The 72,089-nt window shown below is 40.9% G+C and overlaps 1 pseudogene across 1 annotated transcript; it reads right to left on the bottom strand.

Moving 5' to 3' along the window:
- Positions 1-25,836: 25,836 nt before the first annotated feature.
- LOC308417734 (ATPase GET3-like) lies at positions 25,837-64,964 on the bottom strand (annotated as a pseudogene). The gene is made up of 2 exons: positions 64,729-64,964; positions 25,837-26,927 (listed from the first exon to the last, which is right to left on the bottom strand). The product of its transcript is annotated as an ATPase GET3-like (transcript).
- Positions 64,965-72,089: the final 7,125 nt, after the last annotated feature.

Raw genomic sequence — 72,089 nt, 5'->3', positions numbered from 1 at the left:
GATGGAAGACATCAATATTATCAACCCTACCAGCTCTAAGTGTGTATAGTCCAGGGACATGGGTCAAATGTGTAGCATTTGTAAACTGTCCAAACAGAAGAATGCCCATGTCAAAATCTATCTGGTAGGGGGAACAAAACACATCAAAAAACAGGTAGTAGACTTTTTATTATCCTAATTTATTTTCCAAAACATATGTACAGAAGGGGCATTTAGAGCCCTGGTTCTCAGCCTAAGGGTTACAACCCCTTTGGGAGTCAAATGATCCTTTCACAGGGGTCGCATATCGGATATGCTGCATGTCAGATGTTTACAATACAATTCCTAACAGTAGCAAAATTACAGTTACAAAGTAGCAAGAAAATAATTTTGTGGTTGGGGATGACCACAACAGGAGAATTGTTTTAAAGGGCCGCAGCACTAGGAAGGTTGAGAACCCCAGATTCGCAGGATGACAAGTGGAGATTTTGCTCCTTTTTCTAATATAAAAAACAAAGCAAACAGGAAGCCAAGACTAGCAGGAGGGCATTGCCTGCTGAGGCTCATGCAGGAGGGGATGTGAGGAGTTAGGCCATTTCCATCCATTTCAAAAGTGTCTAAAGCTGGGAGAACAGGACCAGAGCAGTGGCAGTGTAGCCATCCCACTCAAGCGCTGTAAGAAAGTTGGAGGACAGAATGTGACATCTTCAGAGCAGAGGAGACCCCATGCCAGTAATTTTCCTGTCACTTTAAACTGCTTGAAAGTTGGTACTTTTTCATCAGTAACTAAGAATATTTCTGCATCATTAACCAGGCTTCCATTCCTTCCTCTATAAACGTAATAGTATTAATACCATCCTCCCTACACCTTGTGAAGAATAAACAAAACCTCCCTCCCCCAAAACACTTGTAATCTACATTTACACATTTACATGTACTGCCTTCACTCCGCCTTCCACTTGCCCAGTAGCTCTCTCTAAATAACACACTGTTTACTTTGCTCCATGAACAGACAGGACTCCCACTTGTTAAGTACATTGGCAGCATCAGTCGGTCTCTTCTCGGCTGCTTCAGCGAGTTACCTATCAATGATGCTCTTATCTGTTTGCCATTAAAATGACTGTCCTTTTCATGACTTTAAGCCTCAGAAGTATATCCATGAAAAATGACAATTACTGGGAGCTGGGGAAATGGATCAGTTGATAATGTGTTTACCATCCAAACATGGGCCTGAATACTAATCCCCAGCACCCACATAAAAAGCCAGACATGTTAGAACAGACAGACAGACAGATATACATACATATATGCATACATGCATACATATGTGTTTATATATTTGTGTGTAGATATATACATATATCCCACTGCCAGTGTTAGAGTCACAGATACACAGATATATGCATGGATGTTATGTATGTGTTTGTGTTTGTGTATGTGAGTGTGTGTGTGTGTGTGTGTGTGAGAGAGAGAGAGAGAGAGAGAGAGAGAGAGAGAGAGAGAGAGAGAGAGAGAGAGAAACTCTTAACATTAGAACTTCTAGAGACACGAAGATCCAGAGCTAGTCTAGCAAACTGGCCATCTCTGGGTTTAGTGAGAAACCCTATCCCAAACTAGGATAGAGGGAAATCAAGGCAAACAGCCTCCACACTCACATGCCCACACACACAGTGAAAATTAGCTCTTGACTTTCTCTTAAGCAGAGAGCTATTAGCCCTTTTTCTGCTACCTCAAAAGCAAAATCATAGCTATCGTGGAACTCAGTCTTCAAGATACAACATGGCCTTTGCTAGCTTGAAATCATAGAATCCATGAGTATCACGAGATCATGACCATTAGATATCGGGGGCTCATGAGACGTATCATGAGGTACACTCCTCCCCGGGGATACACAAGGAACTAATAATCTCTAGAGATGAAAGATTTGTCTTCAGGGGTATAGCTCTCCATAGTTGCCCACAAACCTATCAATAATCCCAGCTGAACACACTGGCTCACAAAGCTAGACTTTAATGGATCGTTTCTTTGCCCAGTCTTTCGAGCAAGTAGATGTTTACTCACTTTACCCCAGGAAAAGTCGTGAAAAGGAATGTCATTCTCCATGTGCCCTAAGCCCACATTCTTGATCTTCAGGCTGCGTTTCCCCCTGCCCCATCCTTCCTCCATTTTTCCAGTCACCTGCTGGTGCCACTAATAGCTTTAATCACATATACATCATATATGCTGGTTTAGTCTCTGCTCACTTCTACCATCACATCCACAGCTCCAGGAACCTCGGCTTTATATGAGAGACTTTGTTGGTACCAGTAGCAGAGTTTCAGGCCCATAGTTGGTTCTCAGCCAGGATGCATTGAATAATGTACGCAGTGGGAACATAGATACAAAATGCCCAATACCTGTATGCCACTGCCAAGTAATTCTCACCCTCCTCCAGGTCTGCTAAGATGGGGCAGAAGGCATACATAATGAGCAACGTCCTGTACCCTTAGTACTTGAGTTCAAGGTCAGCTAAGGAAAAAAAATACAAAAAGAGGAACTAGAGATCTTGGCAGTGAAAAGATGATACTAGTCTTGCAGAAGACCCTGGTTTGGTTCCCACAGCCTACATGATGCCTCGTATATGTCTGTATGTCCACAGTCGGGGGATGCGGCCCTTTTCTTCTGGCCTCTGCAGACACTACTTACCACAGGTATGCCAACACTCACATATACCAAATTGCTTTCTTAATTTTTAATACAAAACATTAAGTACAATGATCTCCATATATTAAAAAATCATAATGACACCCATTATTTTGCCTGCTACATTTTTTTAGAAATTGAATATCAATAAGTGGGTAAGTAGAAGTGATGCAGATGACTTAAAATGTATGTAATAATGACTGCTTAGTTACAGGGCATTTTCTATAGGATTTGAGATTTCTTTTGCAAGGCAGTAAGGAAGCCTTACCATGGTCCCCACCCCCCAACTCTAGTTCCCCACAAGATCTGAGAGAATTCTTTGTTTTCAAATCTGGGGGTGGGGGCGATGTCTCTGCACCGGTTCTGATGCAGATCTTCGCCTGCTGTCTGGGTCTCCCATTGTTCTCTTATCTTCAGAGTCCCCTGTGCTGGGGGAATTCAGAGTTCATAACCCTTTGCCAAGAATACAATGAGTATATGCAATTGCTCAAGAGCCAGACTTTGCATGTCATTATCTTTACCCAACAATGAATAAAATGGGTTTGTGTGTGTGTGTGTTTTAGCTGTTACTCATCCCCCACTGGAGAAACCATTTCCTCTGCCCTGTGCTCTGCTACTTAATCAAATGTCCAGACTCACCCCTGACACCTCAGTCTCTATAGTTTAACTCATTCAGTGCCATTTGCCCAGGTGACATCTCTCCAGTACTTTAATGAGAGGTTCTGCTTCCAGCCGCCCCACAGTTACCTTGACAAGCTCATGGCTTGAGTTGTAAGTGCCCATTTACTCCAGAAAGAGACAGGGGAGTAGACTTCTTCACGTGACTCGTTATGCTTCGAAAGCAATACTTTTCTCTAATCCAAATGCCTTTAAGCGCAGGCACCTGATAACTCAGTGTGATCCGTGGCTTGAGTCACCCACAGACCTCCCATCCTCGGGGCCCTGCTTAGCCTCTGGTGGTTACCACAGAGTACAGTCGAGAGAAATGCTTAGTCTTAGGTGGTCCTCTTCCCTCCTTACACACACTTCTCTCCTCCACTGTGGGAAGCTATGGACCAGCCTAAGTCCAGCCCCTGAACAAGGACATTCCATGTTGTTTCCAGTGGTCTGAGGGTCCCTCCTTTAGGAGTATCTATGTGTGCAAAATGACATGCAAAGAAACAGACTCTGAAATTACAAAAGCCCCGTGTTCAGCACACTAGGTATTCTGAATACAAAAGTAGCTCACACATGTTAGCCTAAAACAACATTTTTCTTCTGCTTTTTCAGGAGGAATTGCTTTCTATTTTAACTCTATAAATACATGATTTACTCGGCTTCTTTTTTTTTTTTTTTTTTTTTTTTTTTTGCCTTGGGGGTACAATTTGTTGGTAAATTTAAGCTCTAAAGGCCATGCAGAAAAATTAGGTGTTCCTGGAAAGACATTCAAATGAATAGAAGGCTGGAGTTAAGTGAATCTCAAGACCAAAATTTCAGCACTAATTCTGGCAATCATTTTCTGAGCTAATTGGGTGAATCTCCCACAGCTTTGATTTTGATTCTCCCTACTGAAAATACAGATAAATAAATAAATAAATAAATAAATAACCAAACTTTTCATCTCCCATCTAGGAGATATTGTAAAATAAATAAATAAATAAAAGTAATAATAATAATAACAACGCATCAAGAAACTTTTATCAGAATACAACCAGTGCCTTCTAAGAGTGAATGGCTGGTTCATTGTCATAGTTGTCACCAGCACCATCATCATCTCCCTCATCATTATCACCATCATCATCATCCTCTTGATTCCATTGATTGCCTTAACTTTTTGTGTGTGGTACTACTGCCACCTACCGGCAGACTGAGTGAATCGGACGCAGTTTAAAACATTAGGGATAATTTTGCTTTGGTGGGTATTCACTTGGACTGAAGTCAGAAAAATGTGCACGCTAAAAAAAAAAAAAAAGAAAAAAAGAAAAAAATCAAACAGAAATGATCACACTTGTTATACTTGGCAAGAAGAATTCAGCCCCAACCTTGAATAAATGGGGCAGAAATGAGCCCAAGATCTAGATTAGGAGAAATTCAACCAGGTGGTCTCATCCATTTTTTATTAGTCCAAATGTGGTTTGCATGTAACAAGCCATGCCCCTATTAACTTCCAGGCATAAAATGGAAACATTTAGGGCAAGCTGTGGACTGACTTTCAGAATGGGAGAAAGTGTGGCATTTTGAAATACCTGAAACAGAAAGCTAGCTGCCTCTGCTGGCACCAGAAGCTGTCAGTGGAACTGGACCGAGAGCCTGGCTGGCCATTTTTCTGAGTTCCAAGCTCTGCTGTCACTTCCAGAGTATCTACAGTTTTTCCTAGCCAGCTTGACAAGGAGACAAATTATCTTTTTCTTCTTTCAGGTCATTGTCAGAACCTTCTAGTTAGTCGTCATTCCAATGGGCAATAGAAACAAGCTATTGGTACGTTCCATTGCCAGGCTGAATTTCTTCTGGAAATGTGCCAAAATTCATATAGAAATCAGGAGGGCTGATTGACCTACATCCAGGAAATGAAGTGATGGTTTTATTTAGGGCCCATAAGTGAAGCCCGCCCATTTCAGTATGTTTGTCTGTCTACAGAAAGTCAATAGAGCACCAACTACAAGAGCAAGGGGGAAGAAACGTTTTGTCAAGACCATTGAACTCAGGTTTCCCTTCAAAGAGAAGTCACAAGGCAGCCCACTGAAATACTCCTTTGTCACGGTGTAACTTGGGACTTTATAACGACGTGAGCATGGAGTGTCTGGATTTATGAGCCTTTGGAGTAAGAACTTGATATATTTTAATATACATTAAGCTATGAATAAATTTTCATTGTGATGGAATGCCTTAGGAAAATGAGAACTTATACCTCAAGAAGACTAGAAGGCAGAAATATGAACTGGAATCGCCTATTTGGAAGGCTCTTACACTCACCACTATATCACCAGCACCACCCAACACAATCTATTGGAGTTCATAATTTTCAATAGTACTTCTCAGCTCAATCACTGACCCAAAAAGGGCAGCTTCATTTTTTACCAACATCCGGGTCTTATCCTGCGCAACCATTCAGTAACTGTTATGGCTGGAATCCATACTGCTCCCCCACTGGCTCATATTGAGTGCCTTATCCACGACCTGGGGAGCCTTTCTGAAAACTGCGCACACACACTGCAGCAGATGGAGCCTGGACAGTCGCAGAAAATCAGTAGGAGTGAACCTGTGAAGGTGAAATCTGCTACCCACCTTTGTCCATCTCCAATTCTGCTGTAATGTAAAAGCAAATGTGACGAACTCCTGCCACCCTGGATCAAGGTGCTGCCAGCTTCCATGCCTGCACAACCATGATGCGCTGAGACCTGAAATCACAAACGAAAATAAATAATTCCCTCCTTCTATTCCCCACCAATTTATTGATTCCTTCACTTTACATCCCAGTGGCTCCTCTCTTCCCGGTCCCACCCTCACAAATCCCTTCCCCCATTACTCCTGCTTCTTCTCAGAGAAGAACTACTCTCTGAGTACCCACCTGCCCTGGGATATCGAGTTTCAGCAGGACTCGGTGCATCCTCTCTAACTGGATCTTGCTAGTAGAAGGTGTCCAATGGCAGGAACAGAGACAGTCCCCACTCCAATAGTTAGAGCATGAAAACCAACCTGAACATGGGCTACAAACATGTAGGTCCAGCCCTTGCATGCCCTTGGTTGGTGGTTCAGTCCCTGGGAGCCCCTAAAGGCACAGGTTAGTTGACTCTGTAGGTTTTCTTGGTGTGGCCTTGACCTCTCTGGCTCACTCAATCCTATCCCCCACTCTCCCACAAGACTCCTCAAATTCTACCTGGTGTTTGGCTGTGGGTCTCTGCATGAGTTTCCATCCAGTGCTGAAGGAAGTCTCTTGGGAGACAGTTAACCCTTCCTTCCTAACTTCTACCTGCTTCTCCATCACGGCCAGGCCAGGCCTTCCAGATTGGTGAGCCTGGAAGGACACTGATTTCCAGTTGAGTCTGGGTAGGTTATCACAAGTTTAGGATGGAGACAAAGTAGCACAGATGTTGCAAATTAACTATACCTCATAAAAATAAACATTCTGGAAAAGGATACACTGTTAGTGTAAGAGTGAAAATAGAAACAAGAATTATAATAGTGGCAAAAATATCAATAAAAATAAACATGAGGGTGAGTTTTTAAATAGGCACGAAAAAGACGTTTAATTTACACTACTTGTATTATGGTAATAGGTTTTATTCCAACTATAATACCTTGTTTACCATTGAGCTATTTTGTGTCTCAGAGTCTGAAATGATCAGGCACTTGGAGAAATTCATTTTTAAATACATAAGCTTTTTATCATGATCAGCTAATAAACAAACACTTAGAATGGTGGTTATTAATTGTGTCTTGAAGTCACTGATAGGTTTATAACATCAATAATTTAGATATTAAGCAAACATCGGATCTTCCCATACCAATTAAAAAAAATAAAAGGTTTCCAGAAAATCCAACAAGCAAAAGCAATGGAGACAATCCCTATCGAGACTCTTTTCTTGTGACTCCAGATTGTCGTGTTGAAAATTACAGAGAACAACACTGCATCTTATTAAATCCCAGCTATATAAGGGCTCAGCATCTGCATTTTATCTAAGACCAGTCTTATGAAAAGTTAATAATAGTTTAATAGTATAATTCTGATTGAAGTTCATCATAAAATAATACCGTTTATTTTTTTTTTTCATTGTTGTATTTGGGGGACTATAACATAATTGAATTCTTTCTCCTCCCATTTCCTCCCTTTTAACCCACCCATGTAGCTTGATTTGTTCTCTGTTAAATTAATGGCCTGGTTTTTCATCAACTGTTGTCATACGCTGTGTGATTTGAATAAGAAGGGCCACTATTGGCTCACATGTTTAAATTCTTAGTCACTAGTGAGTGGAACTGTTTGAGGAATTTAGAAGGATTAGGAGGTGTGGTCTTGCCAGAGGAAATGTGCCATGGGGAAGGGCTGTGAGGTTTCAAAAGCTCACACCTCAGTCAGTCTTTCACCTGCCTGCTGATTATGGGTCAGAGTGTAAAGCTCTCAGCTGCTTCTCCAGTGCAGTACATGTCTGCTTCCCACCATAGTAATAATGGACTAATTCTCTAATACTAAGACCAAGCCCAACTCAGTGCTTTCTTTATAAGAGTCGGTTACAGTGTTTCTTCACAGAAATAGAACAGTACCTAAGACATATCCATATGTATATGGTGTATATGTGTATATATAAACAGAGACATAGATGTATGTACACATATATTCCTAAATGGAAAAAAGCACCCTGCTCTTTCTGTATAGTGTTACTTGTACGTATGGATTTCTTTCTTTTTTTTTTTTTTCAAAGTATATAACTAATTGGTGCGCTCCTCCCTGGGGAAGATGATTTCCTCTGCTCTCAGCAGTCTTTAGTTGCCTGTAGTTCTTTGTGCAAGGTTGAAGTCCTGTGGATCTTGTCGTATCCATGTTAGCATGTGTCTTACTGTTGTTCATGTTCAGACAGTCATGTTGATGAGACTTTATGCCTCTTGTTCCTCACATTCCTAAGAGACATAATCTCACAGGAAACCCCCTGCCTCTCTGGCTCTTGTGATTTTTCCAGCCCCTCTTCCACAATGATCCCTGAGCCTTAGGGGAGGGAGGTGCATTACAGATGTATCGGGCCGGGGCCCATTCTGACTGGTTGTGGTTTGTTTCTGTACCGGTCTCCATCTTTTGCAAAGAAGTGGTTCTTCCATGCAGGCTGAGGCAATGTTGTTTTGAAAAGTGTTTGATTCTTATAAATGCTTTCTGCGTATAAGTGACAAATCTCGATTTCTGTGCTACAGTTTAAATAGCTAAAGTCACGTGTGTCTGGAAAACTAAGAGATTGGAATATGTTTTTTGAGCTTCTGGCACTGCCAAGGTCTACAGTTGAATGGCAGCAAATCAGACGGTGCTCTTTTGCCACATCGTTTTCTCCTGGACCATAATAAAACCTAGATTTAAACTTAAGTGTGATCGTGGAAAGATAAAACTTTAGTGATATTAAGTCTTAAGTATCCAGACTCTTTCATGAATAGGGAGGGGAACCTAGCTACAGAGCAGCACCTTGGAGGTCCCATGGATCGGTGTCTTGCTTCAAAAGTGGGCAGAACAGACCTGGGAAGCCCACTTTAATTAGCCTTACAAGTCTCTCCAGTCACAGCCTTCGGGACCATCTCCTTGCCACAGGACCAGCCAGCACCATCTTCGCCGTTAGCCCCGTACTCCGGATCAGCCATGACCTCTCAGATTCGTCAGAATTATTCCACCAAAGTGGAAGCTGCAGTCAACCGCCTGGTCAACTTGCCCCTGCGGGCCCTCTACACCTACATCTCACTGAGGTTCTTTTTTCATCAGGATGACGTGGTTTTGGAGGACATAGGCCATGTCTTCTGAGAATTGTCCAAGGGGAAGCAGGAGGGCACGGAGCTTCACTTCAAGTTGCAGAATGATGGAGGTGGGGTACGGGGGAGGAGTGTGCACTCTTCCAGGATGTGCAGAAGCTGTCTCAAGATGATGGCATAAAGCCCAGGAGGCCATGGAAGCTGCCTTGGCCCTGGAGAAGACTCTGAATCAGGACCTCTTGGATCTGCATGCCCTGGGTTCTTCCTGCATAGACCCTCATCTATGTGACTTCGTGGAAAACCACTTCCTAGTTAAGGAAGTGAAGTTCATCCAGAAGACGGGTAGCCACCTGACCAACCTCCGTAGGCTGGCAGGACCACAACCAGCACAGCCTGGCGTGCCCCAGGGATCTCTGGGAGAGGATTTCTTTGAGCGCCTCTCTCTCAAGCATGACTAGGAGGCCTCTGTGCCTTCCGAGAAGCTCCCTCTGCTCTGCACCAGCAGCCTCAGGACCTCTACCTGAATTAACGTCTCAAGTCACTAGGCAGCTTTGTAACCGCCCTGGAGCTCCTCCCAAGTGTTGAATCAAGTCGAAATAAAGCCTTTTGAATCCGGAAAAAAAAAAAAAAAAACCTAGCTACATACTATAACTTTAAAGCATGCAAGGATAAGCCACAGAAAAACCAAATAAATGACTATACATCCTGGTTAACCATCTAATAGAAGATAATCGGAGGTTTCATAGATATTTTAACCCAAGAGTGATACAAGACTTGATAAAACTAAAATTAAAACGTTGTTTTCTTTATGGGACCATGAAGTATGCACCCCATCAGTAGATGGGAAGGTTTGCTGTGTGCCTCTTACTGAGTTGTTTTTTGTTTTTGTTTTGTTTTTTTAAATGATAGAAGTAAATTCTCACTGAGCCAATGTTTTTCCCAGCCTGTGATTTCTTCAGTTGTCACATATTTTCTTCTTTTCTTTTCCTGTTTCTCACAAGGATTACTTTGTTTGTTTGTACAAAAATACTTTATTTTATATACTAATACAATTTCCACATTATATGTATGTGTTTTACATTTTTTATTTTAATTCCATTTTGTTTTTAAGTGTGTGAGTGTTTTGCCTGCATGTATGTCTGTGCACCCAATGTGTCCCTGATACCAACAGAGGCCAGAAAAGGGTGTTCAATCAGCTGATTCAAGAGTTACAGACATTTGTGAGTCGCCATATGGATGTTGTGGATCGAACTCAGGTCCTCTACAAGAGTTAGAAGGTGCTCTGAAGACCCAAATTTACATGTTAAAAAACAGAATTATTTGATAATGTTCTTTAAAAAAATCTTTCCCACTGAAGCAATGTTTGAAGACCTGTTTTTTTTTTTTCTTTTCTCCCTCTTTTATTGAAAATAGATTTGGGGTGGCAGTACTTTTAGCTCTATAGAGACAGCCTGCCAGGAGAAGTGATAGCCAAAGGGAGATTGGGCGACTCTGCGCCTCTCAGAGGAAACGCAACTGAACCTGGGCAAAGGACATCCTAAGAAGCAGAGAGGCAAAATGTCTTCATATGAATTTTTTGTGCAAACCTGCTGGGAAGAACACAAGAAGAAGCACTCGGATGTTGTTGTAAGCTCCTCGGAGTTCAGTAAGAAGTGTTCAAAGAGGCAGAAAACCAGGTGTGCTAAAGAAATGGAGAAATTTGAAGACATAGCATAGATTGGTGTGAAATTTTTCATCTGCCTACCCACAAGGGAGACCATAAAGAACTTTAAGGACCCCAATTCACCCAAGCAGCCTCTTTCTGCCTTCTTGTTCTGTTCTTAATATCACCAAAAAAATCAAAGGAGAACTTCCTGGCTGGTCCACTGGTGATGTTGCAAAGAAACTAGGAGAGATGTTGAACAGCACAGCTGCTGGAGACCAGCAGCCCTATGCCAAGAAAGATGCAAAGCTGTAGGAAAAACATGAGAAGGATATTGCAGCCAACAGAGCTAAAGAAAGCCATATGCAGTGGGAAAAGGGGGTCATCAAGGCTGAAAAGAGCAAAAAAAAAAAAAAAAAAAAAAAAAAAAAAAAAAAAAAAAGAAGGGAGGGGAAGAGGAGGAGAAAGAGGAGGAAGAAGAGAGGATGAGAAAGAGGAAATTGCTGAAATGGGTTCTAGTGAATTTTTTCTTGTCTATAAAGCATTTAACACCCCTGTTCACAACTCACTCACTTTAAAGAATAGAAACTGAAATGTATAATTGTGTTCAAATTTGTTTTTTAAACTAACTGTGCAGTGTCCTTTTTGCATAGTTAACATACTGCCAAATGTCTTTAGATAGCCCTGTCCTGATGATATTTACAATACCCATTAACTTTGCCTAGTACAATCCAAGGTTTGTAAATTGACATGGAAATTTAAGGAATGTTCTCATTGGTGCACAGCATAATTTAGTTATATGGGGGAGGAGCAATAGAGATTTGGGGGGGAGAAAGAGTTACTCAGTTTTGTTTTTCACATTTCCAATTGCCTCTGACGCAGCTTATACAAATTGTTGTTCTGCTAACAGAATACCACTCTGCAATTACCAAAACCAAAAAAAAAAGAAAAGAAAAAGAAAAAAAACCTCTGTTGCTTTGTTGACATTCCAAATGATTGTAAGTAAATAAAGGTCTTATTTCAGAAAAAGATAGTTTTCTTTTTACTTCTCACATAATATATCCTGATTATGGCTCTTCCCTCTGGCCCTCCCAGTTCCTCCCCACCTAGCTTCCCATCCAAATCTACTCACTTTCTGCCTCTCATTAGAAAAGTCCCACAATCACTACCTAAAAGAATAACCTATTGGATTATTTTATAATGGAAAGTTGTTTCTTGCTATACTTCCTAATGATTTATTCTGAATCTACTTCAAGCATAGGAGGGGGATATCAGTTATCAAGTTTCATACCTCCTAGGAAATTTCAGAAGCCCCTGAAGCTAAAACTCTAAGAGCACATCCTTAAAGCCCTGAGCAGCCCATCTTATTCCAACAAACATTCTAATATTGCACCCTAGTAAGCTTTAAGAGAAGATTCAATTTTTTTTAAAAATGGGTGGGGAAAGTATGTGGACAAGAATTCAGATTCCCCAACAAGAAATCTAGGCATGGTGGGAAACACCAGCCCAACCACTGGAGGAAGCAAGGGATTCTGGGACCAGTCTAACTGAAGAGGTGTTTAAATATATGGGCTAGTCTAGTCTCAGACTTAGTAAAGAGACACTGTCTGAATAAAAGAAGATAAAGAGAAATAGAGGAAGATACTCAAAAGCAACTTCTGGCCCCCATACACAGACACAGACACACACAGACACACACACACACACACACACACACACACACACATGGGTTTCCATGACAAATTAATATAGGCAATGATGTATACCTAGATCAGCCTCCAGCAAATAATTTATTTGAAGCCCAAGAGCAAGGATGCATTCATACAAAAGTCACGTTTTAGATGCCCCGAAAAAGACATTACCCAAACTGAGGGTACAAGCCAGATGCTTCCCTGTGACTCTCCCATCCTCTTGCTCCCTTATCTTAGACAAAAGCCACAATGACAGCCATATGGAGCACTGGGTAGTTGTCTATAGCAGCAGCCAAGGCAGATCTGCTACCCTAGAATTCCTTGAGTTTACTCTCTGCCTTACATTTCCAACAACTCTTCAGTCCCCCAAACATTTGTTAGAGATACTTCACATCACTAGGGAAGCAGGCCAATACAGAAACAAGACTGAGTTACCTCTCTATGATATTTATATACTCACATGGAGAGTCAGAAAATTAATATAAACAAGCGAATTGGTAGATAACTGGCAGATCATTTCTATACTGTAAAGAATGATAAATGGCTCAAAATAGCAAGGTAAAATTGATGAGGCTACTTCAGATGGAGAGATAATAGAAAGGCCCTCTAGAGAGTTACATTTAAATTGGGGATTAAATGCTGAGAAAAAAAAAAAAAACAGCTAAGAACCCAAAAGAAGAGCATCCAGGCTCAGTAACAGTGAGATACTGAAGATAGGCTGAGATGCCACTGAAGAGCTGACTCATAGAGCACTTGCCTTTCAAACACAAGACCCTGAGTTTGGTTCCCCAAAGCACACATTAGAAAAGGGAATGGGGTAAAAGAAGGAGGGAGGCAGAAGAGAGACAGGACGGGTGACAGTGCTGGGGAAGCAAAGGCGGGCAGCCTTGGAACTCGGTGACAGCTTGTATAGTCAGTCTACTTGGTGAACTCCACACCAAGGAGAGAACCTGTCTCAGAAAACAAAGTGGCAGAAGCTGAGGAACAGCATCCAAGATTGTTCCCTGCTCTAGACAGACAGACACAAACGCACACACACACACACACACACACACACACACACAAGGGAAGAAGTAGGTCGGCTGAAGCATGTTGAGGAGAGTGGAACAGAATGTTGCAGGTGATGGTAAGCTATGTAGGAAAGAACGTGTGCAGCCCCAGGGAGTATAACCCATTACCACCTACATCCTCCCATTATTACACATATAACAATATGTTATAAAAGTTAATTTACTCTTCTGTCTCTTTCAGTAGATGGCTGGTTCCTAAAGTAGACTATATCTTATTCATGATAATAATTATAGCTTCCATTTATTGAGCTATACCAGGCACTAAGCTATAGCTACTTTGCATACATTATCTCCAATATTCACAACAACCCTGCCAGGTAAGTATTATTAACATAATTTTACAGATTGAAAGAAAAATCACCTAAGTGATTTATCCAAGGCCAGAAGCTAGCATGTGGTAAAACTGGCACTTGAATCTTTCTCATCTGATTTGGAAATCTAACCTTTTTCACTATGCCACATCATCTTACCCTGGTCTCAATTATTTCCACTGGACATCCTGGTCAAGGAAGCCCAATAAATGTCCTTAGGGCTAAATTGTGGGAATCAATAGAATGGATGTAAGCCCACACAAGAAGAAACTGAACACCAAAGACCATGGCTTTGGGGGTACTTTGAAGCCCACTCAAGAGGACAATGAACTCACAAGACTATAGCACTATGGAGACTTTGTGTGACGATAGAGGGCCAGGATAGCTACCTTATTGCAGTAAGAATTAAATGTATTGTGGAAACTGTCGGGGAAGGGACTGCACTTAATAAAAACAAAATGGAAGCTATGGGGTTTCCTAAAAGCTAATGCATGACACAGTGACACAGCTGCATATCGTGTTCTGGAAAAAAAAATTAATGAGATTTTAAAGAGAGAGACTGCTCAGTGTGCTTGCAAAATGGAGATACAGAAGAATGCACCCCAGTGAAGAGGAGAGAAGAGCAGAGAGCAGGAGGAGGATGGCACTGTTGTAATTGCCTGTAATTTTTCCCCCTCCTCCTCCTGACTTTAATTAGGACACTTGCGAGACACACACATTTGTAAGAGTGACAGAGCTAATTGAAGAAAACCACATGTCTCATCAACAACCAAATCAGGAATAATAATCAAAGCAGCAGAAGCAAAATTGGAAGCCATGGAGCTGTCAGATGCAGAAGGAACTCAAATACAATGAGGCATGTAATTTAGAAAAAGCGAGAGGAGCTATGTGGAAGCATTAAAAATGAGACATGAAATAAAACAGTTAACTCAGTGCAAACTAAAACGTTCACTCCCACAATCTGGTCACAATTAAATTTGGTCAGAAATTCATCTAGCCCTTTCAGCTGTGTTCTGGGGGTGCTGCAGTATTCTACCTTGCTGCCTAGAATGTCCTTATCAAGTGAAGGCAATTTCCTCCCTCCCTAAGCTGTTGTCTTAGTTAGGGTTATTATTGCTATGAATAAACACCACAACCAAAAGCAATGTGGAAAACAAAGAATTTATTTATTTAGCTCATACTGCTGAAACATTGTTCATCATCAAAGAAACTCAAGCAGACCAGGACCTGATACAGAGGCCATAGAGGAGGCTTGCTTACTGCCTTACTCCTTATGGTTTGCTCAGCCAGCTTTCTTATAGAACCCAGTGCCACCAGACCAGGGTTGGTACCACCCACAATGGGTTAGGCCCTCCTCCATCAAAGACTGATTAAGAAAATGCTCCACAGGCTTGCTTATAGTCCAGAGGGTGTATGGTCTCAATCAAGGATCCCTCCTTTCAGTTAACTATAGCTTCTGTCAACTTGACATAAAACCAGCCAACATAGCTGTTCTTAATGCATATTGTTCTCTCATTGTTCTGGTCATTTCTGTCCCTGGTGGAGCTGGAAAATGACATTTACTATGCAAAAGTCATTGTTGAGTTTTGCTTCATTTTTGGTGTCCACACCCATAACACTAAGTAGCAAGGCAACTTAGAAAAAAGATTCTCCTTACTTTTTGTAGCTTCTTAAGTCACAGTACAAGAGCTGCATACTCTTCCCGCTTGCATTCAAGTTTTCTTCTCTCAACAGCTTCCTCTCCATGTCAGCCACCCTGATCAAGGCAGGACTCCATTCTCAGGCTGAAGCAAGTATATGTAACATTTGTTACAGAGATGTGCAAGGGACTGGAACTGGCCAGCCAGGACCTCAGCACACTCAAATATCTGGAAGGAAGAAGGTGCGTGCTACTTCTCATGAGGTGAATCTTGAAGATACTAAATGATCTCCACTACCACATAGAGACAGAGGATGGTGCCTGGAAGAAAGAAGTTTCCAGAAAGAAATAAAGAAGATGATTATTTAATGTTCATCATGTTATATAAATCCTAATCAAATCAGCCATTTATAATGCCTTTGTTGCTTGCAAACAGTATTCTAATCATTTATTAATGTAGCAGTGAAAAATAAGCAAAAGGTAAGTGATAGTAGCTGACAAGGTGGAGCATATTTTGAGTGTTGAATACACAGTCCTCTTAACAATAAAACATTTTCAGTATCACTATTTTTCTCTTTACCAACCTAGAAATAGAGAACAAACATTTATATTGTTCTTCACGTTCTACCAAAAATGAGATCAGAAGCAGGATATTCTTTGGAAGCTTGTGTTCTCAAAACTCCATTGTAATGGCAATTAAAAAAAAGCTGCTCACAGTTAGCCATTGGACTGAGCACGGGGACCCCAATAGAGGAGTTAGAGAAAGAACTGAAGGAGCTGAAGGGGTTTGCAACCCCATAAGAAGAACAACAATATCAACCAACCAGACTCCCCAGAGCTCCCAGGGACTAAACCACATCCAAAGAATACACATGGGTGAGCACCGTCATAGAAGTGGGGAGAGGGGATGTGGTGGGGGTTCTGGAAGGAAAACTGGGAAAAAAGATAATATTTGAAATGTAAATAAAAAATATCTAATAAAAAATAATTTGTTACTAAATGTATTGGTCAATAAATAGAGAAAGTGGCGTGCCCTCCTCCTTCCTTCTCAGCAGACTTCTAAATCGTCCTGAGAATATCATTTATTCTTTTTTTGTTACATCTATCCCCTCACATATTGCCACAATATGAGTTTGGAATGTCCCCTAAATGATTATACCCTGCAAGCTTGTTTGCCAAATGGTAAGTTTTTTTTTTAAGGTAATTGAATATGGGGACTCTGATTTCATCAATGGATCAATCTATTAATGGAATCACAATTTGTTGGCATTTTGGGGGCTGGTAGAGAGTTAGAAGCAGGTTGCACCTACCAATGATTCTTGCAGCCTACTCCTCATGAAGGAAAGGAAGAGGGAGTCTTAGAAGAGTTCTGTCCCTAACACTGTCCCATCTTTATCTCTCTACCTCTTGACAGAAAAAAGGTCAACAAACCTTTTTCTCCACATGATCCAACTCTGTATGTGTTGGTTATTCAAACTCAGATTTTAATGCTTCTACAGTAAGCATTTATTCACTGAGCTATCTCTCTAGCCCTTAGAGACAGCTCTTCTTTTAGAAATGTTAATCATTAATCAAGAAGAGATCCAACAGACATGCCTATAGTCCAGTCTAATGGAGGAAATTCTTTTACTTAGGTTTTCTTTTTCCAGGTGTCTCTTGCTTCTATCTAGTTGGGGGGAGGGGGAACAGCACAATTAATCCATTGTCAACTTAACACACAAATAATCGCATTAAGCCATAACTTTTCCTTTCATGCTCATCTCAAAATCAAGTTCTTGTTTAGATTAGAATATTAGTACAGCTTTAAAAATCTCAGTCTCTATATTCTCAATACTTTAAAAGTCTGATGTCTCTTTTGAATCCAAAAATCTGTTAACTGAGAGTTTCTGTAAAACCCAAAACAAGTCATATACTTTCTTACTTCAAGAGGCTATAAACATGGCATGGCTATAATCAGAGCAAAGCAAAACCAAAATTCAGCAATAACTATCTCAGTGACTGTTATCTGGAATGCATCACAATTTCCTGTGCTCTAGAGAACATGGGCAGCTCCATGTCTCCAGCTCCTCCATTTGGAAACACACAGCTTGTTTCCCAGACTCCAGCCTACTCCACTACACACCTGCCACTATTCTGTCATTCCATGACCTGACATCTCAAATATGGTGAGGTTCCACTGCAATTGGGCTTCACCTCCAACAATACTGTCATAGTCTCTCTTTAGAAACTCTAACCCTGAAATTAGTGTCAAGCTGTTCTCCATGAACCCCTTCAGTCTCGTGGTATTCATGCCTCCAAACTCAGTACCCCATGAGAGGTACTTACACATTGCTAAAAGTGACTGGCATCTTGAATTACAGCCTTGCGTCTTTCCTACAGCGCCTTGTCCTCACACATACCAGTTTCTGTTGTTGACCCTGAGGAAACACTTCCCAAAGATCTGACATCATTGATGCTGGACTCATACTAATCACAGCTGATTCATAAAACCTCAGCTAGCCAGTGGAGATTGTTCCAGTAAGGCAAAGATTACACTTAAGTGGTTTGGGCCTCTTGATAGTCACAGCTGAGTCTTCATCCCCAGCTGATTAGACATCACAGATTCTTTTCTTTTAATTTTTTTATAAAACAACTTTATTTTACAAAACAAAGATAAATGTACAGATTTTAAACATTTTTGCTTAAAATTATACATTTTTGTCAGTACTTTTTTACATATTTTAACATAATTTTTACATAAAACTATATAAATATATTTTTATAGTCAGTACTTGATTTTTTTCAAGGTTTAATTGTATGCCTTAAAAACTTAATAGTTAAAATGAGCTAAAGTACATGTAAAACAAAATGTAACATGGAAATAGTTAAAGTTTTCTTGTTTTGTAAATATTTTTTGTTTTGTTTTGTTTTCTTTATTTCTTGGACTTCATACAGTCTGTGAGTTGTTTCTGAAGGAGTGCAAGCCTCTGGGGTTAGCATCCCACTATCAGTGACTGCATAGTATGTCTGTTCTTTTGTGACTGGGTTATCTCACTCAAAATGATATTCTCTAGATGCAGCCATTTTCTTAAGAATTTGGTTAAGTCATTGTTTCTGGTGGCAGAGTAGTATTCCATTGTGTATATGTACCACAATTTTTGTATCCATTCATCTTCTGAAGGACATCTGGGTTCCTTCCAGCTTCTGGCTATTATAAATAGAGCCGCTATGAACATTGTGGTGCATATATCTTTGTTGTGTATTAAAGTGTCTCTGGGGTATATGCCCAGAAGTGGAATAGCTGGGTCTTCAGGTAGTACTATATCCAATTTTCTGAGGTATCGCCAGACAGATTTCCAGAGTGGTTGTATTAGCTTGCAACCCCACCAACAGTGGAGAAGTGTTCCTCTTTCTCTGCAGCCTCACCAGCATCTGGTGTCATCTGAGTTTTGGATCTTGGCCAATCTGACTGGTGTGAGGTGGAATCTCAAGGTTGTTTTGATTTGCATTTCCCTGATGGCTAAGGATGTGGAGCATTTCCTCAGATGTTTCTCAGCCATTCGGTGTTCCTCAACTGAAAACGTTTTGTTTAGCTCTGTACCCCATTTTTTAATAAGGTTATTTGATTCTCTGGTGTCTAGCTTTTTGAGTTCCTTGTACACCTTGGATATTAGGCCTCTATCTGATGTGGTGTTGGTAAAGATCTTTTCACATTCTGTTGGTTGCCGTTTTGTTTTCTTGACGATGTCCTTAGCCTTGCAGAAACTTTGCAATCTCATTAAGTCCCATTTGTTAATCTTTGACCTTAGCGCTTGAGCCATTGGTGTTTTGTTCAGGAAATTTTCTCCTGTACCTATGTGTTCTAAGGTTTTCCCTACTTTCTCATCTAATAGTTTCAGTGTATCTGGTTTAATGTGGAGATCTTTGATCCACTTAAACTTGAGCTTTGCACAAGGAGATAAGAACGGTCTATTTTCATTCTTTTTCATGCTGAGTGCCAGTTGGACCAGCACCATTTGTTGAATAGGCTGTCCTTTTTCCATTGAATGTTTCCTGCTCCTTTGTCAAAAATCAGGTGACCATATACATGAGGGCTCATTTCTGGATCTTCTATTCTTTTCCATTGATCCACATGCCTATTTCTGTACCAGTACCATGCAGTTTTCAGCAAAATTGCCTTGTAATATAGCTTGAGATCAGGGATAGTGATTCCCGCAGATGTTTTTTTGTTGTTGAGGATGGATTTCGCTATTCTAGGTCTTTTGTTATTCCATATGAAATTGCACATTGATCTTTCCAAATCCATGAAGAACTGGGTTGGAATTTTGATGGGGATTGCATTGAATCTGTAGATTGCTTTTGGTAGGATGGCCATTTTTAAGATGTTGATTTTTCCAATCCATGAGCATGGGAGATCTTTCCATTTTCTGAGATCCTCCTCAATTTCTTTCTTTAGAGGTTTGAAGTTCTTGTCATACAGGTCCTTCACTTGCTTAGTTAGAGTCACACCAAGGTATTTCATAGTTTTTGTGACGATTGTGAAGGGTACCTTTTCCCTAATTTCTTTCTCCACATGTTTGTCCTTTGAGTATAGGAAGGCTACTGATTTGTTTGAGTTAATTTTGTATCCAGCCACTTTGCTGAACTTGTTTATCAGCTGTAGGAGTCCTCTGGTGGAATTTTTGGGGTCACTCAAGTACACTATCATGTCATCGGCAAAGAGTGATGTTTTTATCTCTTCCTTTCCGATTTGTATCCCCTTGATCCCCTTTTGCTGTCTAATTGCTCCAGCCAGGACTTCCAGTACTATGTTGAATAGGTAGGGGGAGAGTGGGCAGCCTTGTCGAGTCCCTGATTTTAGTGGGATTGCTTCAAGTTTCTCGCCATTAAGTTTGATGTTGGCTGTTGGTTTGCTGTATATTGCTTTTATTATGTTTAGTTATGGGCCTTGAATTCCTGTTCTTTCCAGGACTTTTAACATGAAGGGGTGTTGGATTTTGTCGAATGCTTTCTCAGCGTCTAGTGAGATGACCATGTGATTTTGGTCTTTGAGTTTGTTTATATGGTGGATTACGTTGATGGATTTCCTTATGTTAAACCATCCCTGCATCCCAGGGATGAAGCCTACTTGGTCATGATGAATGATGGTTTTGATGTGTTCTTGGATTCGGTTTGCAAGGATTTTGTTGAGTATTTTTGCATCAATGTTCATAAGTGAGATTTGTCTGAAGTTCTCTTCCCTTGTAGGGTCTTTGTGTGGTCTAGGTACGAGGGTTATTGTAGCCTCAAAAGATGAGGTGGGTAATATTCCATCTGATTCTATCTTTTGGAATAGTTTGGCAAGTATTGGTGTTATATCCCCAATAAATGTCTGATAAAATTCTGAACTGAACCCATCTGGACCTGGGCTTTTTTTGGTTGGGAGGCTTTTGATGACTTCTTCTGTTTCTTTAGGTGTTATAGGGTTATTTAGATGGTTTACTTGGTCCTGGTTTAACTTTGGGACCTTGTATCTGTCTAGGAATTCGTCCATTTCCTCCAGATTTTCCAATTTTGTTGAGTATAAGTTTTTGTAGTAGGATCTGATGATTTCTTGAATTTCCTTACTTTCAGTTGTTATGTTACCACTTTCCTTTCTGATTTCGTTAATTTGGATACTCTCTCTTTGCCCTTTAGTTAGTCTGGCTAGGGGTTTATCAATCTTGTTGATTTTCTCAAAGAACCAACTCTTTGTTTTGTTGATTTTTTCAATGGTTCTTTTTGTTTCTATTTGGTCTATTTCTGCCCTAATTTTGATTATTTCTTGCCGTCTACTCTTTTTGGGTATATCTGCTTCCTTTTGTTCTAGGGCTTTCAGCTGTGCTGTCAGGTTGCTGATGTGAGCTCTCTCCAGTTTCTTTTTGGAAGCACTTAGGGCTATGAGCTTTCCTCTCAATACTGCTTTCACCGCATCCCATAGGTTTGGGTATGTTGTGTTTTCGTTTTCGTTGAATTCTAGAAAATCCTTAATTTCTTTCTTTATTTCTTCTTTGACCCTGCCATCCTTTAACAGAGCATTGTTTAGGTTCCATGTGTATGTGGGCTTTTTGTTGTCTTTGTTGTTGTTAAAGACCAGCCGTAGACCATGGTGATCCGAGAGGATGCATGGGAATATTTCAATCTTCTTATATCGATGGAGGCTTGTTCTGTGTCCAATTATGTGGTCAATTTTCGAGAAGGTACCATGGGGTGGTGAGAAGAAGGTGTATTCTTTTACTTTAGGATAGTATGTTCTGTATATATCTATAAATTCTAGTTGGTTCAAAGTCTCTGCTAGTTTTGCAGTGTCCTTGTTCAGTTTCTGTTTCCCTGATCTGTCCATTGGTAAGAGGACACCACAGATTCTTAATTCAAAGCGTCAAGTCTTTCATGGGTTCTCAAACATCCATCTGAAACTTCACAAGCCAGGCTTCTGTCACCTACACTCTCCTCAACATTATGGTCCAAGTGTCCATCACAGCCCATCAAGCTGTGAGCAGTAAAGGCCTTCTACAGCTCAAATTTCCAATGATTCCACAGTATTCCCCCAAAACAACATGGTCTGGTCTCTCACAGCAAGCTTCTACTCTTCTGTCCTTAGTTGTGTCTGGTTCTGTGATGAAACCAAAAGCATTATTTTATAGGTCACACTCCATCACTGTGGAAAGCCAAGGCAGGAATCTGAGAGCAGGATCTGAAGCAAAGACCATGGAGAAATGCTGCTTACTGGCTAGCTTTTCATGGTTTGCTCAACTTGATTTCTTATACAATTCAAGACTACCTCCCCAGAGATGGCATCGCCCACAGTAGGATTAACTCTCTCATATCAATCATTAATCAAGAAAATATATTCCCACAGATGTGCCCATAGGCCAATCTGATGGTGACAAATTCCTCAACTGAAGTTCCCTCTTCCTGAGTAACTCTAATTTGTGCTGTGTTGACAAAAACTCTAACAATCATGGGACTATTGCTCTGTACACACACTCACACACACACACACACACACACACACACACACACACACAATTGTTCCTGGGAAAACAAAAGGTAAGGAGAATTCGAAAAAATAAGTTGCTACATTAGAGAAGAAAGAGAATGTGATAATCTACAGACCGGATCCTATGCTTCCCAAGCCTCGCTGTATGCCACTGTGATCTAATTAACAAAAGTTTGTCCAGGACAACTCTATTCTTATTTAATACAGCTCTCTAACTACCAGAGGAGCTTCAGAGTCTGCAACATCAGAACATGCAGTGCTATATTTTATTCTCATCTGGGTTAAGCATGAAACAAGGGAGACAATTGTGCTCTTCTGATGCCTATAGTCTTCCCAAGACAACTTTATTTAGTTTTAGCATCTTTTTAACATCATGGAGCAATTGAAAAGGAAGAGGTTTTTGGGAATCAAGAAGAAGCCTAGCAGCCTTATAACCAATAAGATCACCATAAAGTCACTTCTTAGTATTAATAGAAGAATATAAATTTCTATTTATAATATACTTTCAATACACATTTATATTTTTCAATAAAAATTTTCTCTAGTTGGCTTCTGCTCTTTAAAATATCATGAACTCCATATTTGCATTTTTCCAAATACCAGATTAAGAACAAAACCAAAAATTAAACAATTTCTTAATAATATAATTAATACACAATACAATGTCTATATCTGGCTGATCAAATAGAAAAAGAGTAAAAAATGTGCATAATTGATGTTTAAATTGTGTTACTAGTACATCCTTGGAAATCAAAAGAACTGCACTTTAATACGGTAGCATATTATTTATTATCTGCCACCCATGGACCACAGTCATGGAAATGTGATAGGTCACCTTGCTTCCTATTCAGATTCACATTAAAGGCTTTTGTAAGTATAAATATAGTTAACAGTTCATCACAGAAACAATCTATTTTATGCACCACTGCCTCTAACTGGTAAAATAAAAAATTTTAATGATAATTTTTCTTCGAAAACATGGGACTATAAATAAATGAGAACATATACCTGTGAAAATTGAAATATATATTTATCATATATATTAATATGACACATATGCACACATATATAAATATATATATATAATTACTAACATGCCTCCAACTTATTATGCTAGTGTAAAATTCAGACCATAATTTGATCTTTAAGGTGATTACAAGGCCAAGGTTTGTATGCTCCAACTCTAGACACCTCTTCTGCTATACAGATTTAACGTGGAGCTGTAACAGGAGAAGACAGTGAAGCTTAACACAATGGGACAGGAGCAGAGGGGTCCAAGACTATTTAGGATTAAAGTTCATAAAACTGGGCCCACAGAGATGGCTCAATGGTTAATGTCACCACCTTCTCTTACAGATGAGCTCTGTTCCTAGTACCCACATTGGGTGGCTCACAACTGCCTGTAACTCCAGCTCTAGGCAGATGTTATGCCACTTACCTGTATGAACACTACATTCACAAGCACACACCCACTCTCAGATGTACACACCAAACACATCATTGAAAATGTTTAAACTTTTTAAATGTATAGAGCTGTTTTATTTTTTTAATGTATTTCCTTTACATACCAATATCAGCCCCCCTCTTCCCAATACCCTCTAACACACATCATTCCCCATCCCTCCCCACTTCTTTTCTAAGAAGGGAGATTTTCCCCCACCCTAACACCCTCCCAGCACATCAAGTCACTGCAAGACTGGGCACATCCTCTCCTACTGATGCCAGACAAGGCATCTCAGAGAAACTGGGATCCATGGGTAGGCAACTGATTCAATGACAGCCCCTACTATAGTTGTTTTTAGGGACCCATATAAAGAACAAGATGTACATCTTCTATATATGGGAGGGGGTTGTTGTGTCCCACAATATGATCATTTGTGGGCAGTTTGGTCCATAGAATTATTTTGAAATCAAGTTTTTTTTAATATTCATTGGGATCTAATCAATGGAAAATAAAAGGAAACTACAGAGGGAAAAAGGCAAAGGAACAAACAAAATATTATCAATGCACTCACTGTAGATACACTGTTCATAGATTATTTATTGTTTTAGACAGAATGCTGCAGTCATCAAAGACTGTCAAAATACAGAGACTCATCCTCACCTGACCAAAGGCTCTCTGGAAACACTTTTTTCTTGATAGTAGAATAATCCTACCTCAGGATTAAAAACTCAGACTGTAGCAGCCCCAAGTCAGCCACCTACCAGCTCAGTTCATTTCTTCTATGATTAAGTGTGGCAGCTCCAGGGCAAGAAATAATGATGCCCTCATCCAATCAAAACTCCAGGGAAAATCAGAACAAACAAATATGATTATTGGATTGGAGCTGTTCTTCAGCAATATCTTTCAGATTTAATGCTCTTATCCACATGGAAACATAGAGAAGCCTCCTGAGACAAGACTGATTTCCTCCTTCATCCCAAATGGAAATACAGGAATGCTAGAATTAGCGATACATCTAACTTCAGCGTAAATTTTAGGAGATACTTCCCAAGGTTTGACCAACCGACCTTGATGTGCATGAACTAGATTATTTCAGACTATTTTTCTTTTTGTTTTTTAATTGAATTTTGAATTTTGAATATATCTCAACCACAGTTAGCCCTTCCTCCACTCCTCCCAGCTCCACCCCACCTCCCTTTTCCCCATATCTACTCTCCCTCCATTTCCCTTTAGAAAACAGCCGGCCTCCAAAAGACAACAACCAAGCCCAACAAAACAAGAGAGAGAAAAACAAGGTAATAACCCTCATCTCAAAGCAGGACAAGGCAACCCAATAGGAAAGAAAAAGTTCCAAGGACAGGCAAGTGGAGGGGGAGGGGGGGATAGGAGAGGGGCAGGGGAAGGGATAACATCTCAAAGGTAAATACAAAGTATCTAGTCTTAAAAATGAGGGGGGAAAAAAGAACATACAAATTAAAAAAAAAAAAAAAAAACAACTTTTTTTTAAGAGAGTCGGTATGGCTTCAGTGTGTACCTTGGTTCCTTTTTGCCTAGAAAAAGTGTCTTGGTTCCTTTTGTACTTCTGTGACAGAATCCTTGACAGAACAATGTAAGCCAAGACAGATTGGATTTGGCTTGTGGATTCAGAAACATCTGTCTATTACAGCAGAGACGGTGAAGCTGACCCATCTACATGGTGGAGGTGGGAGGGGAGCCAGAACCAGAGACCAGGGACAAGCTTCAAATCCTATCCCAGTGGCCTGATTTACCAGTGAGGCTCTACCTGGGAACAAGAACTCAAAACATAAAGTCATGGAGAACAATTAAGATTGAGGTTTTTTTTTTGTTTGTTTTTTGGGTTTTTTTTTGCTGGTTAAGATTATTTTATTGAGGAGTGTGTGGTGGGGGGGCATTGCAGCCTCCCCAGGCCCCACCAGGAAAAATAGACCCTCTCCCACCTCTTCTTAAGTGGGTTCCTCCTGCATTATGGGGGACTTTGTGCAAACTCTGCCCCTGGGGAAAGGGGAGGGTATGAAGTGCCAGCAACTGGAATGGGGGTGGCTACTGGTTGCTGGGGGCTTGTAGGGCTCCAGAAGGAGGGCAGAGAAGGTGTTGACTTTGTCAGCTCCCCGAACCTTGTGAGGTAACAGTGGCAGCTTTACAGTGTGGAAGTCTTCATAGAGGTCTTCCATCTGGTCCAGGTATTTGGCCTGGATCTTGTGTTGAGCCTCACACATCTTGCAGGGTTTTTCAGGGTCAGGGAAGACAAGCTAGTTGACAATGAAGTTGTGGGTGTTGATTTTGCACTTAGCCAGCTCCTGGATCAGCCGTTCCATCTCATACAAGGACAAGAACTCAGCAATACACACACAGATGAAAGTTGTCTGTGAAGCGTCCTTGAACTGTTCGCTAATGGGTCAGATGACAGGCAATGTCTCTTCTAGCTTGGAGGTCAGCTGGTCAGCATTCATGTCCCCCAGACCCAGCATGTTATACATCTGTGAAATGAAGGGGCTGATCTGGTTTTTGATCTGTATCAGGTGGCCCAGGCCTTATTCCACGATGTTGGGGAAGTTCAGGAGCCTGAGTGTATGGCCGGTGGGCGCTGTGACGAACACTACGACTGAGAAGTTCACGCCTTTCATCAGCCTCATGACCTCAGCATAATTCATGGCCTCATCAATGCCTGGGAAGGCACTTATGGCCTCCTGCATCATCTTCTTGCCTATGCTCAGCATGTTGTCTTCCTCGAAGAACTCATCCAGGACCTCTGCAATGCCAGGCTGGGGTCTATCTCCATTGCAAAGAGGTTGCCATAGCCTTTGACCTTGGTAGGCACCTTGGAGAACTTCTGATCAAAAGCATCTGAGACGTTGTGAGCTGGGTCTGCGAAAATGATTAGAACACTCTCACGTCCCTTAGGCAGCTGCAGGTGGTCTTACCAACGCCACCCTTGCCCCCAAAGAAGATCCACCTAAGGCTATGCTGCTCGAGGATATTGCTAAGCCTGGGTTCCAGCGCCTCCACATCAGGTGCATTCTTCTGCTTCAATCCCCTACCCGGTCACCCCGGCCGCCATCTTGGACCCCTGAAATATTTTTATTGGTTATTTTATGTATTTACATTTCAAATTTTATCCCCTTTTACAGTTCCTTCCTCTCCCATCCCCATTCCCCCTGTTTCTATGTGGATGCTCCCCCTCCCACTTCACCAACCTGCATTCCCCTACACTGGAAAAATGAGCCTTCACAGAACCAAGGGCTTCTCCTGTTGATGCCAGACAAGGCCATCCTCTGCTACATAAGCAGCTGGTGCCATGGGTCCCTCCATGTGTGCTCTTTGGTTGACGGTTTAATCCCTGAGAGCTCTGGGGTCAGATTGAAATCTTAATGTGGCTGAGTGAGCACTATCCTAACCAAAAATCATAGTCCATACCCCTAAAAATTAGGAAAAGAGTCAGATTTTAGTATTTACATTTGTATTTATAAATGCATATACATATACGCATATACTTATGCATGTGAGTATATACAGATATTATATAGATGTGCACAAGCATACACATGTTCATGTTAAGCACATACACATACACACACAGGTTTATGTCATCTATTTTTCATGGCTTTAACAGTCATCTGAACCTAAAACAATCCCATGGAACTGTCTTAGAGAAAAGGCCTTCCTTGCTAGGCACTTACTCAGCTATGCAACAGACCATATGATGGCTTCAGTCTATTTACCCAGAGACTTCCCCATCCATCAGCAACACTGAAATAATTACAGCTTTATTTAAATAAGTGCTAAATATCACAAAGCTAACAAAGGATGGAATTAGATCCAATCCTGGCTTCCTTTCCTTGGGTTTGCAAAGAGCGGTTTCAGCTGGTGTCCAACAACACCCTGGAAGCCCTCGTTTGGTCTGAAAGCCATTAGACCACAGTTATCAACTAATGAAGCAGTAAGTGTTTGGAAGCAGTTTAAACTACCTCGGCAGATCCAAGTGAAAATAAGGCAAATTAGTAGTATAGTCAAAATGCTTTAAACTGTGAACTGAGTGTCAAACTATTTCCCTGGGGAAAAAAAAGTATTGGGTCAAATTGCTGCACAGAAAAGATCAACTTACAGGAGAAAAAAATGTTCCTTTCAATGAATTTCATTCTTTATAAGGCAGGGTGTCCTATCCTGACTGTTTAAAAGGCTTTTCTATTCATGGGGAAGGGGGTGGTAAGTAGATTTGATTCATCCATCAAAGAGATATGTATTTTGTAAACTAGAACATTAGGGGGGATAAATGTGGGTGTATAGTGATTACTTATTAAAAAGGATTGGCAGGTGTAAGCTGAAAACATCCAAATTTTATGATGTTAGGAAGATTTCCAAAAAACTTATGGAAGAGAGAAATCTTCTCCGCCTGTAATACTCATGAAAATCTAGGCACCTGCTTTGAGGTTTAAACAGAAGAAAGGTAATAACTATGACTTAAATGCATTACCAAGGTCAAAATGCACATTTCTTCCACTTTCTCCTCTCTCACCTACACATTAAATGCCCAAGTCTCCTCTTCAGCAAATGGTAAAACAATGTCAACAGAGACCGAAATTTGTAATTTTAGACATTCAGCTTCATGTGCAGTGATTTGAAAACTCAAACCTATGGCCATTCACTGTATCTTCCCCATATATGTCCTCTATTTCATTCAAACGTCCCCTTACATTTGAATTTCTCATCAGTATACAAAGATCATAGCTGTTCACTTCCACAGTTACATCTTTTCAAAATCAAGACATGACAGACAAGATCTCCATGCAAGGTAGCAATCAGTAAAACCGAATGGTTTCTAATCCCTTGTCTTAGGTTGTTTTCAGGAATTGAGATGGGATAGGTGGGCCAAAGGTTGACTGTAATCTGCTCATAAGCAATTCAGCATGAGACAGTAAAGGGAAAATGCAGTTCAGACAAAATATGACCTGAATGCACTTTTCTCTGAGCCTGCCGATCTTTTGAGGACTTTGGTGTATCCTCAAACTGTCCCACAATGAGACATGGACACTTGATCTCTCCAGTCTCTCGTATATCTGTCTCAACAATGGGCCATTGTAGGGATGAGGCTAAACCTTGGAGTTTCTTGTGTTTGGGGATAGTACTTATTAAGGGATAGGGATATTTCAGTGAGCCTTTGATAGCCAGGTGTGGAGGAATATGGTCCCGAAGGAGGGAGATCTGAGAAAGCTACAATAATACACACCATTCTTCTCTTAAATGAGACTTGTTCTCTACAGTTCACCAAACCCCAGATAACACACATGACTCATTCTAGGGCCATTGGCAGTGCTGGGCTTGGGTTCCCTCATGTGGCATGGATCTCAAGCTGGAGCAGTCATTGTTCTTGGCCACTCCTACAATTTCTTTGCAACCTTTACCCTACGACATCTTGCAGGCAGGACAAAGTATAAGTCAAAGGTCTTACGACTGGGTTGGTGTCTCAGTCCCACAACTGTAAGCCTTGTCTGGTTACAGAAGGTGACCATTTTTATTCTCTGTATTCTCCATTACTAGGAGTCCTTACTAGGGTCACAGTCATAGAATCCTGGGAGTTTCTAGGGACTAGGTTTCCACATCACTCCCAAATGTCGGCCGGTTCCTTTCACTTCTTCCCGTAATCCTTCCAAATTGTAGAAGCCAGAGGGTGGAAGATACAAGGGGAACACAGTCCACAGAATCCACTAAGCAAGGCTCATAGGGGCTCACAGAGACTGAAGCAGCAATCATGGTACCTCCATGGGACTACACTAAATCCTCTGCAAACACATCATCAGGCTTGTTATCCTGGTGTTTTCCTGAGACTCCTCGTGGTGGCAGTGGAAGTGTCTCTGACTCTTCTGCCTTGCCTTGAGATTCTTTTCCTCCTGCTGAATTGCCTTATGAGGGTTTGAGACCAGTCTTATTGCAACATATGAATTTTATACATTCATCTCTAAAATGACATGACCTGTCATCACTACAAACAATAAATTCATACTGATAGGTTTGCTATGAGCCAGATACTATGGATAACTTCCTAGTATCTCACTTTGAAACCCAAAAAGGAACAAGGCCGTCTTGCCTGGTCCTCCACATTCTCTTCTGTCCTTTCTCCCTGTTTCTCTCTTTCTCTTTCCATCTGAGACAGAGCCTCTTTCTTTCCTCACTCAGTCTTTCAGCTTCCTCTCCAGAGAGGCCCAGCCAATCATTCGCACCTCAATGTGTTCTTAAGTCACACCTAAGGTGCTTTCACCATGAACCTATTACAGACTGCTCTGTGAAAGACATTTTTTCCCTATAAAACACGTTTCAGGCATCAGTGGGCACACAGGAGCCATATTTGGCATTTAGAGGATCAAGGGGGTGGTATTTCAGTCCTGAAATGAAACCATATGGGGAGTTACCTACCCATCATGCTGGCCTTGGACATGACCCATGTAATGGGTATTTAGTTAATAAAGAAGGCCTTTCAGTCACATTGACCTTTTGATCTAGCCCAAAGCGGACACTGTTTTCCATGCACTAATGAGCCAGACTGGCTTCTTCCTGCCCCAGTTAAAAATGTGTTATATTTTGTTTCTCTTTAAATCCATAAAACTGGCAAGAACAAAGTTTTCAGAAACTCCTGCTGGTAAGTAGTGAGGACAACCTGAGCTAGGGAAGAAGAATAAATTGTTTTTCCTCATCCCAGGGAAGCTGGCAAGGATCACGTGGCAGGCCAAATGGAGGCCTCACTGTGGCTACAGCCATGCCCTATGGTCTTTGTGGTGAATATGGCCTCACAGAGACGTCTAAGACCCCAAGTTTCTTTCATTAGGCCAGAGACTCCCTACTCATCTGTATCCCTCCCAAATTCAACATTTTTGTTCTTCTGTTTGAAATAGGTTTTGTTTTTCTAGAAAAAATTAAAATGAAGAAAAATGAGTGCTTTTGCCTGTGTTCAGGGGTCTGTCCATATACTTATAATGATCTTCAGCAATCTAGTAGCAGAAACAAAGGATTTACTTCCACTGTGCAAATTTGCAGCTGGGGGCTTTTTGTGTTACTATATGTCTCCGTTAGACTGGGTATGTATGGTCTGGGGAGACATCTCAGTCCAGTCAATGAAAGGATTGCTGAACGACCTTGACGTCCTGAATTTGAATCACTAACCCCCATGTAAAACCCGGGTCGGGAAGTATACACATGTAACCTCGACAATGGGCTGTCAGAGACAGGGAGATCAAAGGTGCTCACCAGACAGCCAGTGTTGCTCAAAAATGAGTGAGTTCAATAAGTGACCATATTTAAAAAAACAAGGTGAAGAGCATCTGAGAAAGAGAACCAACATAGACCTTTGACCTCAACACATGTGTACACACACATACATACACATACACACGTACACACACACATGAACCCATGTAACACATACACACAAATGACTTGGTATGTAACTTACAGACATACCTGGACACTTGTAAATTAAGAACTCTGTCAATCATGAAGCCTTTTTCTGGGCACATACAACACTGAACTTTGGGAAATAGTGATTTATCTAGTTATCCTAAGTTATTTGAATTCTGAGAGGCTCAAGTAGTATATCTTTGCTGCTGGTTTCACCATGAGCTTCATAGCTCCAAGTAAATCCTGTTATGCTAACTTGACTTTGTATCTTTTAAGGCAGGAAATTTGAAGGTGGCTACCTACAGCGTACCCAGAATGTAAAGCAGGAAAAGTTACACTTTGGGCCTGCTGCTTGGGTCAAACCATTTTGCAACCTATCACTTTGGATTAATTCCTGCTTGTTAGCCTTTAGTTCTCTTGATGATTTCCCAAACCTAAAAACACACATTCGCACCTGGAAGCGGGTACATATGTTCCCAGCATCATTCTAGGAAATGTTCTTCACCCTGGTTTATATAATTCCCGAGCATCCTCCCAGGTTGGTCCAAGGGTTGAGGGGTATGGGACCAATCCCACTTCACTTCCAATAGCAGAGCTTCTTCACTCCTCTGCTGAAGTTACTCATTTTATAATTCATGGGAGGATTGCATGACAAATATCCCGGTGCTATCCTACCCAAGGAAAAGAAAGGTTGAGAGAAACTTGGGGAAAGGACAAATTGTTTCTGATAGCCAGGCAGAGTGAGAGAAAAGAACTACCATTTCTGATTGAGTGCCTACCATGTGCTCAATCCTTTTTTTCCCCTCATTTCACAAAAAAAAAAAAAAAAAAAAAAAGAATTGTCTATGAGGTATGTTAATTTGTTTACTTGTTTGTTGGTGTGTGAAAGTCTTCTGTGGACCCTGCACTATTTTCTTCTTGAGGTCACATAGAAACTAGAACCCACTCACGAGTGTTATTGGCCTTGGCGAACTTGTTTGGAAGAAGGAATATGTGCAGAACGTTAGTAATACTAGGAAAGGGGAGAGGTACTGTACAGTTTCCATAGATAAAAGATTGTTTCCATGCCTTCAACTCTAGAAAGGCAATTAATTTCATAATCATAAGATAAATGCTGTCTTCTTTCCATAAAAATCCACATTGCCATGTACAACCGAGAGTAACCCAGACTTCTGCCAAAGAAATTCAGGATACAGCTAGAAAAGATAAATCGGGGAGAAGACATAGTCTGTGCTACAGTTCTTTTCAAATAGTCTAAGATGGGCCAAAGAACGCACCATTCAAGACAATTCATTACAACCTAAGAGCCAGTGAAATGTGGCATAAGATTCTTTTCCTCTATGTAATAGCATCAGATACTGTTGTAAGCAGTAAGCATGCCAAAATGTCATATTTAACAATAAAATAAATAGTATTTAGTGTCTTGTTTCATGTCTTATTGATAATGAAACTGAGAACAGAGAGATTAAATTGACTGTGCCCAGAGGGCTACATGCTTGTCCTAGGATTAGGAGCAGTCATTCGGCCTAAAATATCTCCACACTAACCAGCTGACTTCAAAGTACAAATACACCAGCACTCAAAACTCTCTATATGGAGGTCTGTGTGTCTGAAAATGACAGAAACAGTGACCCAAAAATCAGAGCAAATATCCAGGTGCCTGAGAAATAAGTCTGGCTGGCCTTCTTAAAGACGAAAGTTAAAATCGCCTGTCAGCAAATTGAGAAAACATCACAACAGCCACAGAGAATGCATTTTTTGTTTTGACCTCCATGTGTAATTACAAAACAAAAATAGGCACTTCAATGAAACTTAGGACAAGCTAAAAAATTTAAAGATTTTTACAGCAGAGGAGCAGCAATGAATGTGGAGCTTCCTTAGGTCTAAGAAGAAAACCACATCAAACCTACAACTATTTGGAGAACAGAACAGAGCAAATAAGGGAATCTCTCCTTCCCTGGGAATTCTAACCTATATAATATGTAACTCAGGAGACAGAATTTTGAAAACCCAAGGATTTTAAAATCGAGTATAACTAGAAAAGCTAAAATGCAGATAACACATGAATGGTGAGTTGGTAGAGAAACCTGGTGTTTATATCTTGCTTGTCATTCTAGAGAAGTCTCTGGGACTGAAGAGGTCCATTTGCTGCTTTCTTGGAAATCTCTGGCTCCATCTGATCTCACACCAGATTAAAAGCATTTAAGAGCACAGCCTGCCTAAATGATATCCTCGTATTCACCATAGCGTACTCATTCAAACTGAACTCTACTTACTTCTCCTTATACCCACAGAGAAGTGAGGCTCTCACCTGTCACCAAAGAAGCTTCTTCTGCAGCAGATGGAAAATCTCACAGAAAGGCACAAATGATCAAAATGTGGAGAACAACAGGCCATGAGGTGTCCAACACCAGATGATACATTAATATTGCAACCCCTACACTGAAGGTCCAGAAATTAAAATACAAGGGGAGACAGAATGGCTGCAAGAGCCAGAGAACCAGGATGTCTGCTGCAAGATATTCTTCTATACATGACAGAGTGCTGCTGTGCCCATGAAATCCTGACAATATCTGCCCCAATCTAGAACTGCAGTTGCCATAGCAATGTGGATAGAAGAATCTTACAAGGCATCAGTTCCAGATAGACAGTTATGGGGCAGTTGATGGCTGCTGAGAGGAGAATCAGTCATTTCCAGGAATTCGATAGACTATCCAAACCCAAATGACCATCCCTAAACACAGAGAAATACAGCCAACACTAATAAGACTCTGTGTGTACACTCACAGATATGTATCACAGCACACATTAAACAGAAGAAACAGTGGTCAACAATTTGAAGAAGGCATGGGAGGATATAGAATGGGGAAGATGGTGATAGAAATGTTGAAAATACAGTGTTTATGTATGAAATTCTCAAAAAATTAAGTAAAAGCTCTTGCTCATTCATGTATATACTGTGTGCAGACTTATTTTTTTAAAAAAGAGAGAAAAAAAAGGCAGGCAGACCTCTAGTATCAAGCCCAGATTGGACTACAGTGTGAGTTTTAGAACAGCCAAGGCTAAACAGAGAAGCCTTGTCCTGAACACACATGCTGAGAGAGAGAGAGAGAGAAGAGAGAGAGAGAGAGAGAGAGAGAGAGAGAGAGAGAGAGAGAGAGAGAGAGAGAGAGAGAGAGAGAGTGCCAAACCAAGGTCAGAATATAGAACTCTACATTCAATAATATAAATTAAATTTTTACCTACTTATATATTTATATACCCATAAGGCAAATATGACATACTTGTGAAATCCAAATTATCCAACTTTCCATGAAATTTGCTCAACTAATATATATGTACATGTATTACATACTTGGTGGATCATGAATATGAGAGGACAGAAGTGAAGGAGAATTTGGATTCAGATGTCCAAACTATAAAGTCCCTGATTTAAATCTTCACCATGCTTCCTGTCATACAGACCTCACGATTCAGCACTTACATCAATGGTCCAGACTCTACTTTTCACTGCTCATAAATCCATCTACACGTCCAAGGGCCATCAATAAAATTCCCCATAGTCCCATGCAGGGAGATTAAAAGGGAGAAAAGAAATGTGACAATCATCTTATAGCTCTTGTGCAGAAGAAGTCACAGTGTCCATGGTGTATGTGGGGGACCGCTCTTGTCAGGAAGATCCACTTACAAAGTGACCATCAACTGGCATCTGGAATTTGCATCTCAGGAATTTCCCCCATCATTTCCCAAATTAGCAAGAATAACTCACTGTGCTTGCACTATTTGTATACATGCCATGGCTTATGCTAGATACCAGTGCTACATACAATGTGAAGCTCTGGTATTCACCAGGCAGAGAGAACTCAAATGAGCAGCCTCATGCTTTCTTAGTAGAAATCTCATGAGGACTGCCATGATTCTTCCCTATGAAGACTAAATTCGAACTATGTAACCATTCATAGGAAATATGTGCTGATCTCCCTCAGACTTCACCCCCTTACACTGCTTCCTTTGCTGATTTAGCTTTGCATACTTTTTATGTAAAAATTAGCAGGGCTGCTGCTGTATGCTGAGTCCTTTGAGTACTTCCAGCAAGTTATCCAAGCTATAGGTTGTCTTAGGGGATTGTAACAGAACCCCCTTCATCACAACCCTGCTAAAGAAGCTGTTGGGAAAAGATGGGGGAAAGAACTGTAGGGATTCCTGAGAATCTTTTTTCTAAGAGCCATTCTGGGTTGCTTCTGTGCAACTGTTCTGTCTAGTGTGTTTAAGAGAAAAGTTTCTATTATCCTCAAAACTCATGAATCCTTTTCTTAAGCTGTAAAATAAGGTTTTGCTGACCCTCTATAGTGGCCAGAAAGTATGAAGAGCTATCACTAGGAAACATGAGTACTCTAAAAATTGGCTTCAGAATGTTTAAGAACCACCACATCCTTTGGGGATGGGAAGACTCTCCATATGAAAAAGCTGCTTTCCATTTTCCAGATGAACATGTTTTTGACAAAAAATATGTCCTTCCTTGATAGCAAAAATTATTCCAGCAGTTTCCTTTAATCACCCCCTCTGATTAAAATAACCATGTGTCTAGATTTGTATTTCTAAAAACAGATGTGCAGGGCCATCCTCAGTATGTCCTGGGAGCAAGATGAAGCAATGAACAACAGTGCCTGCACCCTGCAGAGAATAAAACCATCTCTGTGGGAGATGGAAAACTCTAGAAACCTTTTCCACACAGATATTAAATCAGAAGGAGCTAACAGATAAGCATCTACATTTATAGTTTGATTTCTTAATGAGGACTGTTACATTAAGGTTTTATGTAGTTGCTGTTTTCCGGAGGCTTCTCTTTTAAAATCAGTTTTCTATAATGCAATAAGGTTTGCATGGAATTTTTCCAAACTATGCTGGACCTAGTGCCTTGCACACTGATCACCCTGCCTAATAACAGAGTTTGTCTATCTTGACAGTGGCAGTTGACTCCAGAGAATTTCTTCCTGTCAGTTTCTCTGGAGTGGGGAGAAGTGGGTGGGTGAGAGAAGGAAATTGGGGAGTTGGGTTTATTACTCCCAATATGCTCTGTGCTGTTGTGCCTGGCTACACATATGCCTGGGACTCGCAGCATATGGCCTGGGGGCCATCGGTGGCCCGCTTAGCAGCTGTCTCCACCATATTTTGACATAAAAGCCATTATATTTCTGGCTGGCTAATTGCTTTTTACTAAACAATTGTTGGAAGTTGGCTGATAACTTTTATGAATTTCAAATGAAAGTCTCACAGAGAACTTCTGAAAGCAAACAGTGTTTGGTCCACTTGGGAACATTTGAAAGGGCTGGCATTCTGTCTGCCAAATGGAACTCATATCGCGCACAACCACTGAGAAGTAGAGTGTAACTGGAACTTTTTTTCAGAGTACTAGGTTCTCATACAGGGTTCTGAGCAAAAAAATAAACAAAATATTCTCTCCTCAAGATCTACATGGGAGACATAATAAATATCCTTTCTCTGCCCAGAACTTAGTTTTGCAAATGTAGTTGAGTTAGAAAAAAACAGTTTGGTGACTGAATAAATAGTAAGCCAGTATATCACAATTAATATACCAAGAACTTTAAAGACAAAGAGAAATCCAATACAATTCATTTTATAGATGTTTTTAGATAGATAATATAACTTGCCTCAAGTAAGAAGACTAAAGAGCACATAGGTCACCCATGAATTATTCTATTTACCTGGTAACCAAGGAAAAATCTCTTGGCTGGGTGGAATGGGAGTTTTTTAAGGCAAAAAGGAGAATCTCTTTGAGCAAGCACAAAAACCGGGCTTCTAATATTCTAGAGGAAAAGTAAAAGAGCAGTGCGAACTCCCCTGATGTCATATATCAAAGGGATGGCTCCCAAGCCCTTTGGTCACCAAGCTGACAAAAGGCTTAGTTTCTAAAAGAGCCATTTCAAAAAGAAAGAAACAGTAACTACATTCACAAGTTTTCAAAAGCAAATGTTCTTATTCTTTTTTTTTTCTTTTTAAGGGAAAGCGGTTTCTTATTTTCAGCAGAGAAAAATTCAGTTTCTTGTCTCTTAATTCGTATTTTCCTTGACAAATCTAATTTTCAAATGATCTGTATTCATGTTTCCCTGGGGACTTAGGCTCCAGCTCAGAACATCAAACAACTGAAATTGAAAGTAAATGCAATGAACTGTTTTGTCTGTTGTTATATCTCATTGTCATTCTAAGGTCGGAAGAGAAGACAGAGAGAAGGAGAAAGGAAAGAGAGAATAAGAACCAAAGGAGAGAGAAGGAAGAGCTTTCGAAGAGAGAAAGGTGGGATCCCAGAACAGCAAGGGAAATAGAAATAAAAGCAGGAAATACATAAAAGTTCACAGAGGCTTTTTCAAGTTCTTTAACAGCTATACAAGGGGAAAGAGTTAGTCTTTAAGAGAAAACTGAAGATGTGGTAGAAGTTCTGTCTCCATTAATCTCATTTTATTGCCAGGCTAGTCACAAGGTCTTCCCCTAACTTCAGATGGGGTCTCCCAATGTCTGCTATTAGATAAATCATCTTAAAGAATGTAAAAGTCCTTGGAACAATTCCTCCCCCCACTTAAAAGAAATTCTTCAAATGACTGTGGGTTCTTTGGGATTCTCACATGGGACAAACAGAATTTCATACCCACCCTTCATTTTAGGCTCCCTTGACTAGTCCCTTCTACCTGAAATAATCTACGCCCACTCCCGTCTAAAACACTAGTTAACATTTGGGGTGAGGGGATTAATTTCCAAACGTTTCCTCTGAAATAAACTTCCAAAGTGTTCTGTACATCTGGCATCCTGGCAACCATGGGGCACCTGCATTCACAAACAAAGCACATTCTAAATGAACATGGGCATGAGGTGGGGGGGTCAGTTCAAGATCATCATGCACTAATAAACATGTCTGCTGACCTAATTCCACAAAGAGGTTGTAGACCAGTGACAAAGAACACGTACAACAGACTGTAGACAATAAGAACCCAAATGCCAGTCAACTAGCAAGAGTTAAGAGATAGACTTTACTGGAGAAACATGGAAGACAAATTGCAGGGCTTGTGCAGAAGGAAGGTCTATTGTCCTGCATTATCATCACATCTCTCAGAAATCATGAATAGATAAGGAGAACACTGCCGTCCTCCTGGTCTACCTTCTTAGCGAAAGCCTCACAGGGAGAACAGGGGATGGAACATAGGTGCCACCATCATAGGGGAATGAGTACCAGCTCTGTGGGGTTGTTTGAGAGTGCCAGCAATAGCACCGGACAGCAGGAAAAGAAGAGAGAGATGCATTTGCTATTGCAGTCCACTAAACAGATTATCTGTGTACCATACCTTCCTCCAGAAAGAACAAGGCCATTTGCCAGGCACTATGAGATTCTGAGATCTTTCATCCATTTCCTTTATCTCTTCCCCTTTGGAATAGCAGCTTGTACCTGTATTGTGCAGCCAAACCCACCCTGTGATATAGTATCAGTTGTCTTCAGGGAGTTGAGTTCTTGAGGATGTAATAACTGGCATGAAATAGACACTTAGAATATATATATATAATCAAATAAGAGAAGAATGATCTTTACAATTTACAGAAGTATCCTAGTTGCCAGAGATTGCAATCTAGATGTTGAGCTGCCTCGGGAAAGCCTTTCCTGTACCTTAGCCAGGGAAGCAGGAGAAATAGCAGGTAGTGTCAACTCAGTGTTGTGACTCCCTCCCACTCATCTTCTTTTAGTAGGGACTCCTTTATTCTCCAGGGCTTTGCTCTACTTCATTAATGTTAATATCGGATCTAACCTTTTCTTGCCTCTCTGCAGGTATGGGACTTCAATTCCACTGCCTAATCCCTCCTGGTGTTCATCTTTCAAAATGTCCACCCTAAACTTTTTCCCTCTTTAGCTTCAGGCTATTTCATGCCTCTTCTGAGACTTAATCATCTTTCCCTTTGCCCGGTTTTGCTGAGAGAAGTGGACTGAAAATGCAGAAGGGCCTTAGAAAATAAGAGGGAAAAAAATCTTACATCAGGAATATTCTTATAAACGGTAAGAGGGTCATCCATCACATGTTCCGTTTTACACTGGGAGTCGGTATCCTTCCAGTGGGCAATTTGATGTCAAGGCACAAGCTGGAAAGTGAATAGATCCGCGTACCAACCTTACCCCAGAATAAATTCGGATCAGAGTTCTGGCAATTTCTTCTAACAGCTTACATGCCTTACAAAAGACAGTAGCTTTCTATCAAGGTCACCCTATCTTCAAGGCAATAAGCAAAGGAAACTATCAAATCTCTAGGTCCCTTCTTGGCAGAGTTAAGTCAGTGGAACACAAGGAGGGAAGAGAATTAAAAGCTGCGGCTCACAGGCGTTTCCAACTCAAATGTTCTCAGACCTAATGCAAAAGCATCTTGCTTCTTCCAACAGCACCTGCATTCAGGCTACTTGAGTCTGGAAAGATTATTAAGCAAGCCATCACAACAGGATATGAGTGTTACTGCAACCCACATACCACCATTAATAAATGGATGGAAACAGAGGCATTCGACTGGGATGGGGTAGGGAGAGCAATCAGATTGCTCACACTCTGATTAACTGCTCAAGAAAAAACGTTCTAACTGCATATTCTGTGACTCGCTGTAAGTCATGATTGTCCCTTAATATAGCCCTACCATATATTCGGGAAGAAAATTAATAAGCTGCATGAATGACTGAAATGGCTCCAGGAAAGGAAAAAAAAAAGAGTTTCTCAGATATAACTATTAAGGTCAGGACACGAGTCAGACAGTCGGTAACAACATTCTTAATCATACTCAAAAAAAAAAAATTCTAAAATACAATGGGAAAGAGTGGCGAGCAGCAACTGTGGAGGAGGACTGGAAAGAACCAGTTTAATTTTAAAAAAAATCAGTTGCTCTCATTTTTATCTAAAAGGTCCACATCAATGGTCTTGATGAACAATGACTGAGAAGTAGCTATGGACACACACAGGAAGTACTGTATTTGCTACTGAATTTCTCTTCCCCAAAAGACTGCACTCCAAGCTCACCTTCAAGGAGTGCAACACAAAAGAGTCAATTTCAGAACAGTAGGGCATGGCTTCTGACATCTGACAGACAGCCTAAATGCATTTTATCTTATCAGTCCTGCCCACACCCCGCTCTCTTCATTTTTCATTATTTCCCAGTGCGGCCATCTTTTGCTCTTCCTCAGCTCCCAGATTCCCACTTCGCTCATGGAAAATTTTAAGAGACAAGCATGTTTTTTATTAAAGTCATATACAAGGCATCACTGCATCTCTTGCCCTCTGGCAAGAATACATATTGGTTTGCTTTGTTTCTGTGGGGGAGGGGAAGATCCATGTCAAGACTTTTTTTATATTGTTGTTGCTTGTTTTATCCATATCTGAATGCCGAGATAATAAAACTTGGCATATCCTCCTATTAGCTAATGATGTTTACAAAAACAAAAAAATTCTTTGCAAGTTTGCAATTACAAATGGAAATCAGGATTGCAAGTGCATTTTGAATGAAAATACTTTAAATTTATTCAGAATATGACCTATATCTACAGAAAAAAAATAGTTTTATGTTTGATCCTGAACTATTATTTTTAAATTGTGTATGTGTTTGTGGGCACATGCTCACACACATGGAGTGCACATGCTCACACACACCTGTATAAGTCTGGTGCCCATAAAGATATCTGTTCCCACTACAGCTAGAGTTAAAGGCATTTATGAGGCTCCCAACTTGGATGCTTGGAACTGAACTTGGGTCCTCAGAAATAGCAATGTAAATGTTTAGCTAATGAGCCATCTCTTTAGCCCCCAGAATAAAAACAAAAGATATGAACAAAATTTAATTACATTCAGATAAATAAAAAAAATGATGACCAAGGAGTTATAAAAGTAAAGTAAAATGGGGAAATAATTAAATTACCCAAATACTCTAGAATGAATAGAAAGTTGAGGTAAGGTGAGACAGGATAGGGTATCCCAAGAGGAAGGGTGATGAGGAAAAAAAAAATGGTACATAGAGGGGAATGGAGAAAGAGGGGATGGTGATGGGAAGAAATAAGAAGAGGAAGAGAGAGAGATGAAAGGGGAAGGAAGAGATAGGAGGATAAAGGGGAAAGAAGAGGAGAGGGTGGGTATGTGGGAAGAGAGAAGGGCACAAGAGCTGCTGCTACCAAATTACTAAGCAATGCTTCAGGATGCACTTTCTTACTGTCTTCCAACCAAGGGTTAATTTCTACTCTGCCACCAGGACTGACTGGCAACAGAGCAAAGCACTCTTTTATAAAAGGCACATAAAATAAATACTGTGCCACTGTCAACTCACTTGTTCCCAGAAATAACTGGGAAGGGAAATGACGTGCATAGATAATGTTAAGACCATAGGGGAAGTCAGACTACCGAGGCTGGAATCGCAGAGTTACCATTTCCTGGGTTTGAAATGTCACTCTCCAGACCTCAGTTCCCCAAGTGCAAGACTCAATAATAATAGCCCCTTCCTCATAAAGCATGGTGGGAACTAAATAATAAATTAATCTCTGACAGCTCTTTGCAAAGTTCCTGGTGTTTGCATGTGCATATTCGGGCATGTCACCGTTTGGTGCATGCCTGCTACTGTCATTCCCATTGTTAGCACGTCCAAATTTACAATTCTTGACGAGAAGAGCATGCCCAGGGAAATCTGAATAATCAAATAATCAGAATCATCGCAGAAACGTCCACCTATACATAGTCTTGGCATGCTATAAACTGAAAGAGCATTTCTCAGATGTAAGCCAGGAATGTGTGCAAGCATTTTGTTCTCCGTAAATTGACTGAACAAAGAATTCTTCTAGCAGGATGACTCTGTGTATGGAAACAGATCATCTCAGCAACAGAATCAGATAATGAGTCATTTGTTGTATAAAAGAGTTTGCTAACTTGGAAAAGATGAGGTAGGGAAGAGACAGAGCTAGACTATTTGAATAAAAAGCATTTTTAATGTAGTAAGGACTCACCTGGGTTTAAAAAAATAACCTTTTCTGAATGACATGTCACTGATACCAACTTGAGCTAATGCTCTATGCTTTTTCCTATTTTCTCTAAATAGAAATTCCTCCTTGGTGCAATGGAATATAGTATGGACTCTGCCTATGACCAGAGCATCCTCAAGCTGCTGTCATGCTTTCTGTTCATATGGGCCATCCCAGCACTGTGTTCTCATGAGTTTGTTTGTTGGAACACGTTGTAACTGGTGCTATGAAGAATACACAGAGATAATAGGACATTGCTAACTGCCCTAAGGGAGAAGATCCAGTTGTTACATCTCATTCTACACAGTATGAGTTTATTCTACATAGTTCCTCATCTCTTAGGCACTCAAACCTACCTTCCTCTCTAACCTCTCTCTGTCTCTGTCTGTCTGTCTCTCTGTCTGTCTCTCTGTCTGTCTCTGTCTGTTTCTCTGTCTCTCTGTCTCTGTTTGTCTGTCTGTCTCTGTCTGCCTCTCTCTCATCTTTCTGTCTCCTTCCCTTCCTCTCCCTCCCTCTCTCTCCATCTTTCTCCATCTTCCCCTACCCCCTCACCGTCTCTTTCTCTCTTCTGCTAAAGAAAAAACAGAAATCCAATTAGACAAGCTGGTTAAAATTATTTTTAATGAAATCAAGCAAGCTCTGAATCAGGAGTTTTCCCTTTTAGCAAAAATATATGAAATTCGTTTTAATGATCTTGATGCAGGTAGTTCATCTGTGGAGAAGTGATTTATTTCCCATTATTATTTCCTCTGGCATTCCAAATAGATGAGGCTGCCAAAGTAATTACCTCTGGATAAAAGAGAAATTGGTGCATTATAGTAAATAAAAGCCAGTGTAGTTAGCCGACACCTCAGTGTGACTGTATCATAAAAGCTGAATGCTAAGCAATGGTTGTGGTTTGTTTGTGATAGTTTTGGAAACTAAGACTGTGCCTCAAATTCTCATTTTACAAATTGGCATTTGACTTCATTCATCTTTTGTCCCAGGTAGCACAGTCAAGTGTTTAAGAATTCGGATATGGGGAGACACAGTAAGGGGTAGTGTTACTTTGAACAACAAATATTACATGAAACTCATCACCTACGAGGGTATATAAGCTGTATGGATGAATTGCTTCAGATGCTCGAAGGAAAGGAAGCAGGATGGCATAGGCTACACCTTGCACTCTCTCCAAAGCAACAGCCCAGGTAAGCAGCTTCAGCTCAGCGGCCTGAGAGAACGCACAGGAACTGATAGATGCCGATCCATTTTTAACATTTACCGCAACATATGAGCAACAGTAATGGACTCAGCAAATATATATATATATATATAATATATAAAATTTAAATTATATATATATAATTTAAAAATAGAAAATAATAAAAAGAATAAATAAAAGTAGGAGGAAGGCAAGAAAGTAGAAGAGGAGAAGAAGGAGCGGTGGGGAGGGAAAGTAAGAGAATAATGGGCAACAAGTGGCCAACTGTATTAGACACATGCGTGAAATGTCATATTGAAATGTTATCTTGTACAATTAATAAATGCCAATAAAAGTAGAAAACATTAAGACAAAAATATATACCTCATATGCCAATGATGGAGATGATTTAAAACCAAAACAAATATGCAGTTAATTCACTAAAGGCCAGGGCAAGAGGCCCAAAGAAAACAACACCACGACAAATAAAAAAAAAGGGGGGGGAAATGGAAGTGCTTCTCCAAATGTCAACACAGGATCGTCTTTAAAGGGAGCCTCAAGTAAGACAAAGGCATTGTAATTCTTATAGGGATCACTGAAAATTATAACAGCAATGGCATTTATATGCTAGCTATAATCAACCACGATAGCAAGTTGCCAGATATAAACCAGGCTATTTTGACAACTGATCTAAGAAAAGTCAAGATTCAGTTTCACTATATGTAAAATTTTACTTAAATAAAACAATGTAGATGTGTCCATAGGGAACCCTAAAACCCAAGACTCAGGGAATATCACAGAGGACAGGAAGGAAAGATTCTAAGATTTGAAGAACCAGGATATTGGCTGTAAGATAGTGTCTTCTCTACATCACAGGGAAGCCACAACCATAAAAACCTAAAAGGTGTGGTTGCCTAAATAAGGGCTGCGTAATGACAATAACATGCCAGTGTGAAATGGTGAAATCTCACAAGTCTTCATCCCTAGATAAAGAGCTATAGGCAATTGATATCTGATGAAGAAAGGGAGAATTAGCTGTTTCCAGGGACTGAGTTGGTCGTGTGTGTGTGTGTGTGTGTGTGTGTGTGTGTGTGTGTGTGTGTGTGTGTGTGTGTGTGTGTGTGTGTGTGTGCAGAGAGAAAATAATTAAAGAAGAGGTCGTGGATTTGAGGAGTAGAAGAGAAACATGGGAGGAGTTAGATGAGGGAGAGTAAGTAATGTGGAAATAATATAGATATAGCACTCGTATATTAAATTCTCAAAAAAATTAAATTAAGAGTGGGACTTTAAAAAATGAAAAAGAAAACCAGGTGGTGGTGGCAGCACATGCCTTTAATCCCAGAAAGAAAAGAAAGCAGAACAAGAGTGCCCACTCCCCTAAGAACAACCATCATTTGACTTAAAGAGCACATTAAAATAAAATGGCATAATATTTTCAATTGTGTTCAATCTGAAAAGAATAATTTAGATAAATTAATAGTTATTAAGTCTATGATGAATTTGAACAAGAAGATGGAGTTCATCTGAAGAAAATCCCTAGTATTTCAAAGTGGCAATCTTTGAATATCTAACTCCAAAGCTTCCATTGCCAGCAACTGTACTAAATATACTTTTTTCCAAAGAAATTATTTTCTTCCCTCTTGGCAGCTTTAAATGCTTGGCTATTTCTGTCAAGGTCACACTTGTGTTCACAGTCTTTTTAACGGGGAGAAAATACCATTGTTAAGATACAACCATCACAGCCTCAAGTTCCAAGTTTTAAAACTTTTGACTCTGAGTTATTTGTGCCTGATTTTAAGAAAATATTATACAATATGTGAACTTGGTTTACATACATTGTATACATTTGTAAATGATTAAATTGTTCTTTCAAGGTATAACACACATTCAAGGTAAATAAATACTGAAATTGGCACATGTGATTACGTGAGGTGTTCTTCCCTTACAACACAAGAGACCTGCATTTTGTTTTTTAAATTGCTTTTTTGAATATTCTTTGGATTCACATTTCAGATGTTTTTCCCTTCACCCAATCTCAACACACTCCATCCCATTGCCTCCATGAAGGTGCTCCCTCTCCCAACCAAACTCACCCACCTCAGCACCTCGGCATTCCCCTACACTAGAAAAAGAGCCTTCACTGGACCTAAGGCCTCTCCTCCCACTGATGCCAGACAATGCTACCCTCCTGCATGGGTCCCTTCATGAGAACTCATTGGTTGGTGTTTCAGTCCCTGAGAGCTGTGGCAGGTTTGGTTAGATGATAATTCTGTTCTTCTTGTGGGGTTTCAAACCCTTTCAGCTCCTTCAGTTCTTTCTCTAGCTCCCTCATTGGGATCCCTGGGTTCAGTCTGGTGGCTAGCTGCAAAAATCATCCTTGGTATAAGTATGGCGCTGGCAGAGCCTCTAAGGAGGCATCCATATCAGGTTCCTGCTAGTAAGTACTACTTGGCATCAGCAATAGTATGTTTAGTGGCTACATGTGGAATGGATCCCCAGGTGAAGCAGTCTCTGGATGATCAAATCTCCAATCCCTGCTTCTCTATTTGTCCCTTTAGTTCCTCCCATGAGTGCTTTATACTCCCTTCTAAGAAGGACTAAGGCATCCACATTCTGACCTTCCTTATCTTTGAGCTTTATAAGTTCTGTAATTGTTTCTTGGGTATTTGGAGCTTTTTGGGCTAGTATCCACTTTTCAGTGAATACATACATTGAGTATTCTTTTGTGACTGGGTTATCTCACTCAGGATGATAGATTTGAGTTCCATCCATTTGCCTAGGAATTTCATAGAGTTATTAGCTGAGTAGTACTCCATTGTATAAATATACTACAATTTCTGTATCCATTCCTCTGCTGAAGGACATCTGGGTTCTTTCCAGCTTCTAGCTATTATAAATAAGGTTGCTATGAACATGGTGGAGCATCTGTACTTGTTAGATGATGGAACTTCTTTTGGGCATATGCCCAGGAGAAGAATAGCTGGGTCAGCAGGTAGTACTATGTGCAATTTTCTGAGGAACAGCCAGACTGATACCTAGAGTGGTTGTACCAGTTTACAGCCCCACCAACAGTGGAGGAGTAATCCTCTTTCTCCACATCTTCTCCAGCAATTGTTGTCAACTGAGTTTTTCATATTAGCTATTCTGACTGGAGTGAGGTGAAATCTCAGGGTTGTTTTGATTTACATTTCCCTGATGACTAGGAATGTTGAGCATTTCTTTAGGTGTTTCTCAATCATTTGATATTCCTCAGTTGAGAATTCTTTGTTTAGCTCTCTACCCCATTTTTAAAAGAATTATTTGATTCTCAAGAGTATAACTTCTTGAGTTCTTAAGTTCTTTGTATATATTGGATACTAGCCTTTTAGTTAGGTTAGATGTAGGATTGGTAAAGATTTTTTCCCAATGTGTTGGTTGCTGGTTTGTCATTTTAACACTGTTCTTTGCCTTAAAAAAGCTTTGTCATTTCATGAGGTTCCATTTGTCAATTCCTGATCTTAGAGCACAAGTCATTGGTGTTCTTTCGGGAAATTTTACGCTGTGCCTATGTGTTCCAAGGTCTTCCCCACTTTCGCTTCTATTAGTTTCAGTGTACCTGGTTTTATATAAAGGTCTTTGATCCACTTGGACTTGAGCTTTGTATCGAGATAAGAAAGTATCAATTTGAATTCTTCTGCATGTTGATTGCCAGTTAAAACAGCACCATTTGTTGAAGAGGCTGTCCTTTCTCCATTGAATGTTTTCAGCTTAAATATCAAATGACCATAGGTGAGTGGGTTCATTTCTGGGTCTTTAATTCTATTCCATTGAGCTACCCGCCTGTCTCTGTACCAATACCATGTAGTTTTTATCACAATTGATCTGTAATACAGCTTGAGATCAGGATTAGTGATTCCCCCAGAAGTTTTTTTATTGTTGAGAATGGTTTTTGTTATCCTGGATTTTTTATTATTCCAGATGAATTTGCAAATTGCTCTTTCTAACTCTATAGAGAATTGAGTTGGAATATTGATGGGGATTGCATTGAATCTGTAGATTGCTTTTGGTAAGATGGCCATTTTTCTATGTCGATCCTTCTAATCCATGAGCATGGGAGATCTTTCCATCTTCTGAGATTTTCTTCAATTTTCTGCTTGAGGGACGTGAAGTTTTTGTCATAAAGATGGTTCACTTGCTTAGTTAGGGTAACACCTGGGTATTTTATATTCTTTGTGACTATTGTGAAGCATGTCGATTCTCTAATTTCTTTCTTAGCATATTAAACCTTTCAGTAGAGGAGGAATACTGATTTATTTTTGTTAGTTTTATATCCAGACACTTTGCTGAAGTTGTTTATCAACTGCAGAAGTTCTCTGGTGGAATTTTGGGTGTCACATAAATATACTAACATGATCTGCAAATAGTGATATTTTGATTTATTCCTTTCCAACTTAAATCCCTTTGGCCTCTTTTGTTGTCTGATTGCTCTGGATAGTACTTCCAGTACTTAATTGAATAGATAGGAAGAGAGTGGGCAGCCTTGTCTAGTACCAGATTTTTTTTTTACTTTATTGTAAAAACAAAGATAAATGTACAAATTTTCAGCATTTTTTGCATAAAAGTATACAAACACATTTTTGGGTTGTAATTAAGTATTTATTGGTGCATATACATACACATATGTAAATATGTAAAAGTAATATGGGAAAAGAGGTTATTAAATTGAGGGGGTAAAAGAGAAAGTGGGAGGGGCTGGAGGAAGAGACAGGGATGTAGTACAGTTCTATTTTAATTAAAATATATTCTTTTTTTGTTGTTGTTGAACAACACACTGTGACTTGTTTCTGGAGTGTTGAGAGATTTCTGGGGTTAGTATCCCATTATCAGTGACTGCATATTATGTGTGTCCTTTTGTGACTGGGTTATCTCACTCAGGATGATAATCTATAGATGCATCCATTTTCTTAAATTTAGATAACCCATTGTTTCTAATAGCTGAGTACTACTCCATTGTGTAAAAGTACCACAAATTTTGTATCCATTCATCTACTGAAGGACATCTGGGTTCTTTCCAGCTTCAGGCTATTATAAATAGAGCTGCTATGAACATTGTGGTGCATGTATCTTTGTTGTGTACTAAGGTGTCTCTGAGGTATATGCCCAGAAGTGGAATAGCTGGGTCTACAGGTAGCACTATATCCAATTTTCTAGGGAACCGCCAGACTGATTTCCAGAGTGGTTGTATCAGTTTACATCCCCAACAGCAGTGGAGAAGTGTTCCTCTTTCTCCACATCCTCGCCAGCATCTGTTGTCATCGGATTTTTGGATCTTGGTCAATCTGACTGGTATGAGGTGGAATCTCAGGGTTGCTTTGATTTGCATTTCCCTGATGGCTAAGGATGTGGAGCACTTCCTTAGATGTTTCTCAGCCATTCCATATTCCTTAATTTTTGTTTAAGTCTGTACCCCACTTTTTAATAGGGTTGTTTGATTCTCTGGTGTCAAGCTTTTTGAGTTCTTTGTATACCTTGGATATTAGGCCTCTATATGATGTGAGGTAGGAAAAGATCTTTTCCCACTCTGTTGATTGCAGTTTTGTTTTCATGACAGTGTCTTTATCCCTACAGGAACTTTGCAATCTCATTAAGTCCCATTTGTTAATCTTTGACCTTAGAGCTCAAGCCATTGATGTTCGGTCCAAAAAATTTTCTCCTGTGCCTATGAGTTCTAAGGTTTTCCCTAATTTCTCATCTAATAGTTTCACTGTATCTAGTTTAATGTGGAGATCTTTGATCCACTTGCACTTGAGCTTTGTACAAGGAGATAAGAAAGGGTCTATTTTCATTCTTGTACATGCTGAGTGCCAGTTTGACCAAGACCATTTGTTGAATAGGCTGTTCTTTTTCCATTGAATGTTTACAGCTCCTTTGTCAAAAATCAGGTGACCATATATGTGAGGGCTCATGTCTGGATATTCTATTCTATTCCACTGATCCACGTGCCTATTTCTGTACCAGTACCATGCAGTTTTCAGCACAATTGCCTTGTAATATAGCTTGAGGTCAGGGATAGTGATTCCCACAGATGTTTTCTTGTGGTTGAGGATGGATTTCGCTATTCTAGGTCTTTTGTTATTCCAGATGAAATTGCACATTGCTCTTTTCAACTCAATGAAGAACTGGGTTGGGATTTTGATGGGGATTGCATTGAATCTGTAGATTGCTTTTGGTAAAATGGCCATTATTAAAATGTTGATCCTTCTGATCCATGAGCATGGGATATCTTTCCATTTTCTGAGATCTTCCTCGATTTCCTTCTTTAGCGGTTTGAAGTTCTTGTCATACAGGTCCTTCACTTGCTTAGTTAGAGTCACACCAAGGTATTTCATAGTTTTTGTGACTATTGTGAAAGGTATCGTTTCCCTAATTTCTTTCTCCACATGTTTGTCCTTTGAATATAGAAAGGCCACTGATTTGTTTGAGTTAATTTTATATCCAGCCACTTTGCTGAACTTGTTTATCAGCTGTAGGAGTTCTCTGGTGGAATTTTTGGGGTTGCTTAAGTACACTATCATGTCATCTCCAAAGAGTGATGTTTTTACTTCTTCCTTTCCGATTTTTGTCCCTTTGATTTCCTTTTGCTGTCTAATTGCTCCAGCCAGGCCTTCCAGTACTATGTTGAATAGGTAGGGGGAGAGTGGGCAGCCTTGTCGAGTCCCTAATCTTAGTGGGATTGCTTCAAGTTTCCCACTGTTAAGTTTGATGTTGGCTGTTGGTTTGCTATATATTGCTTTTATTATGTTTAGGTATGGACCTTGGATTTCTGTTCTTTCCAGGACTTTTAACATGAAGGGGTGTTGAATTTTGTCAAATGCTTTCTCTGCATCTAATGAGATGACCATGTGGTTTTGTTCTTTGAGTTTGTTTATATGGTGGATTACATTGATGGATTTCCTTATATTAAACCATCCCTGCATCCCAGGGATGAAGCCTACTTGGTCATGGTGAATGATCATTTTGATGTGTTCTTGGATTCAGTTTCCAAGGATTTTGTTCAATATATTTGCAGAAATGTTTATAAATGAGATTGGTCTGAAGTTCTCTTTCCTTGTAGGGTCTTTGTGTGGTTTAGGAAAAAGGATTATTATAGCCTCAAAAAATGAGTTAGGTAGGGTTCCATCTGATTCTACTTTGTGGAATAGTTTGGAGAGTATTGGTATTATGTCGACAATAAATAACTGATAAAACTCTGCACTGAACCCATCTAGACCTGGGCTTTTTTTTGGGGGGGGAGGGGGTTGGGAGGCTTTTGATGACTTCATCTATTTCTTTAGGTGTTATAGAATTATTTAGATGGTTTACCTGGTCCTGGTTTACTTTAGGATCTTGTATCTGTCTAAGAATTCATCCAGCCTTAGACCATGGTGATCTGAGAGGATGCATGGGAGTATTTCAATCTTCCTATATTGATTGAAGCTTGTTCTGTGTCCAATTATGTGGTCAATTTTTGAGACGGTGCCATGGGGTGCTGAGAAGAAGGTGTATTCTTTTACTTTAGGATGATATGTTCTGTAGATATCTATTCATTCCAGTTGGTTCATAGTCTCTGCTAGTTTTAGAGTGTCCTTGATCAGTTTCTGTTTCCATGATCTGTCCATTGGTGAGAGTGGCATATTAAAGTCTCCCACAATTATTGTGTGGGGTGAAATGTATTTTTTTTTGAGCTTTAGTAGGGTTTCTTTTATGAATGTGGGTGCTTTTGTATTTGAAGTATATATGTTAAGGATTGAAAGTTCCTCCTGACAGATTTCCCTTGTAATGAGTAAAAAATGTCCTTCCTTATCTTTTTTGATAACTTTTGGTTGGAAATTTACTTTATTCGATATTAGAATAGCCACTCCAGCTTGCTTCTTGGGGCCATTTGTTTGGAAGTTTTTTCCCACCCTTTTACTCTGAGATAGTGTCTGTCTTTGTCTCTGAGATGAGTTTCCTGTATGCAGCAAAAGGCTGGATTTTGTTTATGTATCTAGTCTGATAGCCTATGTTTCTTTATTGGAGAGTTGAGTCCATTTATGTTAATAGATATCAAGAAATAGTTGTTTTTGTTTCATGCTATTATTGCTTTTGTAGGTTGAGTTGTTTCTGTGTGTCTTTTTTGGTTTTCTTGCTTAGGAGTTTTCTTGTTTTTGTTACAAGGTGGTTCCCCTCATTGTATTGGGTTTTCAACCTATAATTCATTTTAGTGCTGGGTTTGTGGTCATACGTTGTATGAATTTAGTTTTGTCTTGGAATATCTTCATCTTCCATCTATTGTGATTGATAGTTTTGCTGGGTATAGCAGCTTGGGCTGGCAATTGTGCTCTCTCAGGATCTGCATGATGTCTGTCCAGGCTCTTCTAGCTTTTATAGTCTCTGTTGAAAAATCGGGTGTGATTCTGATTGGTCTGCCTTTATGTGTTATATATATATTTTTTTATTATTCTTACTGCTTTTAGTATTCTTTCTTTGCTTTGGGCACTTGGCATTTTGACTATTATGTGTCGGGAGAAATTTCTTTTCTGGTTTAACCTATTTGGCATTCAGTAGGCTTGTTTTATGCTCATGGTCATCTCATTCTTAAGGGTAGGGAAGTTTTCTTCTATGATTTTGTTGAAGATATTTACTGTGCCTCTTAGTTGATACTCTTCTCCCTCTTCTATTCCTATTATCCTTAGATTCGGTCTTCTCATTGTGTCTTGGATTTCCTGGACATTTTGGGTTAGGAGCTTTTTGTTTTTTGCATCTTCTCTGGCTGTTTTGTCTATGTTTGCAATGTTGTCTTCTTCCCCGAAGATTCTCTCCTCGATCTCTTGTAATCTGTTGGAAATGCTTGCTTCTGTGACTCCTGATTTCTTTTTTTGGTGTTCTGACTCTAGGGTTATCTCTTTTAGTGTTTTCTTTATTGTGTCAATCTCTGTTTTAATTTCCCTCTTCCATTCCTTTATTTCTTTGGTTCTGTTTTCCTCTAGTTCTTTGAGTTCTTTGAGTGTTTTTCTTGTTTCTTCTTTAAGAGCTTCTAATTCTTTATGCTTTTCCTCCTGTTCTTGTTTAAGGATCTCTATCATCATCTTGAGGTACGATTTCGTGCTGAGTCTTCTTTTTCAGGAGTTTTTGGCATTCCACTGTTTGTTGTGATGGGAGAGCTGGGTTCTAGTGTTGCCAGGTTGTCTTGGTTTCCCTGGGGTACGTTCTTTCGATTTCCTCTTGCCATTTTGTTCTCAGTGATTGGTTCTCGTCTTTCCCTGTACCTGGCCTGTGTCCATGAATCTCTGCTGTTCCTGGAGGCGGATGGTCCAAGCACCTGTTTTGCACCCCAAAAGCCGCTGGCTGGGAACAGAGAGTCCAATGCAGCCAGGTTCCTGGATCCTGGTGCACACTTTCTATGTGCTCTGCTGAGATCTCTTTGCCCCCTGGCTTGTCCGAATCTGTTTTCACCAGGTTCTCGCCAGTCCTATGTGTAGGGGTCTCTGCTCTTCCTGGTGGCAGATGTTCCGAGTGACTGCTGTGCACCCCGGAAGTCGCTGGCTGGGAACAGAGAGCTCAATGCAGCTGGGTTCCTAGATGCCTGGATCAAGCTGGGCAGGCGCACACTTTCCGAGTGCTCCACTGAGATCTCTCTGACCCCTAACTAGTCGGAATCTGTTCTCACCCGGGTTTCGCCAGTCCTGTGTGTCTAGGTCTCCGCTCTTCCTCTAGTCCCTGATTAGTGGGGTTGATTCAAGTTTCTCACTATTTAGTCTGATGTTGGCTACTGGTTTGCTGTATATTGCTTTTACTATGTTTAAGTATGGGCCTTGAATTCCTGATCCATCCAAGACTTTTAACATGAAAGGGTGTTGAATTTTGTCAAATGCTTTCTCAGTATCTAAATAGATCATTGTGTGGTTAGTTTCTGGTTTTTTTTTTTTTTTTTTTTTTTTTTTTTTTTTTTTTTTTGGTTTTGTTTTTTTAGTTTATTTATATGGTGAATTATGTTGATGGATTTCTGTATATTAAACCATCCTTGCATCCCTGGAATGAAGCCTACTTGATCGTGGTGAATGATCATTTTGATGTGTTCTTAATTTGGTTTGCACAGATTATATCAAGTATTTTTGCATCAATGTTCATGAGGAAAATTGGTCTAATTTTCTCTTTCTTTGTAGGAAAACAGCATTTTGTACTGTTTTCATTGAATGTTCCTAGAGGATACAATTCCTTGTAAGTGCTACATAACTTAGTGTATTTTATACTTTAAATAAAAATTTTAGCAATGCAAATTACAATGTGTTGGAAGTATGTTTAAAATTTCATAAATTTGGAGACACTGAGAATATCTTAGAATACTGACTTAGTGTCCCTAAATCTCAGAGAGTAACATGCCAGGAATTGAAAACACTGAGAAGTGGTTTTGTTTATTATTGTGTGTTTTCACTGTGTGTTATAATTCTAAATTGTATAATTGTTTACAGATAAGCACACTTTCTGTTTTTCTAAAAGAAGATATAAGTATTCTACTGCCTTACACAAAAATAACAGACTTTATAAAATTATTATGAGTACTCATAGAGATATTTGTTTAAAAAATATATGTGTGTATGTGTGTGTGTGTATGTGTGTGTGTGTGTGTTTCTATCTCCAGTATTTTCTAGAAATAAATGAATAAATAGCATGGCAGGCATGATCACATTGTTAACCTAATTAACACTACTTCCATAAAACAGTAAGAGATTCATGGAACATATTGAGTTGAAAAGAATAATGTTAAAAATAATCGGGGTCTTTAGAAGATAACTTAGGTCTTTCTGAGAATACCCTGGATTCACAAAATACTTAGGATGAGTAGATTTCTTGAAATTTCTAAGTTGGAGGTCATTTTTTATTAAAGATTATACAAATGAGCCTTAGTGGAGCCGAAGGAACACTAGGAATTAAGAGAGGGTTGGGAAAGGTGTTATATTAATTGTATGTGTGCACAAACATTTTATTTTAAAAGGAGCAAAAGAGATTTCTTCCATTGAAATAAATATGTTAGCACAGACACACACACACACACACACAGAGAGAGAGAGAGAGAGAGAGAATATCATGCTATCTCGGGTCTCTTTCTCTTCTCTTGATCTTTTCACTCTGCCCACACCCCCAAGACTGGCTTTGCTTTATATATTCAGATCACAAAAGAGTCCTTTGAAACAAAGCATTTTCTTTAGCAAAATCTCACCTTGGCTCTTGTCATGGGTGATGCTCTCCTAGGAAAAGGTAAGTCATCCAAGACAGTGACACCCCATTTTGGCTCCCTCACTGATTATGCGAGGTGCCTTTGTCAGTTGTGATTGTGCCTAGAAGTCTACTTGCTTGTTGTCCTTCTTTGTTTGGATTTCAGGTCATTGTAATCCTCATTCCAAAGCAGTACTAACATCCTTTGTTAATCCTGGAGTGCTTTGGAAGCACAAGTCATAATGGCTACTGGCAGTGGTTGATAGAAAATGAAGCAAGTTAAGATGCCACTCTCAAGTTTAATTTTATTTCAGGATCTGTCTGAAATTCTCCTGCTGAGCTCCAGAGGTTAGAAGGCCAGGGCTCGCTTCCATGTTTTCTGGTATTTGTGGAAGTAGTGTTAACTAGGATAGCAATGTGATCATGCCCACCATGCTATTTATTTATTTATTTATTTCCAGTGGTTTTGTTGTTTTATTTGAACAATAAAAAGAATAAGAGAAGAAATGAATAATTCAATGACCCTTTACTTTTCCTCCATGTCTCTCTCTTCCCAGGCACAATAAGTTCTTCCCTACACTTACATGGCCTACAAAAGAAACTACAATTCCAGATGCTACAGCCAACCATCAGAATGGGCCCAGGTACCAGAATGGAAGAGCTAGGGAGAGGACTAAAGGAGCTGAAGGGGATTGCAACCCCATAGAAAGAACTAACTGGACCACCCAGAGCTCCCAGATGCTAAATCACCAACCAAAGAGCTTACATCGAGAGAGTCATGGCTCCAGATACATGTGTAGCAAAAGATGGCCTTATCTAGCATAAATGGGAGGGAAGGCCCTGGGTCCTGTGGAGGTTTGATGCCCCAGTGTAAGGAGATACTAGATTGGTGAGGCAGGAGTGGGAGACTGGATGGAGGAGCACCCTCACAGAGGCAAATGAGATAGGGGAGAGGGCGCTTGGGGTGGGGTTGTGAAGAGGTACCAGGAAGGGGAATATCATTTGAAGTGTAAATGAATAAAATGCTTAATAAAAAAATTTTTTTAAACCTACAAACATACTTTCAGGGTCCCCTAGATAGTTCCACAACTGCTACACCTGATGACCCAAATCAGCTCTAAGAAGCCAAATAGATTTGCTCAAATTTCATGAATGGCAGTTAGGATTACTTCTTTTAACGGGATAATGCTAAAAGCAGGAGCTAGGAACTGGTTAGGCAGACTTAGGGATAGGACCCAGAGAACAACCATTGCAAATATGTTCTTAGTTCTACAGTCAGAAAAGCCAAAAAGGAGGCCTGGGTTATCACCTTCTCTCTCTCTCTCTCTCTCTCTCTCTCTCTCTCTCTCTGTGTGTGTGTGTGTGTGTGTGTGTGTGTGTGTGTGTGTGTGTGTGTGTTTGTGTGTGTGTGTGTGTGTGTGTGTGTCTCACCCTCTCTCTCTTCTATTTTTGTTCATACTTTATTATTCCCTTTTATTGAAAATAGATTCTTTTCTTATACAATATATCCTCAATGCAGCCTCCTCTCCCTTTACTCCTCACCAACCCTCCCATTCAGATTTACTTCCTTTCTGCCTCTCATTAGAAAAAAAACAAAAGACTTTGAAGAGATAACAACGAAACATAACTAAATGAAATATAGTAAGATAAAATAAAAGCCATTGCATCGAGTTTGGACAAGACCAACCAACAGAAGAAAGAGAGTCCGAGAGAAGACATAAGAATCGGAGACCCACTCATTCACACACTCAAACATTTCATAAGACTTCCAAAGCCAAAGCTGTAAAACATACACAGGTGACCTGGTGCAGTCTCATGCAGGCCCAGAGATTGCTGCTTCGGTCTCTGTGAATTGATTATTTAGTTCAGAGCAAACTGTTCTGGTGTCCTCATCCCCTCCAGGTCTTATACTTTTTCTGTCTCCTTTTGATTGGGGTAAAGAGGGGATTCCTGAACTCTGAGAAGAGGGATTTGGTGGAGACTCCATTCTTTAGCTGACATTCCTTACATTCTTTAGCTGCCCAATTTTGTTTATCTCCTGAGAGTAAACAGAAGCTTAAGGTGCTATTGGAACTATTGATCTGAGACCCCTTGACACCTAAAGGCTTTTCTATTAGAAAAGGGGGGTCAGATGTATTTTGAAGCAAACTTTAGTAAGTACCTAGAAATGAAAATGAAAAAGCTTCTTTTCTGAAAGGCACAAACTCATCATCAATAATAGTATAAAAGGTCAATGGAATGGATTTGTGTCTCATTTTTTTTCTAATAAGCCTCCAATTAACCACAGTATCTCTTGCTGTGATTTGCTAACTCTTACCACATAGGCACCCAAGAACCATTCCACCTTTACTGTCAAAGCTAAATCAGGTTAAAGGGATGGCTCAGTCATTAAAAACACTTGCCTTGCAAGTATAAGAACATGAGTTGTATCCTCAGATCCAACATAAAAATGCCAAGCATGGTGCCCCACACTTGTAATTCTAGGACTAGAAAGGCAGAGAAAGATAGATTTCTTGAGCTATCTTTCTAACAAGTCTAGACTAAATTGGTAAGCTTTAAGTCAATTACAGGCCCTGTCATAAAGTATGTGGATAGTACCTGAGGATAGCACCTGAGATTTTCCTCTGGTCTCCTTGAGCACCACACACACACACACACACACACACACAATTTCAAAAATGAATACAAAGAAATAGTGTGCTTCTGTGAGGGAAACTAATAGGTAACATAGAAATCAAGGAATGATCAAAAGTTTGAGTAGCAGTGGGCTTGATGATATATAGAAAAGAGCTTTTTCACTCAGAAAAGCATGTGTTCAAATCCTTGCTCTTCTACCCATTAAATTATGGAACCTCCCCCACCTCTCTTTTCTTATTTGTAAAATAGGGAAAGAGTAATTATTAGTCATTTGAGCATAGTGATTAAAGTCATGCAAAGACTAGAAATAGTTTCATCAAAAGGGAGATAATATTAGCACTATTGCTACATTTTTAATTAAATGTTATTTTAAAGTTAAGAACAGAGGCTATGTAGATATTAAGCACATACCTGATGATCTTAAAGATAATGAATGGGAAGAACACAATTAAGTACTGAGATGAGGGAGGGGCAAATGGAATAACACAAAGAGTCAGCATCTCTAAAAGTTTGAGATTTGGGTACCTTGCCCTCCAAATCCTGGGGTTATGAGAGATAGCCAAAGTAGCCCATGTGTTATTCCAGCAACATCTATTAACCCCGGACCTGTCTGTGACTGCTAATGCTACCTGTCTCTCCCCAACCAACTTCACTGCTTTATTTTAAATACATTCCTAATTGGGGATGAAGACAAATTTTCTCCCCAAATAATATTTTCATGGCTCTTCACTCCATGTCCATCACTCTTACCTACAACTGTTATTCCCAGACTAATCCCACAATAAGAAATGGTGTGAAAGAGAAAATAAATGACCAAAATGGTTTCCCATACCTTTTTCTTCCACAATATATGATAGAAGAGAAGGAAGGCTATTGGGAAATACAAAAGCTTGCACAGAATGGGTATCTTCAAGGAAATCTCTGGTTCTCCCTGTTCCAGAGACAGCAGTGCCAACCTTTAGACACAAAGGTGAAGGTCAGAGTAAACATATTTGGCCATATTACCTGGTACTGAAAGACCTCCGAAGGGAGACCCTCACTCAAATCTCAGGAGAGGCGCGCACCCAGCGAGGCACCGAGACCAGACTTGCTGCAATCGCATGAGGAAGTTTATTGAAAGTGAAAGAGTGAGATCTCAGGCCAGCATGCTGGGGTCGAGACTCATACACCACGCAGGGGTAGAGGAGTTCGACCCCGGCCTGAACTTGTAACAGGCTTATAAAGGCAAAAATCACAAAGGAGGGGGAGGACAGGGGGAATGAGGAAATTCATAAGGGGAAGAATCATACATTTTTTTTATCAGTACACCCCCAGGCACACCTAGGGTGTTGGAACATTCCACAGAGGTCATCCGGACCTTCTGTGGTATTTTGGGAACTCAAATCTCAAGAAAGTGGGATTTCCTGGGAGCGGCAGAGGAAATCCCTAGGGCAAGGAATCAGTGTCCTTTGACAACCTTTTACTCTTCATTCCCCCGTTTTTCTTTTTGTAAAAAGCTCTAATCTTAGAGCGCTCCCTCAGCTTCTTGTAATATCTGGTATTGTTGTCTTAGGACCATTACCTGTACAGCACTCACCCTTTCTTTTATAAAAGTCACCAGTCTATTGAGGATGCATGGCCCAAAGGTTAGGATTAGCATTAAAATGAGTAAAGGCCCGACCAAAGCAGAGACTAGCTTAGAGAACCAGGGTGACCAGTTAAACCAATTTTCATACCATCCTTGGTATGTTTCTCTTTCTTTTTTTCTGTTTTCTAGTCTTTCTCTAAGCTTTGCCATAGAATCTCTTATGACACCAGAATGATCTACGTAAAAGCAACATTCTTCTTTTAGGGCAGCACAGAGCCCTCCTTCCTTTAGAAAAAGCAGATCTAATCCCCTCCTGTTCTGTAGCACTACCTCTGATAATAAAGTCAATGACTCTTCTAGTTTGGTTATGGACTGTTCTAATGCTCCCAGGTCCGCGTCCATAGCTGCTCTGAGTTCATTATAGTAGTAAGGTTGTTGGATGAGGGCAGCTGCCCCTGTTCCAATTCCTGCTGCCACTCCAAGTCCTAACAAGACAGCTAAGGTCAAAGTAGCGGCGGTTTAAAACAACAAATGCACTATCAAGCAGATTGAACAGGCAGTCCTCAGTTCTCATAGGGAGATAGGAGGGTGTGGTCAAAAGGGGATACGAGTCCTCCTTTGGTGACAGAGTGAGACAAGGAGGTCTCTCAGGCCTGGGTGCAGGGTTATCAAGCACCGAATTGGGGCCTACGGGTCATGTGGGCGGACTCTCTATCTTTATCTTAATAACAAAAAATGAATCTAGGGTCCCCTCTGCCAGTATAGACTCTCCATCCCCAACGGTTTCCTCTTACCCACTGACGATCTTGTTTTCCCTGTAGGGTGAAGCTGATATTTAGAGGGTTACAATAACTGTCTTTGCACGGTCCCTGAGGGCTACTGGAGCTTTCAGAGGCACACCCAGTCCTATAAGCCAGGTATTTGGATGGATCTCTTTCCCCTTTCTCTGGCTCCCCTGGCCTACGACCCTTTTTGACTATAATTAGATCCCAAGCGGAGGAAGGGTTCCAGTAGGCTTCTCCCATGGTCTCACATCCCCATTTACTACAAAAATAGTCTGAGGCCCCTTTCTTCATTTCCCTGGTGTGTCCCTGTCCGGGGCAGACATAGAAGTCTGCTGCCTGAAGGTTGGCTTGGAAAAACTGTCCTGAACACCCCAATGTGATCCCTATGCCATGAGGGACACACTGTTCTTCTGGGGGTGGCTTTTCTAAATTGGTATAACTGAAAAGATCCCAGGCCATAGAGCCGGCTGCTAACTTACAGACATCGGGTGCAAGATCAGGCCACCAAGTCCAAGGGGGGTGCACTGCGGTAGTTGACCACACGACGTCAATCCCGTTGACCTTGACTGCCGAGGGGGTAGTCAACAGCACCAGGTAGTGTCCCTTCCACCGGGGCTCAAGCGTGCCAGCGCGATGTCGTCTGACCAGGACTTAGTCTCCGACCTGGAACCCGTGGGGCACCGTGGTGGTTCCTGGAGTGTAGGCTTCTTTGATTCGACTCCAGATCTGTGTTTTAATAACTTCTAAGGCCTTTGAGTGGGTAAATAGAACAGAGGAGGAATAACTTCTAAGGCCTTTAAGTGGGCAAATAGAGCAGAGGAGGAGGGGGAGTTAGTGCCAGGATCCAATATCCCGCACGACTCCGTTAAGGGGGGCGGTCCCCCATGTAGGAGTTCACAAGGGGTAAGGCCGAAACGCCCCGGCGAGTTTCGGACTCTAAGAAGCGCAAAGGGGAGGAGGGTCACCCAGTCTTTACCGCCGGTCTCAATAGCTAATTTAGTAAGGGTCTCTTTTAGAGTTCTATTCATTCTTTCTACCTGTCCTGAGCTCTGGGGTCTGTAAGCACAATGTAATTTCCAATTAGTCCCCAATAAACAAGCTAATATCTAACTTACCTGGGCAACACAGATGGCCCATTGTCTGATCCAATTACCTTAGGGGTGCCAAACCTAGGGATGATCTCTTCTGGAATCTTCTTAGCTATGACCGCTGCTGCCATTTCTCTCTTTGTGGGGAGGCTTTTACCCACCCAGAAAATGTATCTATAAAGACTAATAGATACTTATATATCTATATCTTCTTGGCTCAGTTCTGTAAAATCCACTTCTCAGTAAACCTCAGGTCTATCTTCTCTCCTCCCAGCCTTCTACATACATTTGCTTTCTAACATGGCACACAGTTATCTAGTCAAATCTGGCACAAAAGAATTTGACCTCAAGACAGTCTTTACAAGTTTGTCTACCTCTAGATGAGTCCATTGATGCATTTTCTTCAAGTCCAGTGCTGTACACCAGGTCCTGGATAGGGCAATGAGCTCAACAGGTTATAGGGGTTAAGTACTGTGAGGTGGAGTTCTGCCACCAATTTGTTTACCTCCCAGAGATCTTGAACTGTCCAGCAGTCGTTAGTTCCATGTTTCCACACCAGTAGGAGAGGCACACCTCAGGATGATGGACACATACGAAGTTGTTGGAGTAACCGAATGATGAGTGTCTTGATCCCGTCTCATGCCTCCTTTGATATGGGGTACTAACGCACCACTAGCCTGGACTTTCAGCTCCATATGGGCAGGGGCTGGTTCTTAGCCTCTCTCATTCCTGCAGTCTCCGCCCAGGCCTGTGGATATGCCTGCAGCCACCAGTCCGTCTGATCTGAGGCAGGCTGTTTAGAGTTGGTACTTGTCCTCCAACTGAATGATTAGAACCTGCACAGGCTCCCCTTCTGGACCTCTAACCTGTGGTCCATCAGAGTGGAACTGAATCTGTGCCCCATCTTAGTCAGGAGGTCTCTCCCCAACAGGGTGCAGGGACAGTCTGGCATTACAATGAATAAGTGGGATACCCGGCCCACTCCGAGATCCACAGATCTTCAGGTAGTCCATAAATATTTAAAACTTTGGAGCCACATGTCCGGGGCTTCTGTTGCTGGTGTCCCCCTTTTTTTTTTGTTGGGGCAATTTTTGTCTCAGTGGCTTTCTTCTTTATAGTAAGCACATTGACCTTTGTCAAGAGGCTCCTTCCTAGTGCCAGACTTGATTCCTAACTCCCTGGCCCTTCACTACTGTGGCCAAAATCCTACAAATTCCTTTTTTGTCTACTACCCTCCGGTCCTCTCTTTCCTCTGCCTTCTGCTTCTCTCTTTCTCGCTTCTCTTCCTCAGTCTCCTCCTTATGAAACACTTTCTCTGATTCCTTCACCAAATCCAGCAAGGTATAGTTTTAGAACCCTTCTAGCCATTGTAACATTCTCTTAATATCTGATGCTGACTGCTGTATAAAGGCCATAGCCACCTCTGCCTGCTGACCCTCAGAGGTTGGGTCAAGGTATAACCCCTGTAAGCTTCCATTAAACGTTCAAGAAACACAGACGGCGGTTCAACAGGTCCCTGAAGAACCTCTCTTACCTTAGCCAAATTCGTGGGTCGCCTTGCGGCTCCCTTGAGACCTGCCACTAGAGCCCGGCGGTAGACCTTGAGACACTCCTTACCTTCTGCAGAGTTGTAATCCTAGTCAGGGCAGATCAAGGGAAAAGCTGCATCTATAAGATTAGGGAGATTGGTGGGGGTCCCATCTGGTCCTGGAACATTTTTTCTAGCTTCCAGGAGGATCCTCTCCCTCTCTTCCATAGTAAAGAGGACCTGCAAAAGCTGCTGGCAGTTGTCCCAAGTGGGCTGATGAGAAAACATCAGGGACTCAAGGAGTCCCGTCAGGCCCGAGGGGTTCTCTGAAAAAGAGGGGTGGTTAGTTTTCCAGTTATACATATCGGCTGATGAAAACGGCCAATACTGTAGCGGGACTAGTTCTCCCGGAGCTGGGGCGGGTCCATAAGCCTGTAATGGTAGGGCAATAGCAGAGCCAAGCCCCGCGCCATTTCCCCCTGGGCTTCGAACCCGGGGGCTTCGGGTCCCGGCTGCTGGTCCTGTTTCAGAGGCCGTCTGGGAGTCAGTGGGAGTCGGCGCCTGTGGGGGACTTGCATGAGAAGCCAGTTGAGGGTATGGGGGTGGAGGGTTGTCGAGGAGAAGAAAACCATCATCAATTTCAGGATAGATCTGCGTGGGGGCCGATGGCGCAGGTGCCAGCTTGTTCGAGGCCACGGCCACCGTTGCCGTTTCTGCCCCCGCTGTCCAGGGTCTCACCCAGGATGTCATGTTTTGGACCAGGTCCTCCCACACGATGATGTATGGAACCTGATCGGGGTGTCCCCCTGAAGCCTGAAAAACAATTCGCTTAACAGCGGAGATAAGAGATAGATTAAAAGTTCCCTCCGATGGCCATCCTACGCCAAAACTCGGCCATTCGGAGGAGCAGAAAGTTTGCCACAGTCCTTTCCTGACTTCAACAGAAAGATTATGGGCCCTTGTCTTAACGTCCGTCCAATGGTTCAAAGTCAGTGTTAGTGGGGTTGTCACAGTCTGGCCCATTTCTAGTTCTGACACACACACACACAAAACACTCACAGATACTACAAAACAGAGAGACAAAGTCAGTCGCCGACCTCGAGTCGACCCGAAATCCCGAAAAGAGCCAGATGGCCCACAATTGGCCCTCTGACACAGATCGTCAAGGAGAAAAACTGATCTCCCGACTTTTCCCGTGGGGGTCCACCAGGCATCCCTGGTCCTCCCCCTGTCCTCCTGGGACGTCTCCCAGGGCGAGCAAACGGTGGACCCTGGACACGTCTATCTCCGTCCACTCCACTCCTCCCTTGGAAGAGCAGACTTGGTTAGAGCGTTTGCGAATACCGAACTGCGATCGCACCAGACCTCTGAACAAATCACAAACACAGAATCACAATCTGGACAATCCACAAACACAGAATCACAATCTGGACAATCCACAAACACAGAGTCACAACAGGACAACAAGGAAAGAAAGGAAAGAAAATCCTTACCTCCAAGTAGGTCTAGGGCCCCTGGGTGGTCGCGCAAATCCCGGGCGAGCCCCCAAATGAAAGACCTCCGAAGGGAGACCCTCACTCAAATCTCAGGAGAGGCGCGCACCCAGCGAGGCACCGAGACCAGACTTGCTGCAATCGCATGAGGAAGTTTATTGAAAGTGAAAGAGTGAGATCTCAGGCCAGCATGCTGGGGTCGAGACTCATACACCACGCAGGGGTAGAGGAGTTCGACCCCGGCCTGAACTTGTAACAGGCTTATAAAGGCAAAAATCACAAAGGAGGGGGAGGACAGGGGGAATGAGGAAATTCATAAGGGGAAGAATCATACATTTTTTTTATCAGTACACCCCCAGGCACACCTAGGGCGTTGGAACATTCCACAGAGGTCATCCGGACCTTCTGTGGTATTTTGGGAACTCAAATCTCAAGAAAGTGGGATTTCCTGGGAGCGGCAGAGGAAATCCCTAGGGCAAGGAATCAGTGTCCTTTGACAACCTTTTACTCTTCAGTACCTGGTTACCAGGGATGCATTCTTATCTGACAAAATTAATATTGCCATTAATGACCCTTTCACTGACCACTTAGCATGGTCTATATGTTCCAGTATAACTCTACCAATGGCAAGTTCAATGGCACAATCAAGGTTGAGAATGGAAAGCTTGTCTTCAATGAGAAGCCCATCACCATCTTCCGGGAGCTAGATCCCACTAACTTCAAACAGGGTGATGCTGATGTTCAGCATATTGTGAAGTCTACCAGTTTCTTCCCCACCATAGAGAAGACCAAGGTTCACTTGAAGGGTGGGTCAAAAAGGGTTAAAATTGCCACCCCTTCTGATACCCCATGTTTGTGATGGGTGTAAACCATGAGAAATATGACAACTCAAGATTGTCAGCAATGATTCCTGCACCACCAACTGCTTAGCTTCCTGGCCAAAATCATCCATGACAACTTTGGCATTGTGAAAGAACTCATGATCATACTCCATGCCATCACTGCTACCAAGAGGACTATAGATGACCCCTCTGGAAAACTGTGGCTGTAGAGCCGTAGGGCTGCCCAGAACATCATCTCTGCATCCACTGATGCTGCCAAGGCTATAAATCACATCATCCCAGAGCTGAGCAGAAAGCTTAATGACATGGTCTTCCATGTCCCTACCCCCAATGTCTATCACAGATCTGACAGGTCACCTGAAGAAATATGCCAAAGTATGATGTCATTAAGAAGGTGGTGAAGAAGGCATATGAGGGCATTGTGGACTACACTGAGAATCAGATTATCTCCTACAACTTTAACAGTGATACCTACTTTTCCAACTTTGTTATTGGGGCTGGCATTGCTCTCAGTGACAACTTTGTAAAACTCATTTCCTGGTATGACAATGTATATGGCTACAGCAACAGGGTGGTGGACCTCATAACCTACATGGGTTCCAAGACAAGGAAGCCCTAACCCACCTCAGCAAGAACAAGAAAACAGAGAGAGGACTTTGGCTGCTGAGAAGTTTTTGTTCCAACTCAGACCCAACACTGAGCATCTCCCTTACAGTTTCTATCCCAACCTCCCAGAAAAACAGGATCTTCCTAGGGATCCCTACTCTCTTGAAGAACATCAACAATGTTCACTACACACACACACACACACACACACACACACACACACACATACACATACACACACACCACAGAGAGGGGGGAGGGAGAGAGAGAGGGAGGGAGGGAGGGAAAGAGAGAGAGAGAGAGAGGGAGGGAGGGAGGGAGGGAGGGAGGGGAGAGAGAGAGAGAGAGAGAGAGAGAGAGAGAGAGAGAGAGAGAGAGAGAATCTGCTTATTTGGAGACTGGAGTTATGCATTGTGTCAATGCTATAGGAATAAAGCCAAAAAACAGGGTTGTTTTGCAATAAATTTTCACCTGCAAAATCATATTTATATACCCAGAAGAAAGAAAATACATTTTTTAGTGTAAAGACAAAAAATCCTTGTAAATCCCTCCTTCCTCTTTTAGTGACACTGTTTTTCTTTGTTCTAGAGCCTCCCAGAATGACACTGAAAAAAATGTCCAAGTTAGACTTAACTATCACTTTTTGCTTTCCTGCCAAGCTTCTTTCTTTAAATGTGCAGGCCTTGGAATAAACTTTCTTGTTAGGTATATTTCCATGAAAACTGAAGAGTCTGAAAGTTGTTTTATTCTTGAGCAGTTTTATTCTCTCCCAGTTGCTTCCTTATTATTGCTACTGAGAATTTTAGTGTTCTCTCTATTAAAACTCAATCTGCTGTTTTAGAGGTTAATGATTAACTTTAATATGTCTGTGCCTTTAATTGTCATCGAGATTCTGGAATTAAATCAAATGTAATGGAAAGAATAGAATTAGGACAACTGGGCTCTAGTCCCAGTGCTACCAATAAAGTATCCGACCTTGGGAAAGCCTTCAACTTCTCTGGGACTCCATCTATAAAACAAGAAGGTTAGGAGATACAGTCTTCTAGTATATGTGATTCTAAAACCCTGGGCTCCTAGAAACAAGAGGCCCTCAAATTTAAAGTTAACTGATTGCTGGTAGTAATTTTCTTGCTATTTAATTTGGTGTTAACAGACAAGAACTCAGTACACTGTTTTCATTTAACATGCAACTGGGTTTTTGGAAAGTCAAGAGAAAGAAAGGGGTCCTTCTCTGGCAGTAAGCAGCAAGGCTTAGAAATGACAGCCATGCGGGAGAATGGACCAAGGACGACAAAATGACAAACTGAATGAACTATCAATCTGCCATTCTCCAGGAAAGAAAGCTGCAGTAACAAGGGAAGATCACAGCATGAAAAGTTGTAGCGTAGATAAATCTATGAAACACACAGCTAAGGTTCAGGGAACACTGCAAAAGAAAGGCCAGATATATTGAAGGAACCAAAGGACCAAGGACTTTGCTGTGAGACTGTGTGGGAAGTTATATCCATAAAGTCTCACCATGATGGTTGCCCAAACTCAAGCTGAACAAGGAAGACACCAATAAATGTACCAAACGAGATCAGAGAAAAATCCACAAGGCTTCTTCAGCCTTACAGTAAGAACTATAAGCAAGTGAGTAAAGCTGGACAAAGAAGTGGTGCTCCCCAGAGAAGAGCCCACCTACTGGTTGTTCACTAACAGATGGTCAATCCTGAAAGTATATAATACACGTAACATTCTATGGACTCAATAGGAGATATTTAGAAATATATATGCATTCAACATAAAGAGGGAGAGGGGAGCCATAATTTTTTGTAGTTTTTTGTTTGTTTTCTATTGTCTTAATTTACATCTCAAATGTTATCCCCTTTCCCTCCACAAATCCCCTATCCCATTCCATCTCCCCCTGCTTCTATGAGAGAGCTCCCTCACCCTCTCCCACTCACTCCCACCTCACCACCCTAGCATTCCCCTACACTAGGGTATCAAGCCTTCACAGGCCAAGGACCCCCCTCCCACTGATGCCATATAAGGCCATCCTCTGCTACATATGCAGTTGGAGCCATGGGTTCCTCAATGTGTACTCTTTGGTTGGTGATTTAGTCCCTGGGAACTCCGGGGGATTTGGTTAGTTGATGTTGTTCTTCCTATGGGGTTGCAAGTCCTTTCAGGGTAGCCATAAATTTTAAGGAGAGCAGAGAAAGGCATACGGAAAGGTCTGAAGGAAGTAAAAGGAAAGAGTGAAATGTTATAACTAAAATGTAATCTGAAAAACAAATAACAGTCCCTCAGCAAAATATGAAAAAGGAAAAGAAGGGAAGATTAAAAATATTAATGAAGCTACCCAGAGCTGAGCCACACAGGAAGACCCTTTGGAGTAGGTGTCATCAATACTCTGGGTGTGTTCCTGTCTTTCCTTCAACCCCATCTTGCCTTCCTTTAAAAATATACTGAATTATCTCTTCAGCTGAGCTTCATGGTGACGCAAAAGTATATTAGCCCTCCTGTAGAGGCTTCTCCTATGAAAAGAGAAAAAGAGAAACCGAAGAGGAAATAAAATTTCTGTTTATGGAAACGAATGATGAAGATGAGAGATTTGTCCAAAATTGACTGTGGCTGCTGCACCTGTTCAAAACTAACAGTTTGCAACCCTTTAGTTCTAGGACGGAAGCACCTTGGGCTTGAGAGTAAGCTGAAAATGGAAAGCCAAAGTATTCAATATGCTTGGGTTTGTCCCTTTTACATGTGCCTTTGAGTCCCCTAATAGAGCCCATTTTAAAAGTGTAGGCAACAGGCAATGAAGTCTCTGGCTCAACAGTTGGCAGCCTTTGGCAAGAGAAGTCTCTTTCCCTTTTATGGCCAGAATGTTTTATGGAGGCAGGGGTAATGCAGGTCCAGAGTTGATGCATCTAAGGCTGTTGGCAGTGTGATGCTCTCAGAGCCAATCAGATGTGGTTTCTTTTCTACAAAATGAGATAACATTCAGGAGTATAGATTGGTTGCCTATAAGAAGGCTCAGCTTATTCTATTCAAGGTTCGTGTGTAAATGCAGTTGCGTATGGGTCTCTTTACCCTTAAATGTAAATAGGACTGACTTTAGTGCTCTGGGCATGGATTTCAAATAGCCAGTTTCTTCTGTTCCTCTTTGCCTTTTCCAGAGGTCACGGGGAGGGATTGAGTTATTTTGGAAATTACAGTATGTGGGGAAGTTCCATTTTCACTGTCATGTTACTTTAGAGTCCTATGTTTATGTGATGAACTGAAGTCATGAACCACCTCTCTGGGTTGTATTGCCCTAAATTAGCATGGGGGTAACTGATTCATGACTGTTGTTTTCCCTTATTAATAAATCAATAAAGTAAAAATCCTTAAACATAGATGGCAAATGCATGCACATGTCAATGAACAAAACACATCTTCCATGCCAATATGAGAATATTGGCTGCACCACAGTTAAGCAAACATAGTTGACCCCAGTGCTCAGGACTCACTCTGCCCCTCTCTGAAACAAAAGAGGGGTAAACTTCTCCCTCCCACCTGAATGGGTGGCATAGCCATGTGGCTTCCTTTGCTCCTGAGAATATGAGAAAGTACCACCTTAAGCTTCGTCTTTAAATGTGCTTACCTAGGCTTTTGTGGCTGCTTGTGCTTCTGACCTGCTGCTTGAGAAATCCTGGCCTGAGGTAGCCACTGCTCCTTCACCCAAGCTACAGAATGAAAATCCCCAGAACAAACTTGAACATCCACAGCCTGGAGCACAGCTGCTGTAGCCAACCGCACTGACCTGTGAAGAAAATAGCAATGGTCTGTGGTTGTACGCTGCTGAGACTTGTGGGGCAGGGCAAAGGGGCAGGGAATGACTTGGAAAAATTACTTCAGCAAAAACTGACTTGAACAAAGAATTCTTCTGGAAAAATACATACAGCAACAACAGAAACAACTTCAAATTGAGTATTAGACACCAATGTTTTTATACTTCTTTTTAAATGCTTCATTGCTATTTATTTATTAGATGCATTTCATTATGATATGTTCATGTGCACATTTCAATCTTACTCATGCCTCTTACTACGTCCTCTTGCCGCCCACCTGCCGCCCACCCACCTCACCTCATTTTTGCTTGTCACTTTGTTTGGCTTTGTCACTCATTAGTCATTTCCACCCTTAAGACTGGCCTGCATCTTCCAAAGGCATTGCACTGAGTTCCTTCCAGCCTTAAACTTTGCATCTCCAAGATTACTACTCAGCCCTCCCAATTCTAAAGTCTCCATATGTTACAGAGGATGGGTTGGCCTTCTAGACCAGGCATCCAGGAATAAGAATGGTCCTTCCCTGTGACAGAAGCATCCTCACAAACGGTAGCATGATGTCTGACTCACGATGTATTCTTCTGTATCACATGCTCACACGGAAGAGTCAAGTAACATAATCTTATAGTGAGAGTCAGGAAAATTTTCAAGCAATCCCTTGAAGTCAATTTCTAATCTCCTATTCTCTCTCTCTCTCTCTGTCTCTCTCTCTGTCTCTCTCTCTCTCTCTCTCTCTCTCTCTCTCTCTCTCTCTCTCTCTCTCTCTCTCTCTCTCTCTCTCTCTTTCTCTTTCTGTCATCTCTCTGAAGAGGCTGTCTTCCTGTGGTTGTAAGGAAAACAATTCCATGAGTTACCAATTACCAAGGAAAGTTCTCTACTGTTTTTCTTTAAAGCTCAAATTCCATTAAGCGATGAGTACTTGGCCATCAATAATTAAGACCTATCCCTCGGAAACACTCCCATCAAAAAAGCTAACAGCACTGCTTTCTGAATAATAAAGCAGAAAAAGATTTTTCCAAACCACAATGATTTACTTTTTATATTTTCACAACCCTCCAAGGAAGAACAAGCAGCCACTTTAGCAAAATCCCACAACAATTTCACCTCCCTAAGTAGCATGGTACCACAAAATACTCTGGTAGCTTTGCCCAGTGTCATCCAAGTACAAATAATATTGTTTTTTGAAATACATTGGCATAATGGCCTTTAGAATGTAAAAGCCACTTGAATTTGATTCTAAGCAAAAAGATGTATGTTCTTAATTTTCTTTTTTTTTAACGATTTTATTTTACAAAACAAAGATAAATGTACAGATTTTAAACATTTTTTGCTTAAAATTATACATTTTTGTCAGTACTGTTTTTTCAGACATTGAAATAATTTTTACATAAAACCATGTGAATATATTTTTTTAGTCAGTACTTGATTTTTTTCAAGGGCTTGACAGTACGCATTGAAAACCTAATAGTTACAATAAGCGTAAAGTACATGCAAAACAAAACACAACATGGAAATAGTCAAAGTCTTCTTGTTTTGTAAATATATGTATATTTTTTGTTTTCTTTATTTCTTGGACTTCATACAGTCTGTGAGTTGTTTCTGGGGGAGTGCAAGCCTCTGGGGTTAGCATTCCACTATCAGTGACTGCATATTATGTCTGTTCTTTTGTGACTGGGTTATCTCACTCAGGATGATATTCTCTACAGGCAGCCATTTTCTTAAGAATTTGGTTAAGTCATTGTTTCTGGTGGCTGAGTAGTATTCCATTGTGTATATGTACCACAATTTTTGTATTCATTCATCTTCTAAAGGACATCTGGGTTCCTTCAAGCTTCTGGCTATTATAAATAGAGCCGCTATGAACATTGTGGTACATATATCTTTGTTGTGTATTAAAGTGTCTCTGGGGTATATGCCCAGAAGTGGAACAGCTGGGTCTTCAGGTAGAACTATATCCAATTTTCTGAGGTATCGCCAGACAGATTTCCAGAGTGGTTGTATTAGCTTGTAACCCCACCAACAGTGGAGAAGTGTTCCTCTTTCTCCACAGCCTCGCCAGCATCTGCTGTCATCTGAGTTTTGGATCTTGGCCAATCTGACTGGTGTGAGGTGGTATCTCAGGGTTGTTTTGATTTGCATTTCCCTGATGGCCAAGGATGTCGAGCACTTCCTTAGGTGTTTCTCGGCCATTCAGTGTTCCTCAACTGAAAACGTTTTGTTTCGCACTGTACCCCATTATTAATAGGGTTATTTGATTCTCTGGTGTCTAGCTTTTTGAGTTCCTTGTACACCTTGGATATTAGGCCTCTATCTGATGTGGAGTTGGTAAAAATCTTTTCCCATTCTATTGGTTGCCATTTTGTTTTCTTGACGATGTCTTTAGCCTTACAGAAACTTTGCAATCTCATTAAGTCCCATTTGTTAATCTTTGACCTTAGAGCTTGAGCCATTGGTGTTTTGTTCAGGAAATTTTCTCCTGTACCTATGTGTTCTAAGGTTTTCCCTACTTTCTCATCTAATAGTTTCAGTGTATCTGGTTTAATGTGGAGATCTTTGATCCACTTACACTTGATCTTTGTACAAGGAGATAAGAACGGGTCTATTTTCATTCTTTTGCATGCTGAGTGCCAGTTGGAACAGCACCATTTGTTGAATAGGGTATCCTTTTTTATTGAATGTTTACTGCTCCTTTGTCCAAAATCAGGTGACCATATACATGAGGGCTCACTTCTGGATCCTCTATTCTATTCCATTGATCCACATGCCTATTTCTGTACCAGTACCATGCAGTTTTCAGCACAATTGCCTTGTAATATAACTTGAGGTCAGGGATAGTGATTCCCACAGATGTTTTTTTTGTTGTTGTTGTTGTTGAGGATGGATTTCGCTATTCTAGGTCTTTTGTTATTCCATATGAAATTGCAAATTGATCTTTCCAATTCCATGAAGAACTGGGTTGGAATTTTGATGGGGATTGCACTGAATCTGTAGATTGCTTTTGGTAGGATGGCCATTTTTAAGATGTTG

Source organism: Micromys minutus (assembly GCF_963924665.1).
Source record: "Micromys minutus genome assembly, chromosome: 1".
Taxonomy (NCBI): Eukaryota; Metazoa; Chordata; class Mammalia; order Rodentia; family Muridae; genus Micromys; species Micromys minutus.
This window is presented reverse-complemented; position numbering and strand designations above follow the sequence as displayed.